The sequence below is a fragment of the Zea mays genome, chromosome 1, assembly GCF_902167145.1.
Source record: "Zea mays cultivar B73 chromosome 1, Zm-B73-REFERENCE-NAM-5.0, whole genome shotgun sequence".
NCBI lineage: Eukaryota > Viridiplantae > Streptophyta > Magnoliopsida > Poales > Poaceae > Zea > Zea mays.
The window spans coordinates 275,054,243-275,126,331 of NC_050096.1; the positions used below are offsets into that span (position 1 = coordinate 275,054,243).

The 72,089-nt window shown below is 44.5% G+C and overlaps 2 protein-coding genes across 8 annotated transcripts; both read right to left on the bottom strand.

The window, feature by feature from the left end:
- Positions 1 to 16,373: 16,373 nt before the first annotated feature.
- On the bottom strand, positions 16,374 to 22,676 carry LOC100192064 (putative phosphoribosylformylglycinamidine synthase chloroplastic/mitochondrial). The gene is made up of 4 exons (XM_008677736.3): positions 22,334 to 22,676; positions 21,419 to 21,538; positions 17,148 to 21,343; positions 16,374 to 16,579 (listed from the first exon to the last, which is right to left on the bottom strand). Exons 2-3 carry the CDS (start codon positions 21,482 to 21,484, stop codon positions 17,153 to 17,155), a joined length of 4,257 nt encoding a protein of 1,418 aa, XP_008675958.1. The 5' UTR covers positions 21,485 to 21,538; positions 22,334 to 22,676; the 3' UTR covers positions 16,374 to 16,579; positions 17,148 to 17,152.
- A 25,981-nt stretch (positions 22,677 to 48,657) lies between these two features.
- On the bottom strand, positions 48,658 to 69,309 carry LOC100275187 (vam6/Vps39-like protein). 7 transcript variants are annotated; one of them, XR_002266543.2, is made up of 13 exons: positions 68,566 to 69,304; positions 65,881 to 66,092; positions 65,301 to 65,432; positions 65,068 to 65,211; positions 64,046 to 64,158; positions 60,038 to 60,458; positions 58,628 to 58,957; positions 57,852 to 58,073; positions 57,441 to 57,683; positions 56,918 to 57,343; positions 54,810 to 54,908; positions 51,647 to 51,902; positions 48,658 to 49,026 (listed from the first exon to the last, which is right to left on the bottom strand). XR_002266543.2 is itself a non-coding variant. In XM_020546900.2 (13 exons), the coding sequence occupies exons 1-12, from the start codon at positions 69,008 to 69,010 to the stop codon at positions 51,702 to 51,704; spliced, it is 2,988 nt and encodes a 995-aa protein (XP_020402489.1). In that variant the 5' UTR covers positions 69,011 to 69,285; the 3' UTR covers positions 48,700 to 49,077; positions 51,686 to 51,701. The 7 variants fall into 7 exon arrangements, 4 of the variants coding, with proteins under 4 accessions (XP_020402489.1, NP_001337975.1, XP_020402488.1 ...); XR_002266545.1 differs by having other exon boundaries at positions 48,670 to 49,077; positions 68,566 to 69,309; XM_020546900.2 differs by having other exon boundaries at positions 48,700 to 49,077; positions 51,686 to 51,902; positions 68,566 to 69,285.
- Positions 69,310 to 72,089: the final 2,780 nt, after the last annotated feature.

Consider the following 72,089-nt stretch of genomic DNA (forward strand, 5'->3'; position numbering starts at 1 on the left):
AATGCATACTCTAAGCTTACCTGACTCCTACTTCTCCACCAGCACAATATTGAAGACCCATTCTGCGTATATGCAAGGTCTAATAAAATTAACTTCTAGCAGCCAGTGGATTTTGTCCTTGATTCGTGGGAGAAGATCTGGACGAAATGTTCTAGCTCTCTGCTTGAAAGGTCTGAAACCAACTTAATGGGCAGCCGATGCTCTACAATCTCTCGGCTTAATCCCGGCATCTCAGTGTAATTCCAAGCAAAGCAATCCGAATATTCCTTCAATAGACTGATCATTTCATTTCTAGGATCGGTCTCCAGGGTCTTGTTTACAAAAGTCGGCCTTGGAGTTTTACCATCTCCTATGTCGATCTCCTCCAAAGGATCGGCCGATGTAAACCCCTGTCCTAGTTTATCGAGATCTCTGAATTCCTCTATCATGTTCCCCACAGAGGAATCAGATGAACTTTGTGTGATGGCGGACTCTCCGGTCTTGGGGGTTGGACCATCCGTAATACTGTCTTTACGCTGTGGTAGATGTTCGGTCTTAAAGACCAAACTGTTTTGTGAAAGACCGGACCATCTGGCCTTAGAAGCCGAACTGTCCATGACCAAGGACTCATGAATTTTGTGTGTTCTCATCATTTATACTTTATTTAGGATTTAGCCGATTCTCCATCGGCTCTAGCATTACAGGAATGAAACCCTTCTTATCTATACTTATGAACTGGTAATCAGAAAAATCTACTCCTGTGAGATAAGTAGCAGTCTCATGAGTCCATAGTACAGGGGCATCGGCCACAGCGATACAGGACGATACATCAGCATGTACTTGTTCTACATCATGGCCTACCCATTGTATTAACATTTGATGTAATGTAGAAGGTATACATTGGTTGACATGAATCCAATCTCTGCCTGGGATTAGACTGTAATTTCCTTCTACATCAGCGACGAAGAATGCAGCAGCAATGGTCTTAGTCCCGATGGCTAATTCAACGGACGTGACTCCCCTCGCTTTGATCGAACTATCAGTTCCAACACCGCTGAGAGTCATGTTGGTCTTGACAAGTTCATCATCTTATTTACCTAATTTTTTGTACAATGAATAAGGCATTAGATTTACAGCCGCCCCTCCATCTACCAACATTTTAGCAATCGGTATCCCATCAATGTGACCGCGCACAAAGAGCGGCTTTAAATGATTTACCGATTCCTTTGGTTTAGTAAAGGCGGCTTCTTTAGGACCAAAATCAAACTGGGCAATAATAGGTTCATTGTCGTCGACAATAGTACAATCGGCGGAAAATGTAATAACATTTACATCCATACTTGGCGTTCTGGAGAAGCTTCGTAGTCGACCAGGTCTTCTCCTAGTAGGTCGTCCTCCTCCATTGATGTCGGTACGTCGTCGGAGGCGTCCTGGTGTGGTGCGGACGGTCCGGACTCAGGGGTCGGACGGTCCGCACCTTCTATAGCTGGTCCAACCTTTTTAGCCGGGCTGTCTGCCATACCTGTAGGGTGCTACACAAGTGTTGTTTTATTTTCTATTTTTATGGACGTTTGCTTTTCCTCAACGGCCTTTGGTCTCTATTTCTTTTGCGGCGGCGGGTACTGTGGATGTGTGTCATTGAATATCTTTTCTGCCTCCTTTTCCTGGTTCTCTTTTGCTCTTAGGCATTGAAATTTTCGCTTTTGGGACCGTGTCAATCCCGCTGGGCACCATCGAGGCATGGAGTATTTTGGATCGGCTGTTTTGATGGTAGCCATATCTTCTTTTTTGGTTGTGTTGGCCGATTAACCAAAAATCATCGGCCCTTCATTATCTTCCTGTATGATGATATCTGCAGTACCTATTTTGATGATATCTTTTTTTGTTGTTCTTTCGATCGCTGCAGGTATATGCCCCCTGCCGGATTAGTCGGCCTTTGAGGCCGAGTACTCCGGCAATCTTGTTGGGCCTGTGTCTAGTGACCGGATTGAGCGGCGCTCAATCGGTCTTGTACCGGAGGTGCCAACCTGTTGAATACAGATGTTTGGGTGCCCCCCAAGCGGGGTACTGTGGCATCCCAAATGGCTATGGTGGCACGCCCTACATTTGATTTGGGACATATGGTGGAGGTATATATGTGTATGGATATGGCATAGGTGGATAAGGGGGTGGAGGTGTCCATGTAGGTATGTTAGGTCTCAATTGGACGGTATGACCTTCCATTTCTTCTGATTGGTGGGGTGGTCCAATCGGTCTTACCTGATATTGCTCACGAATGGGCGAGCGAGGTCGCTTTGCTGGCCGGTCACTGGGGTCGGCCTTCTTTTTCACATATTTAGACAATAATTGATCGAAAGTCGGGCCGGATTTGACTAGCCGACCAGCTGCTTTAAATGTATTTGTTTTCCACGTACCTATCTCTGGTCGTCGTGGTTTGAAGGTACGCGGTCATTGTGGGTTTTGAGTATGATCGGACCGTCTGTTGGAATTCTCCGGACCGTCCGGCGTGGTCCCAGACTGTCTGCGCCTCTGCGTTGGACCGTCCGAGATGTGCAGCACGGGCTCCTGCTCCTGCCCCTTGGTCTGTGCTTGCCCCCCATCGTTGGAGGTCGTGATGGTCACCTTAAGAGTCTCCTCTCCATCGGGAGTCTTCTCGGTCACCACTTTCCTGCAAGAAATTTTATGATTCCCATCGGCCTCTCTTGTGTTGCCGATGATTATCTCTTTGTCTTTGCCCTTATCGGTTGTGTTTGGCCGAACCAGGATCCTCTTGCCCTCAAAGTCGATTATGTTCATCGGAAAGGGCTCTGTGTCCACCTGCATTTCCTGAAATTTCAATCGTCCTTCGTTAATGGTCGATTGAATCTGTCGACGAAATACATTACAATCATTAAGGGCATGAGAAAATGAGTTATGCCACTTGCAGTATGCACGACGTTTCAGCTCGTCGGCGGATGGAACAATGTGATTTATTTTAATGTTGCCATTTTTGAGTAATTCATCAAATGTTTTATCACATTTATTAATATTAAATGTAAACTTAATCTCCTCTTGCTGTTTCTTTTGAACCGGCTGCAAGGAGGAATAAGCCGAAGATTTGGCCTGCTTTGACCAAACTATTTCAGCAGCATATACTTCTATTGATTCGTCATCCGAGCTACTTTGGTCGCACTCTACTATATGGACATTGTGACGTATGGTTTTGGCAGTCTCTTTGCTCCGGCTTTCATAGGCCAAAGCTCTCTGGTGTAATTGTGCTAGCGTGAAAAATTAGATGCCTTCTAGTCTTTCTTTTAAATAATATCTCAGTCTATTAAAGGCTAATCCTGCTAGCTGTTTTTCTGCTAAGTGTATTTGGAAGCATCGGTTTCTTGTATCCTGGAACCTCCGGATGTATTCATTAACCAATTCGTCCTTCCCCTGTCGCAGGGCCACTAGGTCTACCATATCTATTTCATAATCACTGGAAAAGAAGTGATCATGGAATTTTTGCTCTAACTCCCCCCATGAAAAAATAGAATTAGGAGGTAAAGTGGTGTACCACGCGAACGCGGTTCCTGTTAAAGACAATGAAAATAAACGCACGCGAAATGCTTCTGTGTCGGCCAATTCTCCTAATTGTGCTCAGAATTGGCCTATGTGTTCGCGCGTGTTTTTTCCTTGGTCACCCGAAAATTTTGCGAATTCGGGTATCCTGGTTCCCTGGGGGTATGGGTGGTGATCAAATCGGCTGTCATAAGGTTTCCGATATGATTGCCCCCCAGGCACCATGCTTACTCCGAGCTTATCTCGGAACGCCCTGGCTATTTCCTCCCTCACTATATCGATGGCAGCCGGTGCGAGACCACCGGCTCTCTGGTTAAACATAGATGGGGTTGGCTGGATATTAGCATGTTGTCTTTCTCCCCATTGGTTTGAGCTATGTGGTGCATTGCCAGTTACCCTATATGGCTCATAGGATTGATCGTTCTTTTTCGGCCTTTTAGGCGGTGCCGGAAAGCTTTCCTGGGCTCGGGATTTTGTATTAATGGGCTGATGCATCGCATAGTGCGATGAGAAGTGTTGCTGGGACGGGTGAGGATTCAGGTAACAATCCTCCTCAAAAAGGTCATGCACGGACTGTCCGAACATTGGCCCGGACCGTCCATGATTATATGCGGACCTTCTATCGTTGTATGCGGATGGTCCGACTGGGTAGTTTAGATTCTGTGCCATATGTTGTGGCTTGGGTGCATGTCTGGGTAACTCATTAAAAATGGGTCTAGCCATAGCTGGCCCGGACGGTCCGCGCTCATGTGCGGACGGTCCGACCATGTGCAGATCGGCTGATTTACTGCCGATTCGTGGTGCTCAGGGTATGTGTCCATCGGCATCCCATAAAGGGGTTGTGACTGGTCGTGACAACCTATAGCCGATGTACTACGCGTGTTTCCCCCTAATTCAACCTCGTGCGAAGGAAAATTTTCAATAGTAGATTCATCAAACGCACGCACTAATCTCCTATAATCATTTTGCATACCTCCTATAATATTTTGCATTTGTTCTCGCTGTTCATCTACATAATTCTTAAGAGATTGAAACCCATTTGTGTTACTTACATTGGGGATATCTGGTGTGGGTCGGGGCAACGTCCGTCGCCCGTTGTCGGACGACTTTATTGTTCATGTTCACCTTGAAGTTGACCAGAAACTTCGCTTTTGCCTCTTAAATCAGCTGCTCCTTGTGCTCCTCGAACTGGAGCTGTTCGTCAGCCAACAAGGTCTCCCAAGTCGGCTCTATAATGTTGCTTAGGAAAATATCAGAGTTATCCCTTGAACCGGCCATTGAGGGCGATTTGATGAGTCTATATGTGTTATCCCCAGCGGAGTCGCCAAAAAGTGTGTTGGCACCTTTTTCAGGCGCTAAACACTCAACAAGAACCAACAGCGGTGCTCTCTGGTCAGGCGCGGACGGTCCGCGGCCAAGGGCCGGACGGTCCGCGACCTGGCGCAGGGCTAGGGTTCCCTGTCTAACGGCCGGACGATCCGCGCCTATAGGCCGGACGGTCCGCACGTGCGTAGGGGCAGCGGAAGGTCGCCGGCGGCGCCTGGATCTCGCTCCCGGGAAGGACCCGTCGAGGAGTAGAGATCCTAGGTGGTGTCTAGGCTCGGGTAGACCGATCTAGACTCCTCTAATCGACGTAGAGTCGAAAAGAAGCGAAGAATTTAGGGATTGGAAGACTAATCTAGAACTAGACTAGAATTACTCCTAAGAATAAATGGAAATTGTATTTATTGAAAGTTCGATTGATTGATTAAATCGGTCGTATTTGATAGTCGCCTAGAGGGGGGGTGAATAGGGCGAAACTGAAATTTACAAATATAAACACAACTACAAGCCGGGTTAGCGTTAGAAATATAAACGAGTCCGCAAGAGAGGGCGCAAAACAAATCGCAAGCGAATAATGAAGTGTGTGACACGCGGATTTGTTTTACCGAGGTTCGGTTCTTTCAAACCTACTCCCCGTTGAGGAGGCCACAAAGGCCGGGTCTCTTTCAACCCTTCCCTCTCTCAAACGGTCCCTCGGACCGAGTGAGCTTCTCTTCTCAAATCAAAGCCGGGAACAAAACTTCCCCGCAAGGGCCACCACACAATTGGTGCCTCTTGCCTTGATTACAATGGAGTTGTGATCTCAAGAACAAGTGAGAAAGAAAAGAAGCAATCCAAGCGCAAGAGCTCAAATGAACACGGCAAATCACTCTCACTAGTCACTAGGGCTTTGTGTGGAATTGGAGAGGATTTGATCTCTTTAGTGTGTCTAGAATTGAATGCTAGAGCTCTTGTAGTAGTTGAGAAGTGGAAAACTTGGATGCAATGAATGGTGGGGTGGTTAGGGTATTTATAGCCCCAACCACCAAACTTGACCGTTGGCTGAAGGCGTCTGCTCGATGGCGCACCGGACAGTCCGGTGCACACCGGACAGTCCGGTGCCCCTGCCACGTCATCACTGCCGTTGGATTCTGACCGTTGGAGCTTCTGACTTGTGGGCCCGCCTGGGTGTCCGGTGCACACCGGACATGTACTGTTTGATGTCCGGTGCACCGGTATGGGCATGTCTGACGTCTGCGCGCGCTGCGCGCGCATTAAATGCTCCGCAGGGAGCCGTTGGCGCCGAAAAGAGCCGTTGCTCCGCTGGTACACCGGACAGTCCGGTGAATTTTAGCGGAGCGGCTGCCGCGCGAACCCGAGGCTGGCGAGTTCCGGAGACCGCGCTTCCTTGGAGCACCGGACATGTCCGGTGCACACCGGACAGTCCGGTGAATTATAGCGCGCCGGCTTCCGAGAATTCCCGAGGGCGAAGAGTTTGAGTCTGAGTCCCCTGGTGCACCGGACAGGTACTGTTCACTGTCCGGTGGCACACCGGACAGTCCGGTGCGCCAGACCAGGGGTGCCTTCGGTTGCTCCTTTGCTCCTTTATTGAATCCAAAACTTGGTCTTTTTATTGGCTGAGTGTGAACCTTTTACACCTGTATAATCTATACACTTGGGCAAACTAGTTAGTCCAAGGATTTGTGTTGGGCAATTCAATCACCAAAATTATTTAGGACTTAGGTGTAAGCCTAATTCCCTTTCAATCTCCCCCTTTTTGGTGATTGATGCCAACACAAACCAAAGCAAATATAGAAGTGCATAATTGAACTAGTTTGCATAATGTAAGTGTAAAGGTTGCTTGGAATTTAGCCAGTATAACTATTTTACAAGATATGCATGGAATGTTCCTTTCTTATGTAACATTTTGGACCACGTTTGCACCACATGTTTTGTTTTTGCAAATTCCTTTTGTAAATCCATTTCAAAGATCTTTTGCAAATAGTCAAAGGTAAATGAATAAGAGTTTGCAAAGCATTTTCAAGATTTGAAATTTTCTCCCTCTGTTTCAAATGCTTTTCCTTTGACTAAACAAAACTCCCCCTAAAAGAGATCCACCTCTTAGTGTTCAAGAGGGTTTTGATATACCATTTTTGAAATACTACTTTCTCCCCCTTTTGAACACAATAGGATACCAAATGATAAATACTTTTGGAAAGCACTAAGTTTTTGAATTTGGTGGTGGTGGTGCGGTCCTTTTGCTTTGGGCTCATTTCTCCCCCTTTTTGGCATGAATCGCCAAAAACGGAATCATTAGAGCCCTCGAAGTAATTTCTTCTCCTTTGGTCATAAGTAAATGAGTTAAGATTATACCAAAGACGAAATCCGGTCCTTTTGCTTTGGGCTTTTACTGTCTCCCCCAAAGACAAGGTCCTTTTCTTGGAGCTATGGCGAAGGATGAGTTACGGAGTGGAAGCCTTTGTCTTCGCCGAAGACTCCAATTCCCTTTCAATATACCTGTGACTTGGTTTTGAAATAGACTTGAAAACACATTAGTCATAGCATATAGAAAAGATATGATCAAAGGTATTCAAATGAGCTATGTGTGCAAGCTAGCAAAAGAAATTTCTAGAATCAAGAATATTGAGCTCATGCCTAAGTCTGGTAAAAGATTGTTCATCAAGTGGCTTGGTAAAGATATCGGCTAATTGATCTTTAGTATTAATGTAAGAAATCTCGATATCTCCCTTTTGTTGGTGATCCCTAAGAAAATGATACCGAATGGCTATGTGCTTAGTGCGGCTATGCTCGACGGGATTGTCGGCCATTTTGATTGCACTCTCATTATCACATAGCAAAGGGACTTTGGTTAATTTGTAACCATAGTCCCGCAGGGTTTGCCTCATCCAAAGCAATTGCGCGCAACAATGACCTGCGGCAATGTACTCGGCTTCGGCGGTGGAAAGAGCGACCGAATTTTGCTTCTTTGAAGCCCAAGACACCAAGGATCTTCCCAAGAACTGGCAAGTCCCCGATGTGCTCTTCCTATTAATTTTGCACCCCGCCCAATCGGCATCCGAATAACCAATCAAATCAAATGTGGATCCCCGAGGGTACCAAAGCCCAAACTTAGGTGTGTAAGCCAAATATCTCAAGATTCGTTTTACGGCCGTAAGGTGGGATTCCTTAGGGTCGGATTGGAATCTTGCACACATGCAAACGGAAAGCATAATGTCCGGTCGAGATGCACATAAATAAAGCAATGAACCAATCATCGACCGGTATACCTTTTGATCCACGGACTTACCTCCCGTGTCGAGGTCGAGATGCCCATTGGTTCCCATGGGAGTCTTGATGGGCTTGGCATCCTTCATTCCAAACTTGGTTAGAATGTCTTGAGTGTACTTCGTTTGGCAAATGAAGGTGCCCTCTTGGAGTTGCTTGACTTGGAATCCTAGAAAATACTTCAACTCCCCCATCATCGACATCTCGAATTTCTGTGTCATGATCCTACTAAACTCTTCACATGTAGACTCGTTAGTAGACCCAAATATAATATCATCAACATAAATTTGGCATACAAACAAGTCATTTTCAAGAGTTTTAGTAAAGAGTGTAGGATCGGCCTTGCCGACTTTGAAGCCATTAGAAATAAGGAAATCTCTTAGGCATTCATACCATGCTCTTGGGGCTTGCTTGAGCCCATAAAGCGCCTTAGAGAGCCTATAGACATGATTAGGGTACTCACTGTCTTCAAAGCCGGGAGGTTGCTCAACATAGACCTCTTCCTTGATTGGTCCGTTGAGGAAGGCACTTTTCACGTCCATTTGATAAAGCTTAAAGCCATGGTAAGTAGCATAGGCCAATAATATGCGAATTGACTCAAGCCTAGCTACGGGTGCATAGGTTTCACCGAAATCCAAACCTTCGACTTGTGAATACCCTTTGGCCACGAGTCGAGCTTTGTTCCTTGTCACCACACCATGCTCATCTTGCTTGTTGCGGAAGACCCATTTGGTTCCTACAACATTTTGGTTAGGACGTGGAACTAAATGCCATACCTCATTCCTCGTGAAATTGTTGAGCTCCTCTTGCATCGCCACCACCCAATCCGAATCTTGAAGTGCTTCCTCCACCCTGTGTGGCTCAAAAGAGGAAACGAAAGAGTAATGCTCACAGAAATGTGCAACACGAGATCGAGTGGTTACCCCCTTATGAATGTCGCCGAGGATGGTGTCGACGGGGTGATCTCGTTGGATTGCTTGGTGGACTCTTGGGTGTGGCGGCCTTGGTTCTTCCTCATCCTCCTTTTCTTGATCAATTGCATCTCCCCCTGGATCATTGCCATCATCTTGAGGTGGCTCATCTTCTTGATTTTGCCCTTCATCTTGAGCTTCATCCTCATTTTGAGTTGGTGGAGATGCTTGCATGGAGGAGGACGGTTGATCTTGTGCATTTGGAGGCTCTTCGGATTCCCTAGGACACACATCCCCAATGGACATGTTCCTTAGTGCTATGCATGGAGCCTGTTCTTCACCTATCTCATCAAGATCAACTTGCTCTACTTGAGAGCCGTTAGTTTCATCAAACACAACGTCACATGAGACTTCAACTAGTCCAGTGGACTTGTTAAAGACCCTATATGCCCTTGTGTTTGAGTCATAACCAAGTAAAAAGCCTTCTACAGTTTTAGGAGCAAATTTATATTTTCTATCTCTTTTAACAAGAATAAAGCATTTGCTACCAAAAACTCTAAAGTATGAAATGTTGGGCTTTTTACCGGTTAGGAGTTCATATGATGTCTTCTTGAGGATTCGGTGAAGATATAACCGGTTGATGGCGTAGCAGGCGGTGTTGATCGCTTCGGCCCAAAACCGGTCCGGTGTCTTGTACTCATCAAGCATGGTTCTTGCCATGTCCAATAGAGTTCGATTCTTCCTCTCCACTACACCATTTTGTTGTGCCGTGTAGGGAGAGGAGAACTCATGCTTGATGCCCTCCTCCTCAAGGAAGCCTTCAATTTGAGAGTTCTTGAACTCCGTCCCGTTGTCGCTTCTTATTTTCTTGATCCTTAAGGTAAACTCATTTTGAGCCCGTCTCAAGAATCCCTTTAGGGTCTCTTGGGTTTGAGATTTTTCCTGTAAAAAGAATACCCAAGTGAAGCGAGAATAATCATCCACTATTACAAGACAATACTTACTCCCGCCGATGCTTATGTAAGCAATCGGGCCGAATAGATCCATGTGGAGTAGCTCAAGCGGCCTATCGGTCGTCATGATGTTCTTGTGTGGATGATGGACTCCAACTTGCTTCCCCGCCTGGCATGCGCTACAAATCCTGTCTTTCTCAAAATGAACATTTGTTAATCCTAAAATGTGCTCTCCCTTTAGAAGCTTGTGAAGATTCTTCATCCCAACATGGGCTAGTCGGCGGTGCCAGAGCCAACCCATGTTAGTCTTAGCAATTAAGCAAGTGTCGAGTTCAGCTCTATCAAAATCTACCAAGTATAGCTGACCCTCTAACACTCCCTTAAAAGCTATTGAATCATCACTTCTTCTAAAGACAGTGACACCTATATCAGTAAAAAGACAGTTGTAGCCCATTTGACATAATTGAGAAACAGAAAGCAAGTTGTAATCTAAAGAATCAACGAGAAAAACATTGGAAATAGAATGGTCAGGAGATATAGCAATTTTACCAAGTCCTTTGACCAAACCTTGATTTCCATCCCCGAATGTGATAGCTCGTTGGGGATCTTGGTTTTCTCATATGAGGAGAACATCCTTTTCTCTCCTGTCATGTGGTTTGTGCACCCGCTATCGAGTATCCAACTTGAGCCCCCGGATGCATAAACCTACAAAACAAATTTAGTTCTTGACTTTAGGTACCCAAACTGTTTTGGGTCCTTTGGCATTAGATACAAGAACTTTGGGTACCCAAACACAAGTCTTGGAACCCTTGTGTTTGCCCCCAACAAACTTGGCAACTACCTTGCCGGATTTGTTAGTAAGCACATAAGAAGCATCAAAAGTTTTAAATGAAATGGCATGATCATTTGATGCATTAGGAGTTTTCTTTCTAGGCAACTTGGCACGGGTTGGTTGCCTAGAGCTAGATGTCTCACCCTTATACATAAAAGCATGATTAGGGCCAGAGTGAGACTTCCTAGAATGAATTCTCCTAATTTTGCTCTCAGGATAGCCGGCAGGGTACAAAATGTAGCCCTCGTTATCCTGAGGCATGGGAGCCTTGCCCTTAACAAAGTTAGACAAATTTTTAGGAGGGGCATTAAGTTTGACATTGTCTCCCCTTTGGAAACCAATGCCATCCTTAATGCCAGGGCGTCTCCCATTATAAAGCATGCTACGAGCAAATTTAAATTTCTCATTCTCTAGGTTGTGCTCGGCAATTTTAGCATCTAGTTTTGCTATATGATCATTTTGTTGTTTAATTAAAGCCATATGATCATGAATAGCATTAATATCAACATTTCTACATCTAGTACAAATAGATACATGCTCAACAATAGATGTAGAGGGTTTGCAAGATTTTAATTCAACAACCTTAGCTTGTAATATGTCATTTTTAGTTCTAAGGTCGGAAACAGTAGCATTGCAAACATCAAGATCTTTAGCCTTAACAAGCAAATTCTCATTTTCAATTTTAAGGCTAGCTAGGGAAGCATTCAACTCATCAATCCTAGCAAGTAAATCAACATTATCATCTCTAGGATTTGAAGTTGAAACATTGCAAACATGTGAATCAACCTTAGCATTTAAACTAGCATTTTCATTCCTAAGGTTGTCAATCATCTCACGGCAAGTGCTTAGCTCACTAGATAATTTTTCACATTTTTCAATTTCTAGAGCATAAGCATTTTTAACCTTAACATGTTTCTTGTTTTCCTTAATAAGGAGGTCCTCTTGGGAATCCAAAAGGTCATCCTTTTCATGAATAGCACTAACCAATTCATTCAATTTCTCCTTTTGTGCTATGTTAAGGTTGGCAAAAAGGGAACGCAAATTATCTTCCTCATCACTAGCATTGTCATCACTAGAGGATTCATATTTAGTGGAGGATTTAGATTTAACCTTCTTTTTGCCGTCCTTTGCCATGAGGCACTTGTGGCCGACGTTGGGGAAGAGAAGCCCCTTGGTGACGGCGATGTTGGCGGCGTCCTCGTCGTCGGAGGAGTCGCTTGAGCTATCGTCGGAATTCCATTCCCGACAAACATGGGCATCGCCGCCCTTCTTCTTGTAGTACTTCTTCTTCTCCTTTCGCCTCCCCTTCTTGTCGTCGCCTCGGTCACTGTCACTAGATATAGGACATTTAGCAATAAAATGACCGGGCTTACCACATTTGTAGCAAACCTTCTTGGAGCGGGACTTGTAGTCTTTCCCCCTCCTTTGTTTGAGGATTTGGCGGAAGCTCTTGATGACGAGCGCCATCTCCTCATTGTCAAGCTTGGAGGCGTCGATTGGTTGTCGACTTGGAGTAGCCTCCTCCTTCTTCTCCTCCGTTGCCTTGAATGCAACGGGTTGAGCTTCGGATGTGGTGGCATCATCAAGCTCGTTGATCTTCCTTGAGCCTTCGATCATGCACTCAAAACTAACAAAATTCCCGATAACTTCCTCGGGGGTCATTTTAGTATATCTAGGATTACCACGGATTAATTGAACTTGAGTAGGATTAAGGAAAATAAGAGATCTTAGAATAACCTTAACCATTTCGTGGTCATCCCATTTTACGCTCCCGAGGTTGCGCACTTGATTTACCAAGGTCTTGAGCCGGTTGTACATGTGTTGAGGCTCCTCCCCTTTGCGAAGCCGGAACCGACCGAGCTCCCCCTCGATCGTTTCCCGCTTGGTGATCTTGGTGAGCTCGTCTCCCTCGTGCGCGGTTTTGAGCACATCCCAAATCTCCTTGGCGCTCTTCAACCCTTGTACTTTGTTATACTCCTCTCTACTTAGAGAGGCGAGGAGTATTGTTGTTGCTTGAGAGTTGAAGTGCTCGATTTGGGCCACCTCATCCTCATCATAGTCCTCATCCCCTACGGATGGTACCTGCGCGCCAAACTCGACAACATCCCATATGCTTTTGTGGAGCGAGGTTAGATGAAATCGCATTAAATCGCTCCACCTAGCGTAATCTTCACCATCAAAAGTTGGTGGTTTGCCTAATGGGACGGAAAGTAAAGGTGTATGTTTGGAAATGCGAGGGTATCGTAGGGGAATCTTACTATACTTCTTGCGCTCTTGGCGCTTAGAAGTGACCGAGGGCGCATCGGAGTCGGAGGTCGATGTTGATGAAGTGTCGGTCTCGTAGTAGACCACCTTCCTCATCCTCTTGTGCTTGTCGCCTTTCCGATGCGGCTTGTGGGAAGAAGATTTTTCCTTCTTCTCTTTGTGGTGAGAAGAAGATTTCTTCTCCTTCCCTTTGATGGAGGAGCACTTCTTCTTCTCCCTCCTTTTGGTGCGGGACTCTTCCGATGAAGTGCTCCCGTGGCTTGTAGTGGGCTTTTCGCCGGTCTCCATCTCCTTCTTGGCGTGATCTCCCGACATCACTTCGAGCGGTTAGGCTCTAATGAAGCACCGGGCTTTGATACCAATTGATAGTCGCCTAGAGGGGGGGTGAATAGGGCGAAACTGAAATTTACAAATATAAACACAACTACAAGCCGGGTTAGCGTTAGAAATATAAACGAGTCCGCAAGAGAGGGCGCAAAACAAATCGCAAGCGAATAATGAAGTGTGTGACACGCGGATTTGTTTTACCGAGGTTCGGTTCTTTCAAACCTACTCCCCGTTGAGGAGGCCACAAAGGCCGGGTCTCTTTCAACCCTTCCCTCTCTCAAACGGTCCCTCGGACCGAGTGAGCTTCTCTTCTCAAATCAAAGCCGGGAACAAAACTTCCCCGCAAGGGCCACCACACAATTGGTGCCTCTTGCCTTGATTACAATGGAGTTGTGATCTCAAGAACAAGTGAGAAAGAAAAGAAGCAATCCAAGCGCAAGAGCTCAAATGAACACGGCAAATCACTCTCACTAGTCACTAGGGCTTTGTGTGGAATTGGAGAGGATTTGATCTCTTTAGTGTGTCTAGAATTGAATGCTAGAGCTCTTGTAGTAGTTGAGAAGTGGAAAACTTGGATGCAATGAATGGTGGGGTGGTTAGGGTATTTATAGCCCCAACCACCAAACTTGACCGTTGGCTGAAGGCGTCTGCTCGATGGCGCACCGGACAGTCCGGTGCACACCGGACAGTCCGGTGCCCCTGCCACGTCATCACTGCCGTTGGATTCTGACCGTTGGAGCTTCTGACTTGTGGGCCCGCCTGGGTGTCCGGTGCACACCGGACATGTACTGTTTGATGTCCGGTGCACCGGTATGGGCATGTCTGACGTCTGCGCGCGCATTAAATGCTCCGCAGGGAGCCGTTGGCGCCGAAAAGAGCCGTTGCTCCGCTGGTACACCGGACAGTCCGGTGCACACCGGACAGTCCGGTGAATTTTAGCGGAGCGGCTGCCGCGCGAACCCGAGGCTGGCGAGTTCCGGAGACCGCGCTTCCTTGGAGCACTGGACATGTCCGGTGCACACCGGACAGTCCGGTGAATTATAGCGCGCCGGCTTCCGAGAATTCCCGAGGGCGAAGAGTTTGAGTCTGAGTCCCCTGGTGCACCGGACAGGTACTGTTCACTGTCCGGTGGCACACCGGACAGTCCGGTGCGCCAGACCAGGGGTGCCTTCGGTTGCTCCTTTGCTCCTTTATTGAATCCAAAACTTGGTCTTTTTATTGGCTGAGTGTGAACCTTTTACACCTGTATAATCTATACACTTGGGCAAACTAGTTAGTCCAAGGATTTGTGTTGGGCAATTCAATCACCAAAATTATTTAGGACTTAGGTGTAAGCCTAATTCCCTTTCAGTATTCCTCTGCTTTTATAGATGAGAGGCTCAGGTAGAAGCGTCTGGATCTCGCTCCCGGGAGGGACCCGTCAGGAAGTAGAGATCCTAGGTGGTGTCTAGGCTCGGGTAGACCGACCTAGACTCCTGTAATCGATGTAGAGTCGAAAAGAAGCGAAGAATTTAGGGATTGAAAGACTAACCTAGAACTAGACTAGAATTACTCCTAAGAATAAATGTAAATTGTATTGATTGAAAGTTCGATTGATTGATTAAATCGGCCATATTCCTCTGCTTTTATAGATGAGAGGGTTGGACCTCTTACCAACAAAATTCCGAACTAATCCAAAGATTCTCGCCAACAAACATAGCAAGAAACTCAGAACCTTAATCTGTTATGTGCTTGCACAGACCGTCCAACCCACAAGCGTGGACCGTCCGGTCTCTTTTTAGTGCTCAACAATTGCACAGGTTTTTATTTAGACTCTATATAGAAAAAGTATATTGAAAAGATAGTTTCTTGGCACAATATCGTAGACTACAGAAACTATTGATGGTGGTTTCGAATTGAGTTTAACAGTCAAAAGGCCTCTTGGTACAGTTAGGGGTGAAAACGAACGGAAAAAATCCCGTTCCGACCCGTACCGTTTTCTACATTTGACCCGATCGTTTCCGTATTTACGAAAAAATATGGAAACGAGACGGAAACGGGAGAGAGCTTATTCCGTCCGTTTTTGTGGGATCCCGTTTTTCCGGATTGAACCCGTATTTTATTCCGTATTTGATAAATATGGGACGAGTCTAAGGGTGTGTTTGGTTTGACTTTTGGCTTTTGGCTTTTGATTCCTAAAAGACAAAAGTCAACCAAAGGGTTAGATCTAGGAAGCAGCTTTTTCTAAAAGCTGGCTTTCTCACAGTGCAAATCTGAAAGCACCCCTGAACCTGCTTTTAGTGGCTTTTCGAATGGAACTGTGAAAACATATATCGAAGAACTTTTAACGACTTTTAGTGGTTTCCACCAAACAGTTTTTAGCTTTTTAACGGCTTACAGCCTACAGCAGCTTTTTCCACAGCTCACAGCCCACAGCAACTTTTTTCACAGCCACAGCCCAACCAAACAGACCCTAATATGCATCAGTGTATAAACTAAATCCTCGTGTATTTAGGTGACAAATTATAGCACAATTGACCATTGTAACCACCAGCTCTTTTCAAATGACAAGTGATCTAAAGTCTTAAACAATATCGGATGTAGCTAAATGTACACATTTAGCAACCAAACAACAATAGAATGTTGCCTCTCTATATCTATTTGGTTTATGTTATTGTTCTGCCAATCAATCACTAGTAAACATCAATAACATTTCTATTTGTATTAAATTATGTGTTTCCGTTAGTATTTTCGTTTCCGTTCGTTTTCGCAATTCCGTTTATCCCGCTCCCGTTTCCGTTCCCGACTATTCCGGACCCGATCCCGTTTCCAGTGATAAAATACGGATACGAAAACGGGAGAGGGGTTTTTCCGTCCGTTTCCGTCCGTTTTCATCCCTAGGTACAGTGTCTTCCCAATGTACCTTTTGCATTATTAATTAACCCACTCATTTCTTTTCCACTAGTAAATGTTTTAAACTAGTGGAGTCATATCTGAGGCCTTCCGACTTCGGAAACCAGACGGTTCTCCATTTTCAAAATTCCAAATTCGATACATTATTACAAGATAATGTATTGATGGTCAAAACACATTTATTCTGCCAAAAAGGGGTCATCAATTGGGCCATACAACCACCAATCATCCATATACTCGTAGCAGCCGGTGCCTGGATGACTACATCCTTGCAGCAGGAAGCTTCCCTGCAAAATCATAATGTTTGGAAAAAAGAAACTAGTCAGCATAATATGGAAAGATGCACCAGGCAGAACAGTGGCAACGAGCAAGAAAACGCATAGTATAACAGATGCAACAAAACACTTCGAGTCAGAGCATAATGTGCTCAGTAAGTGCAAATAAGATTTAAAATCATACACAAAGCAGCCAAGTGAAGTTATAATAAAAGCTTAAGTGTATCAGGCATCTTGAATTAATTGATGGTTTTGCTAACTTGTAACTGTCTGAAACCAAGCTAACTGGATCACCGAATCTATTTGAAGAGTTCCATCCGATACAGGCTTCTCTAAAGCATCCAAAGGTTAAAAGGTGTGGTTTTAAAAAAGAGTAAGGTTCTTCGACAGAACACTGGCTGGAAAGAATAAGGCTCTATTAAATGGAACTTGACATGTTAATAACATTCTCCGTTCTATAACAACCTCTGTTATACTGAAATGAAACAGTGCACTGTGTCACAGGAAGCTAATGTTCTACTAAAATTGAATTCTGAGTGACACAAACAGAAGTGGAAAGCAGTTCATTAGATTGATTTACCTGCACTATGAACACCATTCTCTAGCATTCTGGAACATTCGCAGCCAAGGGCTGGGGCCACTCTTCTCAACCTGCCATTCCTTGGGATACCATGGATATTGCCACATCATGAAGCAACGCTCTGGATGCGGCATCATAGCCAGGTGCCTCCCGTCAGGTGAGCAAAGGGCTGCTATACCCAGTGGAGAACCATTAGGGTTGAAGGGATAGGTCTCAGTAATATTGTTAGAATCATCACAATACCGCACAGGAGCCAGATTTGACTTCACAACAGTAGCTAGAACATTTTCATCTGGGAAAAAAGCTCTTCCCTCACCATGAGCACTCCAAACACCTAAGGTGGAACCTTCCATCCCTTTGAACATAATAGCAGGAGAATCGCCAATGGACACACTGGTAAACCGGCACTCAAAACGACCAGATTCATTGTGAATAAACCTCGGCTGGGACATATCTCCACCTGTACCAAGAGAACCTCCAACACCTGATCCTGGCACCCAGCCAAGAAGAGCCATAAGCTGACAACCATTGCACACTCCAAGGCTAAACGTGTCTGGCCTATGGTAGAAGTCCTGGAATTGCTGAATGAGGGGTTGGTTAAACCTGATTGATGCAGCCCAGCCTTTCGCTGAATCCAGCACATCTGCATAGCTGAAACCACCAACAAATGCAATCCCACGGAACTCCTTGAGAGAAGACTTCCCAGCCAAGAGGTCTGACATTGTAATATCCCATGGTTCAAATCCAGCAGCGTGGAATGCAGCAGCCATTTCCCTGTCCCCATTGCTCCCTTCCTCACGAATGATGGCAACCTTTGGTTTCAAGGAAGCAGTCAACAGTTTCCCATCTGTGAATTTTGGGGTAAAAGACAGAGACCATGATGGTGATGTCCTGCATTTTAATCCTTCTTTCTCAAGTTTTACACAAGATTTCAGACGTTGTAACTCCTCAAGCTGGAAGCTTGTTTCCTCCCACAGATCCCTGAGATCTGAAGTTTTTTCCTTGAGATGCAGATTGCCATCAATAAAAACTTCTATTTCTGGTGAGTTAGTAACTTCTCCAATAACATTAGCAGAAATGCCTGCTATTTCAAGCTTTTGCTTCACAATGTTGAGATATTTCGAGTGTACTTCAATAATGAGGCCAAGCTCCTCTGCAAAAAGTCCTTCAATAAGGCTCCTATCTTCTAAGTCTATGTCAAGCTTAAAACCACAGTTACCAGCAAATGCCATCTCAAGAACACAAACAATAAGGCCACCATCACTTATGTCATGGCCTGCTGAAATAAGACGTTGACTGAGCAATTCTTGAATGGCCTCAAATACCTTCTTCAAGTACAGAACATCATCAATGTCCGGGCAGTCATTTCCAATTTGATCAAATGCTTGTGCAAGAGCAGAACCACCAAGACGGCGATTTCCTTTAGCGAGATCAATATGTAGAAGAATCCCATCCTCACCAAGCTTCAAATCAGGGGTTACTGTCAATGTTATATCAGGACATGTCACGTATGTACTGATAACCAGATTTCCAGGAGCCTTGATGACTTCACCATCACATTGAGCTGCCATGGAAAGACTGTCCTTTCCCCCATCTATTGCAATACCAAGTTCAATCATACAGTCAGCCAATGCAACAGCTGCATCATACATATCTGCACCTTCACCATCAAGCTTTGCAGCATACATCCAGTTCCCGCTTGCTTTCACATCAGCAAGTGATGTAACCTTAGCCCAAACAAGATTAGTCAAGGCCTCCCCAACAGCAAGTCTGGCCATGGCCTTAGGATTAAGCAACCCCTTTATTGGTTGTTCTCCAATGCTGCAAGCACCACCTGTTAGGTCTGTGTACGTCTGTGCAATCACAGCCACATCAGCAAGCGGGAGTTGGAGAGGACCAACTGTCTGCTGTTGTGCAACAAGACCTGTCACACACCTATCAACCTTAGTGGTCAAGAAACGTTTTGAACACACAGATGGGAGCCTTAATACTCGCTTCAGAGCATCTAATAGTGTTACCCCAGGTGCAATGTCCAAGGGCTCTGTGACTTGAGAAACACGCCTAAACTCGAAGGTCTTCTGAGGCATATCTCCTAAAACCTTTTCAAGCTCAAGTTCTTCAACAGGGGTTGGAGGAGGGAGGTCATTCAGCTTGGAATACTCCACAGCAGCGCTATCAATCAACACAATTTTTCCACTGCCATCAATTTTCCCAATGACAGCCATCGAAACTCTTTCCCTCTCACAAAGCGATTCTAAGAGGCTTCTGCTCTCAAGTTTTACAAGTAGTGCATCCTGTTCCTGGTACTCAGCACCCCATATCTCTAAGACCGACAATGTATGATCACCAACAACAATTGAACGGATATCAATTTCAGCTCCCTTGGGATATATTATTTCCTTCACAACATTACAATTTCCTCCTGCGCCCTGATCATGAATGCTGATGATAGGATTGCTCTCTCCCATTTCTGCACATGCCCTGACTACGCGATACAATTTCTGTGCCATCTCAGCATCTCCACGCTGTACTGCGTTGAAATCAAGTTCTGCATCATTCTGGCCACTAACCATACTCGAGGCAGCACCACCGCCCATACCAATTCTGTATGCTGGACCACCAATCTTCACAACTAGCATGCCAATTTCTGGGTCACCCTTTGATATGTGTGCATGGTCAATTTGCCCTATAGCTCCACTGAACATTATAGGCTTCAACCATTCACGCCGCTCCCCATTTAGCAACCTCATCCCAAATGTTCTGGTATATCCCTGAATTAGAGGCTCACCAAACTTGTTCCCATAGTCAGATGCACCATCACTAGCGTCAACAAGAATTTGCAATGGAGAAGCCAGATTCACTGGGTAAGAAAATGAAGGATCTTCCCAGGGTGCATTTGAATTGTCAATTCGCAGATTACCAACACAGTAACCAGCAGTGGAAGCAACGACAAAAGAACCCTTTCCAGTGGCATGTGTGTCCCTTATACGGCCACCTGCACCTGTCTCGGCTCCAGGGTATGGTGCAACAGCACATGGGAAATTATGGGTTTCTGCTGTGAATAAAATATCTAGCTCACGCATGATAATGGATAATGGTGAAGTGAACCCCGGAATTGTTGGGCGTAGCTGATTTACTGGGAATCCTTTTATTGCACTCGAGTTATCCTTAAAACCAATGACAGAGTTATTGAGGTTGGCTTTTAGGGGACTCTTCACTAACTGGAACAAAGTGGTTGGCATGGTCTCTCCGTCTATTACAAGCTTTCCATTAAAAAACCAATGTCTGCTATGTTCGCTGTTGGATTGTGCAATATCAAAAAGTTCCACAGTAGTTGGATTGCGTTTGATATCATCTCTAAAAAGGTGTGTATAATAGTCAATATCTTGTTTATCAAAAGCAAGTCCCATCTTCACATTTATTTCTTTCAATGCTTCTTCTCCCCTTTCAATGACTGGAACAATGCAGACAGGTTCAGGAACTACATCTGATTGAAATGATGTGAGCTTATTGCGATAAATGCACTCTGTCATTCTATCATGAACCAATGCAGTGAATTCTTTGAGCTGACCTTCATCAAGTGGGTCACTACCAGGCTCTAGGCACAAAAGGTATCTTCTTGATCTCTCCAATCGTGTCACTTCTACTAATGAGAGAGATTTACAGATTGAGACAGCATTGGTCGAGAACGCCGTTGAAAATGTCATCCGGGGACCAACCTCAACAATGACAGTACAAGAATTTCTAGATACTTCATCCTCCAGAAAGCTCCTAGTCTGCAACTTCTCAGGTTCATAAGTTTCTGCTAAGAGCCAATGAAGCATTGTAAGTTTCTCAGGAGTGAGTGAATTGTCCAATTGAATGTTGAAGCACTGCTCTGTCAGTATATCAACAATATTAGCAGAAACCTTCGCCTTCACTTTCCTGAGCAGCTCCATGGTTTCACTTTCTTGAAGAAATGGTATACGGTACAAGTGAATAATTTTAACATCCGATGCAGTATCAGGTTTCTCAACTAATGGGCTGTCAAACCCCTTGGATGCCACGGCCCCAGGAGATGACAACAATCGGATATTATGAGTCATTACTCTTTGCAGACGTGGGCAACAAAGATGCTGTTGATGGAAGGAGTGTTGAGTCATCCGCAATCTTCTTGATCCAAGACTTCTCGCAGGATTTAAACCACATATTTTTACCTGTTGTAGAGAACAAACATAAGAACAAGCTAGTGCCAACCAAAAATAAATTATGTTACTTCATAGATTGTATACCATATTTCCAGGAAAGCCTTCAGTCCGTAACAGATTGCTTGCTGTCATTTGGCCAGGTGATGCCATCCCAACCCAAAGAATTTTTATTTTTTTAGTTCTTGTAAAAAAAGAATGGGAGACCTGCACATCAATTGGAAATCAGGGTTATTTTGAATCAAGCATGAAATTATAGAAGTGATGCAAAGATATAAGTGTACAGATAAATTGAGCATGCCAAAGCAAAGAAGATAAACAATCACGAAAGGAGATCATTTCTTTCAAACAAGTTCCTCAGCCTATTTGTGACCCCAAAGATTACGGTGCCATTACTTCAAATGTCAAGAAGGTAGTGCTACTAATAAACTAATGTAAAACGGTTCCTCAAGTGAAAAATGTAGAGACATGATAAAAAAAAAATTCTGCATGCTCGAAGTTCAAACTTCAAAGACTAGGACACTCTTAACCTGAAGGTATTAACATCAAAGCACGTACACCCTATACACATGCAGGCTGTCAAACATATTTGTTCCCAGATATACTGCATATATTATTGGTATCCTATATTATTAGTAGCATAGCATACAGTAGTGACCTAGTGTTGTCTCACGAGTCACGACAGCGACACATGGTTCAAAATATCTCGGCGTCAACTGTCAGGCCGTCAGAACTCGGAACCAGTGAACACTGACCTGTCCTCGATACTATTATTACTCTAATCTGCTTTGCTTTGATCAGTATCCGAACCTCAAAGAAGATAGTACTAGTAAGCTAGTAGATATTCAGTATTCACCAAGTTGCACCAAAAATTCAGAAACAATGAAACGAACTGGAAGGATCGGAGAAGGACGTATGGGATTTAGATTCGACTGCTATAGACAGAAAATATACCCTCACAAATAGTCGACCCACAAAATATATGGAGATAGGGTTCCTTACCAACGAAAGAAGCAGGAATCAACGCGTCAGTCGAGCCAAACGCGAAAAGGACGATTAGGATTCAGGGAGACAGCGCGGCGAAACGAACTCCTCGGAGTCAGCGGCGCGGACGAAACGCTCCGCTCCGCTCGGGCGGAGGCCGGGAGTGTTCCCCGGCTGCGCTAGGAATACGAGACAAGTTTGCGGGGAAGTAGGAGACGGAGAAGCAGCCGCCGCCCGCCGCCGTTGCGAGCGCGAGAGAAAAGGGAATGAGAAAAAGGGAAGGCAAGATGCCTGCCGCACTCGCGCACCACAACGCAATGTTATTGAGATTATTGGGCCGGTCCTAACCAGCGTGGCCACCGCCTGTCGGGCGGCCCAGCGCAATATTGTTAGGCTAATTAGCTGAAGCGTGGGGAGAGCGGGCCCGGTCATTGCCGCAGCCCGCATTCACTGCTTTGACCTGGGCTACGGTTGCAGACTTGCAGTCCGATTTTTTTAGTTCTTTTCAAAAAAAATCACGTTTAGACTTCAGAACGATTTATTTCATATTTTGGACCCTTTGCTCGACGCCATAGCGCCGAGACAACATAGCTGCGGGCGAGGAGACATTCGGAGGTACTGTACAACGCGTATGTTGCGTCTTTTCTGAGGTAGGTGTTGGTTCCATAAAAACTCTCGTGGTGTTTTTCATGGTGTTGGTTCCATAAAAATTCTCGCGACGCATACGTTGCGTCTTTTCTGAGGTACAGGTGCAGGCGAGGAGACATTCGAACATTGCTCTGGACCGTACTAGCTATAAACCCGCCGAGATAGCTTCACGCGTACATCACCACAAATCCCCGAAAAATGGCACCCTGCTTGCCGCCTCACACCTCCTGTTTCCAGATCCTTGTTGTTATGTACTGCCTCCGTTCACAAATATATGATACTATTGACTTTTTCGAAAACTTTGACTGTTCGTTTTATACAGAATATTTATTCAAAAATGTAAAATTTAAATCAAGCATAAATTACCTTAAGTGATAACATAAATCACAACAAAATAAATGATAACTCATTATTTTTTGAATAAGACAAGTGGTCAAAGTTTTTTTAAAAAAATCAACAATATCTTATATTTATGAATGGAGGGAGTACTAAGTATACACGTCACTGTTCCTGTCAAGTTATGAATAACATTGACTTGGAGGAGGATCTTGCAATTTGAACTTGACATGTTCAACTTTAAGCCACCATAGACTATTGTGTGGTTTGTTTGAAGTACTTATCGTTATCAACTTATCATTAAGTTGTGGTGTTCTTGTGATTAGTAACCCTACAAATCATAACCTACATGATTATTTGAGTCACTTAGTTGTACATTTAGCATATTATTATTATATTGCTCATAACACTTTTCAGGCTTTCTGTTTCGAACCAGAGGAGTGGAGGGTTTGCACTTCTTCTGTTGCTACTTGTTACTTTTGTAATGTTGTGGACTTGTTCACTTGTTGTTTCGAACCGGAGTGGAGGCCCTCATCGGTCGGACGGGCGCGCTTATATACACATGCATCCTCTCGCTTAGTTCGTTATGAACAACTGAACAGGCCAAGAAATTCAAAGGAGCGCAAGCTCAACCATAAACATCTAGGGCTAATTTTGTGACAAGGGAATTAGAGGGGATCCATAGAGACCTCCTTTGGTCAAGGGTTGCACTCAACCTCTCTCAAGTGATCTGAAGATCAAACTTGAGTGACACATATGTCTTCCTTATATCTTGATCCCGGTTATGAGGAATCTCCACAAGTTGGAGTCTCTCATGCCTTACACAAATAATCACAATAAAAAACTAGAGTAAGGGGGGAGTAAGAATACGCACACAAGACCACAATCGCAACAACAACACACACACAAACAAAGAAGCGAGCGCAAGAACACAAAGATAGAGTGACAGCACATAAAACGCGTTCAAATCTCTCTCAAACACTAGAACAACGTGGTCGCGGAGTCTCGGAGTTGTAGTGTGCTTTTAGAATGCTTGGTGTCTAGGTAGAGGCGCCTAAGGGCCTCTTTTATGGCTCTAAGGGGCCTAGGAGTCGTTGCTCCTTCATTTGGAAACTGAAGATTGCCTTCTGTTCGTGGGTGCACCGGACCAGACATCCTTGTCTGCAACAGTCGTTGAATCATTTGATTGGCTACCTTCCTTTCCTGGTGGGCACCGGACTATTCGGTGGTGCACTGGACCATCCGATGACCCCTCCCGACCATTGGCGCGCTCGCGTGGCTAGCGAGTCAACCATTGCGCCACTTGGAGAGTCATGGCCGCCTAGCACACCGAACATGTTCGGTGTACACCAGACTGTCACATGATTTTTAGTCAGCCAGCCCAGTAAAACTCGAGAGCGGCCAGTTGACCAGGCCAACACCGGACATGTCCGGTCCAGTGCACGTCGGACTGTCCGATGCACACCAGATTGTCCGGTGAAGCCCATTCTAGTCCAAGTTTGGCTCTTTTGAGCCAAACTCATTCACTTCTTTTTGGCTCTCTTTGAAATGATCCCTAGCACTTATACAAACACATAGTTAGCAACAAAAATAATTGACTAACTGAGAGAACCATACATTTTTCATCTCTTTTGAAAAAGATTTGCAATATGTGCAAACTAAGTCCAAATGTCACCTTTCTTGCACAAAAGAGTCACTAGCCAAACCAAGGTGCAAAAACCATAGTATAATGTAAGTACAACTTATTTAAATACTTAAACCCCCTATTTTTGTAGTTTTACCCAAAGTTGCACTTTTGGTCTTCCAATCCAACTCATTTGGACTTCCCATCTCCAATTTGCTTGATCTAAACTTGTGTTCATGTTCATATCAAAAAGGTTAGTTTAAAGTGGTGTGTTGAGCATTTAATCACCAAAACAACTAGAAATGGCCCAAGGGCAAATTTATCTTTCACGTCTCATTTACTTTATCATGATTTTTCTTTCTTTCTATTTCTCTATTCTCACTTGTAGTATTGCTCTTAAAATTTTCATATCTTGAAAGAGCAATTTGAAAGGAACATTACTCTCTTCCTTTTATCCAAACTTGGTCTTAATTGACTCTAACACAATTATTAAACCAAGTTTGTCTTATTTTAAGTTGTTTTTGCAGGAACACCTATTCATAGACATGTTCAAACATCGGGTCAGGTCAGGTTTGGGTTGGGTCCAGGTCGGATCTTGGACCATTTAACATGGCCCGTACCCGATCCGTGCCTAGTGTCTGGTCAGGTCAGCCCATGTCTCCTTGTTTGATGTGTCGGGTTTTTTCCAGGTTGGGTCAGGTTTTAGGTCAAAAATCATGGCTCATGCCCAGTCCTGTGAATTATTGCAGGTCAAAAATTATGGCATGTGTCTGCCCCTTTGCATTGGTCGGGTCAGGTCGGACCGATTTTTTTCGGGCGGGTCGGATCGGGTGGCCCATGATAAGGTCTACTTATTTATCCCCTCTAGGTGCTCTCGGCCACAGTGACATGGGCACCACGGGGATGAAGAGGTCAATGGTGGATGACACCACACAACGTGGGCTATCGTTGCGGCCATGACCGCAACATGGCGGATAGCTCATGCTGCCTATTAAAGCCTTGTTTGGATACTCTATTCACCCCAATCCATATGTATTGAGGTGAATTGTGGTGTAAACTAAAGTAATTTACACTATAATATACCCCTAATACATGTGGATTGAGGTGAATAAATATAAAGACGACGATAAACCCATCCCATGATAGCACTAGATAAAGTTGCCAAACCCACAATCATCTGTCTCTCTAATGCTCTATAAACTAACAACTACCACTACCTGGTATACATTAACTTGCTACTGTCATTGTATTTTGTCGTTTGCATTGGCTCCCGCTTAGCACTTGAGTTTCAATTTGCATAAAATAAAACTAGATTTGATGACTAACAAGAGCCTTAGGTTTATAATTCGCTTATGGCTTAAAATAAGCGAGAATCCCACCGAACGTCTAGATTAATTTCGTTTCCTATAGTATTGTTGTTGAACTACTAAATTAGAATCGAATAATCACGAGAATTTTGGCGGTTCCAGCCAATCTTCCAATAATCGCCATCCACCCTCACGCGAGTAATTGCACTGTGGATCCCATCTCCTCGCCCCCGTAGTCCTTACATTGCTCCAGAGGTGGCTGTTGGATTAACGTGGGTCTAATCCAAATTAATATTTAATAATAGTTAATACTAAAGTCTCACTTTAATGCTACGATGTACTAATACTTTAGTACCATACCGAAAGATTCAGGGACAAATTAATCAACTTAAATAGGTGGACAATTAATGCATCTATTGAGAAGTTGAAAAAAGATGAAGGACTGCCACACGCGCGCCGCGCGACCAGGCCATAGTAGATCGAACCTTGGTCTGAATATTCATTTCTAACGGTTGCGCATTTTGTTGTCAACCATTACTGTCCGTTCGTCTTCCTATGCGCGTGTACAAATATAGAGGAGGTGGGGCTGCTTCTGGTTGCATGTAAACAGACTCTCATACGTGTTGCACACTGCCCATTCATGTCCCTTCTCTGCGAGCACAGAGTGAGTGAGAGAGCAGACCTCCGAAATCACCGTCCGCAGAGCTACACTTGCATGGGTGTGTGGGCGATCAGGTTTTTAGGGAGCGTACTCGCGACTGCTCGCTTCGTTCGCTCGACTAGCGCTGATCAAGTTCCTCGTCGCCGGCGCCGTTCGAGGGACTGTGCTGCGTACATCTGCCTGCATCGACCGTGTACGACTACATCGAACACAAACACGAGATGCCTCGTGTGAATGGAGCCACTGATGTCTTTAGCATCGGTCCCTCCGCGGGGTACACTCTGTTCTTTATCTTTATGCATATTTTACTGTTGTTTACTACTTATGTGAGTAGTGATACACACATACACATACATGTCATCACATACATCACTCTGGTTTTCTGAATTAAATTAAAACTGAAAATGCATATTTGTCTAACAATCCAATAACCTGATATTAGGCATTTTTATGTTAATGGTTTTGTTGCTGCGTTAAAACCAAGTGAACCTTTTGATGGGACATTTTACAAAAGATGGCGTAGTAAGATGATAATGTGGTTGATTGCAATGAACCGCTATCACGCCGCACAGGGAAAACCCGAACAGTTCACTCTTGAAAAGGGGAGAATGTTTGACGTTGCCGATAACCTGTTTCAAGGCGCTGTGATTGGCGCCCTTGCCAACAAGTATGTTGATTCTTATCTAACGTGCACATCTGCAAAAGAGTTATGGCATGCATTAGATGAGAAGTTCGGTGTTTTTTTATGTTGGTAGCAAGTTGTACATCATGAAGCAGTTGTTTGACTACAAGATGGTGGAAAATCGTCCTGTAGTTGAACAGGTTCATGAAATACAGGCACTGGCCAAGGAACTCGAACAATTCCCATGTGTCTTGCCTGACAAGTTCGTGGCTGACGGTATTATCGCGAAGCTGCCACCTTCTTGGACGGATTTTGCTACCACTCTAAAACATAAGAGACAAGAGTTTAGTGTGGCTGAGCTTATTGGTTCTCTTGATGTTGAGGAGAGGGCGAGAGCAAAAGACACTCGTGGAAAAGGAGTTAAGACTTCTAGCGCCGATATGGTACCACTGGACAAAAAGTAGAAGATGCAATAACTCCTACAGCTAAAGTGGTTAGAAACCTAAGAATTTGTTGTCTAAGGGGTTGTAAAGTTGTTTAGGGGTAGGGATGTAACCAAATTTGATATAGGCGGATGTTGTTCGTTCCATATTTGTTTTCATATTTTCTCTTCAGATTTAGATCGGATACAAGTATTATCGATTTGTGTCGGATAAGATTTGAATGGATATCGACATCTTAAATATCCATCTTTGAGTATACATATACATATATAGATTGGATACAGATCAAATATCGAATACACAGACTCAGATAGGATCGGATCTCAAACCGAAAACATGTACTTGAAAGGGAAATGTGCCCTTGGGCCATTTCTAAGTATTTTTGTGATTGAGTGCCAACACAAGTGCTTTGTGTTAATCTATGCAAAGTGGTGGACAAAGTGCAAATCATGTCAAAAGGTATGTTTCTAGACTTAGTACATTGTTTTATGGACTAATGTATTGTGTCTAAGTGCTGGAAACAGGAAAAATTGAATTGGAAATGAGATGGCTCTGTTCAGCCAAAGTCAGCTCGGTCTGGGTGCACCGGACAGTGTCCGGTGATGCACCGGACAGTGTCCGGTGTGCCAGGCCGACTCTGGCAAACTTGCTGCTCTCGGGACTTCGACGGCGGTGTACGGCTAAAATTCACCGGACTGTCCGGTGGTGCACCGGACTGTCCGGTGAGCCGTTCACAGGCGAACTTGTCGCTCTCGGGAGATGATTAACGGCGAACGGCTATAATTCACCGGACTGTCCGGTGGTGCACCGAACTGTCCGGTGAGCCAACGGTCGACCGGGCCAACGGTCGGCCGCGCGATCTGCGCGGGACACGTGGCCGAGCCAACGGCTAGAAGGAGGCACCGGACTGTCCGGTGTGCACCGGATAGTGTCCGGTGCGCCAACGGCTCTCAAAATCCAACGGTCGGCTTCGCCAAATAAGGAAGGATATCCGCACCGGACAGTGTCCGGTGGTGCACCGGACTGTCCGGTGCGCCAGTCGACAGAAGGCAAGATTTGCCTTCCAACAATGCTCTCAACGGCTCCTAGCTGCCTTGGGGCTATAAAAGGGACCCCTTGGCGCATGGAGAAGATATCCAAGCATTCTTTGAGCATAGTTGATCACTCACACTTCGTTCTTGCACACGTGTTCGACATTCTTAGTGATTTGAGCTCCGTTCTAGTGTGAAACTCGTGATAGTCTCTTGAGCTCAAGTCTGGGTCTTGTGTGTGCGTATTTGCTGTGATCTTTGTGTCTTGTGTGAGTTGCTCATCCCTCCCTTACTCCGTGCTTCTTTGTGAACCTCAAGTGTAAGGGCGAGAGACTCCAAGTTGTGGAGATTCCTCGCGAACGGGATATAGAAAAGCAAGGCAAAACAACGTGGTATTCAAGTTGGTCTTTGGACCGCTTGAGAGGGGTTGATTGCAACCCTCGTCCGTTGGGACGCCACAACGTGGAGTAGGCAAGCGTTGGTCTTGGCCGAACCACGGGATAAACCACTGTGCCATCTCTGTGATTGATCTCTTGTGGTTATTGTGTTTTGTTGAGACTCCTCTCTAGCCACTTGGCGATTATTGTGCTAACGCTTAACCAAGTTTTTGTGGCTTAAGTTTCAAGTTTTACAGGATCACCTATTCACCCCCCCCCTCTAGGTGCTCTCAATTGGTATCAAAGCCGTTCTCTTCACGAAGGGACTAATCGCTCGAAGAGATGGATCCTAAGGGGAAGGGAATTGTGGTCAACGATAAGGAGAAGGAGTCCTTCGTCAACGAGCCGAAGAATGACAAGCCTACCGACTCGGGCTTGGGCCACAAACGCAAAGAGGGGAAGAAGAAGAAGACAAGGCGCATCAAGGAGATCGTCTACTACGACGACAGCGACGAGTCTACTTCTTCCCAAAAGGACAACGACGACTACGACTACGACAAAAGAAAGACGGTTAATTCGAACTTTTCTTTCGATTATTCTCGTATTCCGCAGAGTTCAAATGCACATTTGCTTTCCATTCCACTTGGTAAACCTCCTCACTTTGATGGAGAGGACTACGGATTTTGGAGCCACAAAATGCGTAGTCACTTGTTCTCTCTCCATCCTAGCATTTGGGAGATAGTAGAAAGTGGAATGAAATTTGATAGCTCGGATAGTCCTATGTTTATTAATGAACAGATTCATAAAAATGCACACGCTACTATTGTGTTGTTAGCCTCTTTGTGCAGGGACGAGTACCATAAGGTGAGCGGCTTGGACAATGCCAAGCAGATCCGGGACACCCTCAAGATCTCTCATGAGGGGAACGACGTCACCTTACTCACCAAAATGGAGTTGGTGGAGGGCGAGCTTGGAAGATTCGCAATGATAAGGGGAGAGGAGTCAACCCAAACATACAACCGGCTCAAGACCCTTATCAATAAAATAAGGAGCTACGGAAGCACGCGATGGACGGATCACGACGTCGTCCGCCTAATGCTAAGGTCCTTTACTGTACTTGATCCACATCTGGTGAACAATATTCGTGAAAATCCTAGGTACACCAAGATGTCGCCCGAAGAAGTTCTTGGAAAGTTCGTAAGCGGGCGAATGATGATCAAGGAGGCGAGATACGTGGACGACGCGTTGAATGGTCCAATCAATGAGCCTCAACCCGTTGCTCTCAAGGCAACGAGAAGCAAGGAGGCGCTACCTAGCAAGGTGGCGCAAGTTGAGGCAGCAGGGCTCAATGATGAAGAGATGGCCCTCATCATCAAGCGCTTCAAGACGGCGCTAAAGGGTCGCAAGGGACAGCCAAGCAAGACCAAGACAAAGGGGAAGCGCTCATGCTTCAAATGTGGTAAGATTGGTCATTTTATTGCTAACTGTCCCGATAATGATAGTGACCAGGAAAAAGGGAACAAAAGGGAGAAGAAGAAGAATTACAAGAAGGCCAAGGGCGAGGCACATATAGGAAAGGAGTGGGATTCAGATTGCTCCTCTTCCGACTCCGACAATGAAGGACTCGCCGCCATCGCCTTCAACAAGTCATCCCTCTTCCCAAACGAACATCACACATGCCTCATGGCGAAGGAGAAGAAGGTATGCACTCGGAATACCACTTATACTTCTTCAAGTGATGAGGAGTCTAGTGATGACGATGAAATAGACTATTCTAGTTTATTTAAAGGTTTAGATAGAAATAAAGTTGATAAAATCAATGAATTGATTGATGCTTTAAATGATAAGAATAAATTATTAGAAAAGCAAGAGGATCTTTTGTACGAAGAACATGATAAGTTTGTAGAGGCTCAAAAATCCCTTGCTTTAGAAATTAAAAGAAATGAAATGCTTTCTAGTGAACTATCTACTTGTCATGAAACCATTTCTACTTTAAAAGGTGTTAATGATAATTTAAATGCTAAACTAGAAGTAGCAAGTAAATCTAACTCTTGTGTAGAACATGTTATGATTTGCAATAGGTGCAAAGATTTTAATGTTGATGCTTGTAGTGAACACCTAGTTTGCATTTCTAAATTAAATGATGAAGTGGCTAGTCTTAATGCCCAACTTAAGACTAGCAAGAATGAATTTGACAAGCTAAAATTTGCAAGGGATGCCTACACGATTGGTAGACACCCCTCAATTAAGGATGGACTTGGCTTCAAGAGGGAAGCCAAGAACTTGACAAGCCATAAGGCTCCCATCTCCGCCAAGGAGAAAGGAAAGGCCCCTATGGCTAGTAGTGCTAAAAAGAACCATGCTTTTATGTACCATGATAGGAGACAGTCTAGAAATGCTTAGAGGAGTTGTAATGCTTATGATGCTTTTGATTCTCATGCCATGTTTGCTTCTAGTTCTTCCTATATGCATGGTAGAAATGTTGTTCATCATATGCCTAGGAGAAATGTTGTAAATGTTCCTAGGAAAATAAATGAACCTTCTACAATTTATTATGCTTGCAATGCTTCTTTTGCTATTTGTAGAAAGGGTAAGAAGGTAATTGCTAAGAAGTTAGGGGCCAAATGTAAGAGAGGCAAAACTTGCATTTGGGTCCCTAAGACTATTGTAACTAACCTTGTAGGACCCAACATGAGTTGGGTACCTAATACCCAAGCCTAAATTTGCCTTGCAGGTTTATGCATCCGGGGGCTCAAGCTGGATTATCGACAGCGGATGCACAAACCACATGACGGGGGAGAAGAGGATGTTCTCTTCCTACGTCAAGAACAAGGATTCCCAAGATTCAATAATATTCGGTGATGGGAACCAAGGCAAGGTAAAAGGGTTAGGAAAGATTGCTATTTCATCCGAGCACTCTATTTCTAATGTGTTTTTAGTTGAGTCGCTTGGATATAATCTGTTATCCGTAGTCAACTTTGTAAAATGGGATATAATTGTTTATTCACAAATGTAGATGTGTCTGTCTTTAGAAGGTGTGATGGTTCACTAGCTTTTAAGGGTGTACTAGACGACAAACTTTATTTAGGTTATTTTGCAAAAGAGGAGGCCGGTCTAGATGCATGCTTAATTGCTAAGACTTGCATGGGCTGGCTGTGGCATCGCCATTTAGCACATGTGGGGATGAAGAACCTTCACAAGCTTCTAAAGGGAGAACATGTGATAGGTCTAACTAACGTGCATTTCGAAAAAGATAGACCTTGTGCAGCTTGTCAAGCAGGGAAACAGGTGGGAAGCTCTCATCACACCAAAAATGTGATGACCACATCAAGACCCTTGGAGATGCTTCATATGGACCTCTTCAGACCCGTCGCCTATCTAAGTATAGGAGGAAGTAAGTATGGTCTTGTTATAGTTGATGATTTTCCCCGCTTCACTTGGATATTCTTTTTGCAGGATAAAACTAAAACCCAAGGGACCCTCAAGCGCTTCCTCAGGAGAGCTCAAAATGAGTTTGAGCTCAAGGTGAAGAAGATAAGGAGTGACAACGGGTCCGAGTTTAAGAACCTTCAAGTGGAGGAGTTCCTTGAAGAGGAGGGGATCAAGCACGAGTTCTCCGCTCCCTACACACCACAACAAAATGGTGTGGTAGAGAGGAAGAACAGGACGCTCATTGATATGGCGAGGACGATGCTTGGAGAGTTTAAGACCCCCGAGCGCTTTTGGTCGGAAGCCGTGAACACGGCTTGCCACGCCATCAACCGGGTGACAGTCGCCTAGAGGGGGGGGTGAATAGGGCGAAACTAAAATTTACAAAATTAATCACAACTACAAGCCGGGTTAGCGTTAGAAATAATAATGAGTCCGAGAGAGAGGACGCAAAACAAATCGCAAGCAAATGAAAAGTGTGACACGCGGATTTGTTTTACCGAGGTTCGGTTCTCGCAAACCTACTCCCCGTTGAGGAGGCCACAAAGGCCGGGTCTCTTTCAACCCTTACCCTCTCTCAAACGATCCCGTGGACCGAGTGAGCTTCTCTTCTCAAACCAAACCGAGAACAAAGCTTCCCCGCAAGGACCACCACACAATTGGTGTCTCTTGCCTTGATTACAAGTGAGCTTTGATCACAAGAACAAATGAGAAACAAAGAAGCAATCCAAGCGCAAGAGCTCAAAAGAACACGACAAATCTCTCTCGCTAATCACTAAAGCCTTGTGTGGAATTGGAGAGGATTTGATCACTTGAGTGTGTCTAGAATTGAATGCCTAGCTCTTGTAAGTGGTTGAGAAGTGGAAAACTTGGATGACTTGAATGTGGGGTGGTTGGGGGTATTTATAGCCCCAACCACCAAACTAGCCGTTTGGTGGAAGCTGTCTGTCGTATGGTGCACCGGACAGTCCGGTGCACACCGGACATGTCCGATGCGACAGCCACGTCACCTGACCGTTAGGGTTCCGACCGTTGGAGCTCTAACTTCTGGGACCGCCTTGATGACCGGTGGCGCACCGGACATGAACTGTAGGGTGTCTGGTGCGCCAGCATGGGCGTGCCTGACCTCTGCGCGTGCTGGCGCGCATTTAATGCGCTGCAGATAGCCGTTGGCGCCTGAAGTAGCCGTTGCCCCGCAGTTACACCGGACATGTCCGGTGAATTATAGTGGAGCAGCCGTTGCAAATTCTCGAGACTGGCGAATTCAGAGCCGCGTCCACTTGGAGCACCGGACACTCTCCGGTGTACCGATGAATTATAGCGCGCCGGCTCTGAGAATTCCCGAAGGTGAAGAGTTTGAAGTCGGTCTTCTCTGGTGCACCGGACACTGTCCGGTGGCACACCGGACAGTCCGGTGCGCCCGACCAGGGTGCCTTCGGTTGTCCCTTTGCTCCTTTGTTTGAACCCTTTTTCTTGGTCTTTTTATTGGCTTATGGTGAACCTTTGTACCTGTAGAACTTATAAACTTGGGCAAACTAGTTAGTCCAATTATTTGTGTTGGGCAATTCAACCACCAAAATTAGTATAGGAAATAGGTGTAAGCCTAATTCCCTTTCAATCTCCCCCTTTTTGGTGATTGATGCCAACACAAACCAAAGCAAATATAGAAGTGCAGAATTGACCTAGTTTGCAAAATGTAAGCGCAAAGGTTACTTAGAATTGAGCCAATAAATATTACTTACTAGATATGCATGGATTGTTTCTTTATTTTTAACATTTTGGACTACGCTTGCACCACAAGTTTTGTTTTTTTGCAAATTCTTTTGTAAATTCTTTTCAAAGTCCTTTTGCAAGATAGTCAAAGGTAAATGAATAAAATTTTGAGAAGCATTTTCAAGATTTGAAATTTTCTCCCTTTGTCTTAAAATGCTTTTCCTTGACTAAAACAAAACTCCCCCTCAATAAATTCTCCTCTTAGTGTTCAAGAGGGTTTTAAGATATCAATTTTGAAAATACTACTTTCTCCCCCTTTAGAACACAAAGAGATACCAATTTGAAATTTACCAATTGAAAATCATTAATTTTAAAATTAGGGTGGTGATGCGGTCCTTTTGCTTTGGGCTCATACTTTCTCCCCCTTTGGCATGAATCGCCAAAAACGGATACTTTGAGTGAGATATAAGCCCTTTTCTAACTACTATCTCTCCTTTGGCAAATAAAACATATGAGTGAAGATTATACCAAAGACGGAGAGTGATGTGGAGCGACGGCGAAGGATGAGTAGTAGAGTGGAGTGGAAGCCTTTGTCTTCGCCGAAGACTCCAATTCCCTTTCAATATACTTATGACTTGGTTTGAAATACACTTGAAAACACATTAGTCATAGCATATATAAAAGAGACATGATCAAAGGTATATTTATGAGCTATGTGTGCAAATTAGCAAAAGAAATTCCTAGAATCAAGAATATTGAGCTCATGCCTAAGTTTGGTAAAAGTTTGTTCATCAAGTGGCTTGGTAAAGATATCGGCTAATTGATCTTTAGTATTAATATATGCAATCTCGATATCCCCCTTTTGTTGGTGATCCCTAAGAAAATAATACTGAATGGCTATGTGTTTAGTGCGGCTATGCTCAACGGGATTATCCGCCATGCGGATTGCACTCTCATTATCACATAGAAGAGGAACTTTGGTTAATTTGTAACCATAGTCCCGCAGGGTTTGCCTCATCCAAAGCAATTGCGCGCAACAATGGCCTGCGGCAATATACTCGGCTTTGGCGGTAGAAAGAGCGACCGAATTTTGCTTCTTTGAAGCCCAAGACACCAAGGACCTTCCCAAGAACTGGCAAGTCCCCGATGTGCTCTTTCTATTAATCTTACACCCTGCCCAATCGGCATCCAAATAACCAATCAAATCAAATGTGGATCCCCGAGGGTACCAAAGCCCAAACTTAGGAGTATAAGCCAAATATCTCAAGATTCGTTTTACGGCCGTAAGGTGAGATTCCTTAGGGTCGGCTTGGAATCTTGCACACATGCAAATGGAAAGCATAATGTCCGGTCGAGATGCACATAGATAAAGCAATGAACCAATCATCGACCGGTATACCTTTTGATCGACGGATTTACCTCCCGTGTCGAGGTCGAGATGCCCATTGGTTCCCATGGGTGTCTTGATAGGCTTGGCATCCTTCATTCCAAACTTGGTTAGAATGTCTTGAGTGTACTTCGTTTGGCTAATGAAGGTGCCCTCTTGGAGTTGCTTGACTTGGAATCCTAGAAAATACTTCAACTCCCCCATCATAGACATCTCGAATTTCTGTGTCATTATCCTACTAAATTCTTCACATGTAGATTCGTTAGTAGACCCAAATATGATATCATCAACATAAATTTGGCATACAAACAAATCATTGTCAAGAGTTTTAGTGAATAAAGTAGGATCGGCCTTGCCGACTTTGAAGTCGTTAGCTATAAGGAAATCTCTTAGGCATTCATACCATGCTCTTGGGGCTTGCCTGAGCCCATAAAGCGCCTTAGAGAGCCTATAGACATGGTTAGGGTACTCACTGTCTTCAAAGTCGGGAGGTTGCTCAACATAGACCTCTTCCTTGATTGGTCCATTGAGGAAGGCACTCTTCACGTCCATTTGGTAAAGCTTGAAGCCATGGTAAGTAGCATAGGCTAATAATATGCGAATTGACTCAAGCCTAGCTACGGGTGCATAGGTTTCACCAAAATCCAAACCTTCGACTTGGGAGTATCCCTTGGCCACAAGTCGAGCTTTGTTCCTTGTCACCACACCATGCTCATCTTGCTTGTTGCAGAAGACCCACTTGGTTCCTACAACATTTTGATTAGGACGTGGAACTAAATGACATACCTCATTCCTAGTGAAGTTGTTGAGCTCCTCTTGCATCGCCATCACTCAATCCGAATCTTGAAGTGCTTCCTCTACCCTGTGTGGCTCAATAGAGGAAACAAAAGAGTAATGCTCACAAAAATGTGCAACACGAGATCGAGTGGTTACCCCCTTATGAATGTCGTCGAGGATGGTGTCGACGGGGTGATCTCGTTGGATTGCTTGGTGGATTCTTGGGTGTGGCGGCCTTGGTTCTTCATCCTCCTTGTCTTGATCATTTGCATCTCCCCCTTGATCATTACCGTCATCTTGAGGTGGCTCATCTCTTTGATCTTGTCCTTCATCAACTTGAGCTTCGTCCTCATTTTGAGTTGGTGGAGATGCTTGCGTGGAGGAGGATGGGTGATCTTGTGCTTTTGGAGGCTCTTCGGATTCCTTAGGACACACATCCCCGATGGACATGTTCCTTAGCGCGATGCATGGAGCCTCTTCATCACCTATCTCATCAAGATCAACTTGCTCTACTTGAGAGCCATTAGTTTCATCAAACACAACGTCACAAGAAACTTCAATAAGTCCTGAGGACTTGTTAAAGACTCTATATGCCCTTGTGTTTGAGTCATATCCTAGTAAAAAACCTTCTACAGTTTTAGGAGCAAATTTAGATTTCCTACCTCTTTTAACAAGAATAAAGCATTTGCTCCCAAAAACTCTAAAATATGAAATATTGGGCTTTTTACCGGTTAGGAGTTCATAGGATGTCTTCTTGAGGATTCGGTGTAGATATAACTGGTCGATGGCGTAGCAGGCGGTGTTGACCGCCTCGGCCCAAAACCGATCCGGTGTCTTGTACTCATCAAGCATGGTTCTTGCCATGTCCAAGAGAGTTCGATTCTTCCTCTCCACTACACCATTTTGTTGTGGGGTGTAGGGAGAAGAGAACTCATGCTTGATTCCCTCTTCCTCAAGAAAGCCTTCAATTTGTGAGTTCTTGAACTCCGTCCCGTTGTCGCTTCTAATTTTCTTGATCCTTAAGCCGAACTCATTTTGAGCCCGTCTCAAGAATCCCTTTAAGGTCTCTTGGGTATGGGATTTTTCCTGCAAAAAGAACACCCAAGTGAAGCGAGAATAATCATCCACAATAACTAGACAGTACTTACTCCCGCCGATGCTTATGTAAGCGATCGGGCCGAATAGGTCCATGTGTAGGAGCTCCAGTGGCCTGTCACTTGTCATGATGTTCTTGTGTGGATGATGAGTGACAACTTGCTTCCCGGCTTGGCATGCGCTACAAATCCTGTCTTTCTCAAAATGAACATTTGTTAGTCCTAAAATGTGCTCTCCCTTTAGAAGCTTATGAAGATTCTTCATTCCAACATGAGCTAGTCGGCGGTGCCAGAGCCAACCCATGTTAGTCTTAGCAATTAAGCAAGTGTCGAGTTCAGCTCTATCAAAATCTACCAAGTATAGTTGACCCTCTAACACTCCCTTAAATGCTATTGAATCATCACTTCTTCTAAAGACAGTGACACCTATATCAGTAAATAGACAGTTGTAGCCCATTTGACATAATTGCGAAACGGAAAGCAAATTGTAATCTAATGAATCTACAAGAAAAACATTGGAAATGGAATGGTCAGGAGATATAGCTATTTTACCCAAACCTTTGACCAAACCTTGGTTTCCATCCTCGAATGTGATAGCTCGTTGGGGATCTTGGTTTTTCTCGTAGGAGGAGAACATCTTCTTCTCCCCCGTCATGTGGTTTGTGCACCCGCTGTCGATGATCCAACTTGAGCCCCCGGATGCATAAACCTACAAAACAAGTTTAGTTCTTGACTTTAGGTACCCAAACGGTTTTGGGTCCTTTGGCATTAGAAACAAGAACTTTGGGTACCCAAACACAAGTCTTGGAGCCCTTGTGTTTGCCCCCAACAAACTTGGCAACTACCTTCCCGGATTTGTTAGTCAAAACATAAGATGCATCAAAAGTTTTAAATGAAATGCCATGATCATTTGATGCACTAGGAGTTTTCTTTCTAGGCAACTTAGCACGGGTTGGTTGCCTAGAGCTAGATGTCTCACCCTTATACATAAAAGCATGGTTAGGGCCAGAGTGAGACTTCCTAGAATGAATTCTCCTAATTTTGCTCTCGGGATAACCGGCAGGGTACAAAATGTAACCCTCGTTATCCTGAGGCATGGGAGCTTTGCCCTTGACAAAGTTAGATAAATTTTGAGGAGGGGCATTAAGTTTGACATTGTCTCCCCTTTGGAAGCCAATGCCATCCTTGATGCCAGGGCGTCTCCCATTATTAAATTTTTCATTTTCTAAGTTATGCTCGGCAATTTTAGCATCTAATTTTGCTATATGATCATTTTGTTGTTTAATTAAAGTCATGTGATCATGAATAGCATCAACATCAATATCTCTACATCTAGTACAAATAGTGACATGCTCAATGGTAGATGTAGACGGTTTGCAAGAATTAAGTTCAACAATCTTAGCACGCAAAATATCATTGTTATCTCTAAGATTGGAAATTGTAACGCAATCATCAAAATCTTTAGCCTTAGCAATTAATTTTTCATTTTCAATCCTAAGGTTAGCAAGAGAAACATTTAATTCATCAATCCTAGCAAGTAAATCAACATTATCATCTCTAGGATTGGAAGTTGAAACATTGCAAACATGAGAATTAACCTTAGCAATTAATTTGACATTTTCATTTCTAAGGTTGTCAATAGTCTCATGGCAAGTGCTTAGCTCACTAGACAATTTTTCACATTTTTCAACTTGTAGAGCATAAGCATTTTTAACCTTAACATGCTTTTTGTTTTCCTTAATAAGGAAGTCATCTTGAGAGTCCAAGAGATCATCCTTCTCATGAATAGCACTAATCAATTCATTTAATTTTTCCTTTTGTTGCATGTTGAGGTCGGCAAAAAGAGTACGCAAATTATTTTCCTCATCACTAGCATTATCATCACTAGAGGACTCATATTTAGTGGAGGATTTGGATTTAACCTTCTTCTTTTTGCCGTCCTTTGCCATGAGGCACTTGTGGCCGACGTTGGGGAAGAGAAGTCCCTTGGTGATGGCGATGTTGGCGGCGTCCTCGTCGGAGGAGGAGTCGGTGGAGCTCTCGTCGGAGTCCCACTCGCGGCACACGTGGGCATCGTCGCCCTTCTTCTTGTAATGTCCCTTCTTCTCCTTTCTTCTCCCCTTCTTGTCATCGCCCCTGTCACTATCACTAGATAATGGACATTTAGCAATAAAATGACCGGGCTTACCATATTTGTAGCATACTTTCTTGGAGTGGGGTTTGTAGTCTTTCCCCCTCCTTTGCTTGAGGATTTGGCGAAAGCTCTTGATGATGAGCGCCATCTCCTCGTTGTCGAGCTTGGAGGCGTCGATGGGTGTTCGACTTGGAGTAGCCTCCTCCTTCTTTTCTTCCGTCGCCTTGAATGCGACGGGTTGTGCCTCGGGCGTGGAGGAGGTGCCTTGCTCGATGATTTTCTTTGAGCCTTTAATCATTAGCTCAAAGCTCACAAATTTTCCTATAACCTCCTCGGGAGACATTAGCTTATATCTAGGATCACCTCGAATTAATTGAACTTGTGTAGGGTTAAGAAATACGAGGGATCTAAGAATAACCTTGACCATCTCATGGTCATCCCATTTTTCGCTCCCGAGGTTGCACACTTGATTCACCAAGGTCTTCAAGTGGTTGTACATAGCTTGTGGATCCTCCCCTTGGTGAAGCATGAAGCGACCGAGCTCCCCCTCGATCGTCTCCCGCTTGGTGATCTTTGTCACCTCGTCTCCCTCGTGCGCGGTCTTGAGTACGTCCCAAATTTCCTTCGCACTTTTTAACCATTGCACCTTATTATACTCCTCTCGACTTAGAGAGGCGAGGAGTATAGTGGTGGCTTGGGAGTTAAAGTGGTGAATTTGGGCCACCTCGTCCGAGTCGTAGTCTTCATCCCCTACGGATGGTACCTGTACACCAAACTCAACAACATTCCATATGCTTGTGTGGAGTGAGGTTAGATGGTGTCTCATTTTGTCACTCCACATATTATAATCTTCACCGTCAAAAACTGGTGGTTTGCCTAATGGAACGGAGAGTAAAGGAGTACGTTTTGAAGTGTGAGGGTAGCGTAGGGGGATCTTACTATACTTCTTGCGCTCTTGGCGCTTAGAAGTAACGGACGGTGCGTCCGGAGGTCGACGTTGATGAAGTGTCGGTCTCGTAGTAGACCACTTTTCTCATCCTTTTGTGCTTGTCGCCTCTCCGATGCGACTTGTGGGAAGAAGATTTCTTCTCCTTCCCCTTCCCTTTGTTGGAGGAGTCCTTCTTTTTCTCCTTCCTCTTGGTACGGGACTCTTCCGATGAAGTGCTCCCGTGGCTCGTAGTGGGCTTGTCGCCGGTCTCCATCTCCCTCTTGGTGTGATCTCCCGACATCACTTCGAGCGGTTAGGCTCTAATGAAGCACCGGGCTCTGATACCAATTGACAGTCGCCTAGAGGGGGGGTGAATAGGGCGAAACTGAAATTTACAAAATTAATCACAACTACAAGCCGGGTTAGCGTTAGAAATAATAATGAGTCCGAGAGAGAGGACGCAAAACAAATCGCAAGCAAATGAAAAGTGTGACACACGGATTTGTTTTACCGAGGTTCGGTTCTCGCAAACCTACTCCCTGTTGAGGAGGCCACAAAGGTCGGGTCTCTTTCAACCCTTACCCTCTCTCAAACGATCCCACGGACCGAGTGAGCTTCTCTTCTCAAACCAAACCGGGAACAAAGCTTCCCCGCAAGGACCACCACACAATTGGTGTCTCTTGCCTTGATTACAAGTGAGCTTTGATCACAAGAACAAATGAGAAAGAAAGAAGCAATCCAAGCGCAAGAGCTCAAAAGAACACGACAAATCTCTCTCGCTAATCACTAAAGCCTTGTGTGGAATTGGAGAGGATTTGATCACTTGAGTGTGTCTAGAATTGAATGCCTAGCTCTTGTAAGTGGTTGAGAAGTGGAAAACTTGGATGACTTGAATGTGGGGTGGTTGGGGGTATTTATAGCCCCAACCACCAAACTAGTCGTTTGGTGGAAGCTGTCTGTCGTATGGTGCACCGGACAGTCCGGTGCACACCGGACAGTCCGGTGCACACCGGACATGTCCGGTGCGACAGCCACGTCACCTGACCGTTAGGGTTCCGACCGTTGGAGCTCTGACTTCTGGGACCGCCTTGATGACCGGTGGCACACCGGACATGAACTGTAGGGTGTCCGGTGCGCCAGCATGGGCGTGCCTGACCTCTGCGCGCGCTGGCGCGCATTTAATGCGCTGTAGGTAGCCGTTGGCGCCTGAAGTAGCCGTTGCCCCGCAGTTACACCGGACAGTCCGGTGTACACCGGACAGTCCGGTGTACACCGGACATGTCCGGTGAATTATAGTGGAGCAGCCGTTGCGAATTCCCGAGACTGGCGAGTTCAGAGCCGCGTCCACTTGGAGCACCGGACACTGTCCGGTGTACACCGGACAGTCCGGTGAATTATAGCGCGCCGGCTCTGAGAATTCACGAAGGTGAAAAGTTTGAAGTCGGTCTTCCCTGGTGCATCGGACACTGTCCGGTGGCACACCGGACAGTCCGGTGCGCCCGACCAAGGTGCCTTCGGTTGTCCCTTTGCTCCTTTGTTTGAACCCTTTTTCTTGGTCTTTTTATTGGCTTATGGTGAACCTTTGTACCTGTAGAACTTATAAACTTGGGCAAACTAGTTAGTCCAATTATTTGTGTTGGGCAATTCAACCACCAAAATTAGTATAGGAAATAGGTGTAAGCCTAATTCCCTTTCACCGGGTCTACCTTCACCGCCTCCTCAAGAAGACTTCGTATGATCTTCTAACCGGTAACAAACCCAATGTGTCTTACTTTCGTGTATTTGGGAGCAAGTGTTATATTCTTGTGAAGAAAGGTAGAACTTCTAAATTTGCTCCCAAAGCTGTAGAAGGGTTTTTATTAGGTTATGACTCAAATACAAAGGCGTATAGGTTCTTCAACAAATCATCGAGTTTGGTTGAAGTCTCTAGCGATGTTGTATTTGATGAGACTAATGGCTCTCCAAGAGAGCAAGTTGTTGATCTTGATGATGTAGATGAAGAAGACGTTCCAACGGCTGTAATGCGCACCATGGCGATTGGCGATGTGCGACCACAGGAACAATTGGAGCAAGATCAACCTTCTTCCTCAACAATGGTGCATCCCCCAACTCAAGACGATGAACAGGTTCATCAAGAGGAGGCGTGTGATCAAGGGGGAGAACAAGATGATCATGTGATGGAGGAAGAAGCACAACCGGCACCTCCAACCCAAGTTCGAGTGACGATTCAAAGGAATCATCCCGTCGACCAAATATTGGGTGATATTAGCAAGGGAGTAACTACTCGCTCTAGATTGGTGATTTTTTGTGAGCATTACTCTTTTGTCTCTTCTATTGAGCCTTTCAGGGTAGAAGAGGCCTTGCTAGATCCGGACTGGGTGTTGGCCATGCAGGAAGAGCTCAATAATTTCAAGAGGAATGAAGTTTGGACACTGGTGCCTCGTCCCAAGCAAAATGTTGTGGGAACCAAGTGGGTGTTCCGCAACAAACAGGACGAGCATGGGGTGGTGACAAGGAACAAGGCTCGACTTGTGGCAAAAGGTTATGCCCAAGTCGCAGGTTTGGACTTTGAGGAGACTTTTGCTCCTGTGGCTAGGCTAGAGTCCATTCGTATTTTGCTAGCATATGCCGCTCACCATTCTTTCAGGTTGTTCCAAATAGATGTGAAGAGTGCTTTCCTCAACGGGCCAATCAAGGAGGAGGTGTACGTGGAGAAACCCCCTGGCTTCGAGGATGAACGGTACCCCGACCACGTGTGTAAGCTCTCTAAGGCGCTCTATGGACTTAAGCAAGCCCCAAGAGCATGGTATGAATGCCTTAGAGACTTTTTAATTGCTAATGCTTTCAAGGTTGGGAAAGCCGATCCAACTCTTTTTACTAAGACTTGCGACGGTGATCTTTTTGTGTGCCAAATTTATGTCGATGACATAATATTTGGTTCTACTAATCAAAAGTCTTGTGAAGAGTTTAGCAGGGTGATGACGCAGAAATTCGAGATGTCGATGATGGGCGAGTTGAACTACTTCCTTGGGTTCCAAGTGAAGCAACTCAAGGACGACACTTTCATCTCCCAAACGAAGTACACGCAAGACTTGCTAAAACGGTTTGGGATGAAGGACGCCAAGCCCACAAAGACTCCGATGGGAACCGACGGACACACCGACCTCAACAAAGGAGGTAAGTCCGTTGATCAAAAGGCATACCGGTCAATGATAGGGTATTTACTTTATTTATGTGCTAGTAGACCGGATATTATGCTTAGCGTATGCATGTGTGCTAGATTTCAATCTGATCCAAGGGAGTGTCACTTAGTGGCCGTGAAGCGAATCCTTAGATATTTAGTCGCTACGCCTTGCTTCGGGATCTGGTATCCAAAGGGGTCTAACTTTGACTTGATTGGATATTCAGACTCCGACTATGCTGGATGTAAGGTCGATAGGAAGAGTACATCGGGGACGTGCCAATTCTTAGGAAGGTCCCTGGTGTCATGGAACTCTAAGAAACAAACTTCCGTTGCCCTATCCACCGCTGAGGCCGAGTATGTTGCCGCAGGACAGTGTTGCACGCAACTACTTTGGATGAGGCAAACCCTCCGGGACTTTGGCTACAATCTGAGCAAAGTCCCACTCCTATGTGATAATGAGAGTGCTATCCGAATAGCGGAAAATCCTGTTGAGCACAGCCGCACAAAGCACATTGACATCCGGCATCACTTTTTGAGAGACCACCAGCAAAAGGGAGATATCGAAGTGTTTTATGTTAGCACCGAGAACCAGCTAGCCGATATCTTTACCAAGCCTTTAGATGAGAAGACCTTTTGCAGGCTGCGTAGTGAGCTAAATGTCCTAGATTCGCGGAACTTGGATTGATTTATAGCATACATGTGTTTATGCCTTTGATCATGTTCCTTATGCATTTTGTTGCTTACTTGTGGTGCTCAAGTTGTACAAACACTCCCCGGACCTCACAAGTCCTTTTGCAAGTGATGCACATATTTAGGGGGAGTTGTGCTACAACTTGACCCTTTGAGACTAACCGTGTGCTTGAGTTTGCTTGATTTAGTCTCAAAGGAAGGTTGAAAGGGAAAAGGTGGACTTGGACCATGAAAGACTTCCACTGCACTCCGATGAGAGGGTAACTTATTCCAAGTTCATCTCATGTACTCTTATTGCCTTTGTATTCTTATTTGAAGATTTTGGTGAGGCAATGGGGTTCTAGGGCCAAAATTGATCCCGTTTTGATGCTTGATGCCAAAGGGGGAGAAAATAAGGCCAAAGCAATAAATAGATCAGCTACCACTTAAGAAATTTTGAAAAAGTAGAATAGAGCTTTTGGTTTGTCAAAACTCTCCTGTTGTCTCTTTTGTCAAAAGTTGGCCTCTTGTGGGAAGAATAGTCGATTATGGGAAAAAGGGGGAGTTTTTTTTTTGAAATCTTGAATCAATTTCTCTTGGAACGACTCTCTTTATGTCTTAACATGTGTGTTTGACTTAGAGATAGAAATTTGAGGTTGATTTGCAAAAACAAAACCAAGTGGTGGCAAAGAGTGATCCATATATGCCAAATTTGAATCAAAACAATTTTGAGTTCTTATTTGTATTGATGTTGCACTTGTTCTAGTTGCTTTATGTTGTGTTGGCATAAATCACCAAAAAGGGGGAGATTGAAAGGGAAATGTGCCCTTGGGCCATTTCTAAGTATTTTGGTGATTGAGTGCCAACACAAGTGCTTTTGTGTTAATCTATGCAAAGTGGTGGACAAAGTGCAAATCATGTCAAAAGGTATGTTTCTAGACTTAGTACATTGTTTTATGGACTAATGTATTGTGTCTAAGTGCTGGAAACAGGAAAAATTGAATTGGAAATGAGATGGCTCTGTTCAGCCAAAGTCAGCTCGGTCTGGGTGCACCGGACTGTCCGGTGGTGCACCGGACAGTGTCCGGTGTGTCAGGCTGACTCTGGCAAACTTGCTGCTCTCGGGACTTCGACGGTGGTGTACGGCTAAAATTCACCGGACTGTCCGGTGGTGCACCGGACTGTCCGGTGAGCCGTTCACAGGCGAACTCGTCGCTCTCGGGAGATGATTAACGGCGAACGGCTATAATTCACCGGACTGTCCGGTGGTGCACCGGACTGTCCGGTGAGCCAACGGTCGACCGGGCCAACGGTCGGCCGCGCGATCTGCGTGGGACACGTGGCCGAGCCAACGGCTAGAAGGAGGCACCGGACTGTCCGGTGTGCACCGGACAGTGTCCGGTGCGCCAACGGCTCTCAAACTCCAACGGTCGGCTTCGCCAAATAAGGAAGGATATCCGCACCGGACAGTGTCCGGTGGTGCACCGGACTGTCCGGTGCGCCAGTCGACAGAAGGCAAGATTTGTCTTCCAACAATGCTCTCAACGGCTCCTAGCTGCCTTGGGGCTATAAAAGGGACCCCTTGGCGCATGGAGAAGATATCCAAGCATTCTTTGAGCATAGTTGATCACTCACACTTCGTTCTTGCACACGTGTTCGACATTCTTAGTGATTTGAGCTCCGTTCTAGTGTGAAACTTGTGATAGTCTCTTGAGCTCAAGTCTGGGTCTTGTGTGTGCGTATTTGCTGTGATCTTTGTGTCTTGTGTGAGTTGCTCATCCCTCCCTTACTCCGTGCTTCTTTGTGAACCTCAAGTGTAAGGGCGAGAGACTCCAAGTTGTGTAGATTCCTCGCGAACGGGATATAGAAAAGCAAGGCAAAACACCGTGGTATTCAAGTTGGTCTTTGGACCGCTTAAGAGGGGTTGATTGCAACCCTCGTCCGTTGGGACGCCACAACGTGGAGTAGGCAAGCGTTGGTCTTGGCCGAACCACGGGATAAACCACTGTGCCATCTCTGTGATTGATCTCTTGTGGTTATTGTGTTTTATTGAGACTCCTCTCTAGCCACTTGGCGATTATTGTGCTAACGCTTAACCAAGTTTTTGTGGCTTAAGTTTCAAGTTTTACAGGATCACCTATTCACCCCCCCCCCCTCTAGGTGCTCTCAGTACTCTTCGGGTATTTAAGTCTATTCGGGTTAGAAGAGGTATAAACCGAACCTAAACCCGATAACCGAATAGTCACGGTTTGTGAACCGAACCTGAAAACCAAAAACTGAAACCTGACCAATTTAGTCTATTCGGGTTCGGATTCGGTTCGGTTCGTGTAGCGGGTTTAAATGCCTAGCCCTACTTCAAGTAATGGCTTGCAATGTAGTAGTAATGCCCTGTGAACTTGTAAGTGGCCTTTCTGAACTACTTGTGTTAGGTGTAATGATATTGTCCTATGGACTTGTTTGTGTTCAAATGTGCTCAGTTTCTGTTGATATGTCTTGTAAGTGAGCGACACATTCTGTCAATGTAGTTCAACTACCAATGTGGTTGAACACGTCACATATTTTGATTCACATTGCACATACTATTTACACCTAAACCAACAAGTTCATTGCACATCAAATACAAAATACTCCATCCATTCTTTTTTATTTGTCGCGTTTGAGTTCAAAAATGAACTAGCGGACGACAAATATTCGAGAACGGTGGTAGTAATTTATTATGTAACTTACATCAGGTAACATACATCAAAGACACCAATGAGAACACTAACACAAAGCTAGCTAGCTAAAACCTTCACTTCCACATTACAGGAACTATGAAACCAAGGAGAACACCTAGACACCCTACGGCCCTGTTTGGCACAGCTTATTTTCAGCTTCTTCACAAATTTAAGCAGAAGTTCTGTCAAACAGACAGTTTCTGCAACAGCTTATCAGTTCAGCTGCTTCTCAAAATGAACTAAAAGCAGCCAACAAACAGAAGCTATTTTTTATCAGCTTATCAGATAAGCTGTTTTTTCAACAAGCAACAGCTATGTCAAATAGGGCCTACAAACAAAGGTGTTGTAGCTGAAGAATCGACCACAATTTGAACTTTCTTGGTGTCCTGCTTGGACTTACAAAGCTGCACCTTGATTTTGCAAATATCAGAGACAACACTCCCAATAATTTGTCTCGGACCTCACTCAATTCTTCCTTCAAATCGGCATATGAGTCACACAACAATGGAATCACACCTCATGCATCCTTGATCTGCAAGCATCGTTCACGAGCTTCTAAGGCTTCATACTCGACTTTAGACCGGATGAAGCCATGTGTGGTAGGATCAACCTAAGTTCAGATCATACAAACGTTATTTAACAAAAACGACACGAGTTACTAAAGCCCAAGAATGGCAAAAAAAATCTAACATTCACATTGTATGGACACTTCACAAAACACCCTAAAATTCAGATCACACTTGCGTCATTCAGTAAAGAGAAAACAACACGAGCTACCAGAGGCCAAGACAATAATGGCAACAAATCTAACCGCCATGTTGTACGGACACTTTACGACCACTGGTCCTTCGTCTCCGACTGCTTGGTCCTTCTAGATCCGCTAACGCTAGACGCCTTCAAAGCTTACCTCACCACCGGTGCTGCCGCCTTCGGTCGTCATCTCCACCACCTTGAATCGCCAAACGTTGACAGACGATGGTCTCAGTCTAACAAAGCTTACGTTCATCGTTTTTGAAGAGGGGACTAGGGTTCATTATTGAGAAAGGGAAAGAGAGAGACGATGGTCTCAGTCTAACAAAGTTGACAGACGCGCATAGATGTTCCTATACGGTACGCATACACGACTGACAGTGACAGTGAACTCATATACCAGTATACGGCAGGTGTCCGAAATGCCATGGATGTGGAGAGAGATTATTATAATGGCAGATCTCCGAATTGACAAATTGTAATGGCGATTAAGAAGAGAGAATTAAAATGGTAGACCTCCGAATATACGAATTATAATAGCGCCATTCAAAACTTAGAGAATTATAATGACATGGATCCAATAATAATAATGTCCAAACCTATTTGGAGCACACATTGCGGCACTATAATCAAGACCATCATCAATCTGTTAACCGAAACTTTACAGTATCATTTACATTCTGTACATGAAAACCAAAAGAAAGGGGTTCCAGTTTTCCAGTACGATGGCCAGAAAACAGAGAGCGAGCACACACGCACGGCTATAAACTCGATCTCTGAAGAGAGTGAAGATTACTCCAGTAAAAACTTCTGAAGCAGTCCACTAAAATCCAGTGTGAAGCCAAAGAGAGGGAATTCCATAAGCTGGCATCAACCAAACCTGGTTTGACAAAGATGAGGATATCAGATTCGATCGATACATCATGCTACACTGCACATTCAGAAAAGCATAATGGAACAGGTGGTTAGCAGGCAGCCACATTCATAGCAATTCTTCCAAGATAATTTTTTTTGGAGCATAGACAAACCGCATCTTAAGGGCAGAACATGATAAATGGAGATGGATGTAGGTCTAGAACAAATGTCCTACTAGTTTAGGAACAGTTATGTAATCACAGTAGCAATTATAGCAACAATGCAGCATTACAATTTGGGTTTCATGGGGGGTTATATAAGTTAGGCACTTAGGCGGTGAGTAGAGCAACAACATTAGGTTACGGGGTTATATAGACTTTTTCCTAAAGCCAGTCTCAGTGGAAGGTTTCATGTCTCAACTCACGGATGCATATGCCAGTCACCATGCTTACTAAGGCGTCGCTGAAGCGACACTAAAGCGTTAAGGCGCGCTTGGATGGCAAGGCGTCCAGCTCGCCTTGCCCACGGACGTAAGGCGCGGCGGCGGAGGTCGCAGGGGCACGGCGGAAGTCGCAGGCGCGCGACGGTCACGCTTGGGGCACGCCGGCCGGTGTACGGAGGACTGCAGGCCGCACTTGCGTGCTGAGCGCCGTGGGGGAGGGAGCGGGAGTAGTGAAAAGGTTAGGACGGATGTGTCTGTGATTAATGGGCTTCTAGATGGGCCACCAAATAAAAGTCCATACCATTCTTTTTTCCTTCTCTTTTCTATTTCTTTTTTTCACAGTTTATGAATCAATGGGCTTCTAGATGGACGTTCAGAACCTAAATTTTGTGTGCAAGTATATTATATTATATATTTCTATAAACACCTCACTTAATTCTTATATTTTCCTATCTTTATATATTTTATATAGGAGTAAGGCGTCACCTCGCCTTACGCCTTTCCGTTTAAAAGGTAAAAAAAGGGTCAATCGCCTTAATAACTATGCCAGTCACAGCATTATGTAGTTACATGGTGTTGCGAATATGCCATTTGAGCAATAAAGCCACTTCCAGCAGTGCAGCACTATAAAGTACATACTAACATAAAAAAATGTCAACGAGAATAGTTTAATTTAGTTCAACATTTGTATGTTATAAATACAACTATATTAACAGGGTCATATGTAAAATAAATTACATAGTGCATGATAATCATGAAAGATATGGTGCACACAAACACTGTTTTCAAGTCATCCGACTAATCGCGATTAGTCGGGCAGGTCGCCTGGTAGTGGCCGATCAGCCGGATGACTCGACTAGAGTATCAGGTCGTCCGACTAGATGGTAAATCGACCAGGATTTGTCCAGGCGGCTAGGGTTTTCTAGTGGGCTACTGGGCTTCTATTTTTTCGGCCCATCTACAGTAGTATAAAGGCAATGCGCCACCGCCCCTTGAAACTTTTCCTCTCCTCTGCCGAGTCCAGAACATAGGCTGCGGCTCTAGAACACCAGCAGCAGCTCAAGAACACCGGCGGCGTCTCCAAAACACTAGCGACGAGATGAGCTCCTCATCTCAAGGTTCCCCCTTCTCCCCCTTTCCTATCTTTCCTATTGTCTAAATTCTGATGAATCTGAATCTGTTGGAGAAGCTGCTGCTGCTTTTTGCTTGGATGATGATATGCTCTAGGTAGTAGGTACTGCATTACTGCTTGTAGCCTTGTATTCCATATTTCAGTTTCAGTTCTGCTATAGTGCTATATGTCTATATTGCCTTTCAGTCTGTTACTCAGTTTCAATTTCATACTTTCAGACTTATATAATGCCTATTGCAGTATTGCTTATATATACATATATCATATTATATATACATATGCCCAGAAATATATAGGACGATTAGGGGACGACCAGAGGTCGACCAGGACCGATTAAGCGTCCTAATTGTCGCCCTAATCGTGATTAGGCGCCTGGTCGGTCCTCTGGAATGACCAGCTGGTCGCCCGACCTGAAAACAACGCACACAAAGATGCAAGACACATGAGATGAGGCAAAACACATGGGGATGAAATTACACTCTCAATGCAGCAGATTTCATTGACTAGGTAACTGTGCCAGTTGAGTTTCACGTCTCTTAATTTTCATACCACCCCAATATTTTTCCTGACGTGGCACTGTAGTAATTAAGTATGAAAACTGTATGAAACTTCAACTTGAGATTGGCCTAATGTTTTGGATCTACTTGCCCGTTATTCTAATATAGAAGAATTACTGCAATAACACAGGTCAGCACATACAAAGTTTCAGGTTATTTTCGTAGCCATTGCATTACTCTGCTCCTTAAAAGCATCTTGTGCAAATGACATGGCAAACAAAACCAATTTTTTTGGGCAAACAACCCCATCGTACATGCTCTAACAGGATGGTGGTATGTGAGGGGGGTGATGATAAACCTTACAGCGGTAAGGGAAAACAGCTACTGTATTCAAGGGCGCAACTATTTCCTTGTGATTTGATGTAGTTTGTGGGTGTGGGAGTTTTTGCGGTTTGGGTATATTGTATGGGTTCTTTACCCTTTTCCCTTAATACAGAAAATATATGACTTGTTCGAGATAAAAAATCTGCAACAGTCAGTTGCTCAGTCATCCATCATACTAGTGCACAATTACCTCGATATTGATTTGTCAGTGTCCCGTTCAAGGGTGTACCTGGATCACGGCCATATTATCTACGTTTCACAGAGTTTGCTCCTCTGACGGCCTTAATTTGCTGTGATTCTTTAAAGCAGACAAAATGCACCAAAGCCTGTCCATTTGGATATATTGCAAAAGCACTATTTGCAACACGCTTATGGCAAAGAGAACACGTACTATCTCCATCAATCTTCACAACAGCTTGACACCGATTATACAGATCCTCCTTGACCTGACAGATCAGTTAAGGATACAATAAGAATATTGATTGCGCTACAGAACAAATGTAGTAGATAAATGAGAACAGTTACCAAATCATTGTTGATACTTGATAGAAGCCTACTATAAATAAGCATGTGGATATAATACTCTTATATGGCGTACTCCGTCCCATAAAAGTGTCGCTATGAAATTTGTGTGAATCTAACTTTCTTAAGTTTGACTTGGTTTATATAAAATATTAGCAACATTTGCATCTCCAAATATAAAAATATATTTAATGGTATATCTAATGATAGTAATTGTGTACCATAAATATTAATATTTTCTTATATATATTTGATAAAAGTTGAAAATGTTTGATTTCTCAGGAAGTGAGAATGACATGTTTTTATGGAATGGAGTATATGATAAGAGAACTGCTGTGTTTGACGAGAGATATTTGAAGGAGAATATAATTGTTGTAATTGGATGGTTGTATTGCATTAAGCCTTAGACATTTTATATAGATACTTGGGAGACAAGGCAACCCACGGATACATATGACAGTCTACGATAAACAATATCTAAACTACCAAATATACTCTAACATGCCCCATAGTTGTAGTGGGAGCATCGCAGATGGTCATACTAGAGAAAAGGAACCAAAGGCTAACATTCCCCCGTAGTCGTAGTGACGTCGCAATGCAAATGTTGCGACTGGAGTAGGAACCAACAAAGAGCCCATGCAAATGATAGCCCTTTGTACTGATGTTGAGATAGCTGAGCTTAAGGGCGCAACTACCATGGTCGACGAAGTCGTGCTGAAGACAACCGAGGTCGACATAGTTGTGGTCAGGTTGTCGTGTTGGTGGAGCTGCAGGCGCATAAAAGGCTCCATGGTAATGATGGATACATGTCGAAGCTGTCGTCACGGAAGGAGGTGACGCTAAGGTCGACACAATCAAGGCCGTCGTAAACAAAAGGCGACGATGCAATCGAGGCAAACAAGGCAGGAACGGAAGTGTCGATGCCAAAGTCGATGCAGTCAAGCCGCCTAGACCGAGGCGTGAGCTGGGTTTGCTAGACCTAGTAACACGTCACAATCGTTGGAGTTGGAGTAGACAAAGTAGGTGGGGACGAGACGACAACGTTGATGATGTGGTTGTGCTGGACGAAGCAGTGCGAGAGCGAACGTGACAAACTCTAAGGCGAGCACTTCAGGCGGATGCTTGGGAGTGAGCAATCCATATGCAGGGCATAGTGGCGGCGGTGGATGGGCAATGGTGGCCTCACGTACAAGGGTCGCGGTGGCCTCGCACTCACATGTAACACTCTAAGTTGACGGTGAAGACCTAATCAGTAGGATGAAGACCTTGTGCGGACAAATGGCGCAAGAAAGATTGCACAACACAATCATCGATGCATGGGGAAGACGATGTAGATGCAACGGTGAAGCGGGCACATAGGCAACGGTGCTGCAGCCCGAAGCTAGCAACCTGTTGCTCGGAGATGCGCGTAGGACTCGAGCAATGGATGTCATGGGAGCCGGGTGGATCACACATAATCAGTTGTACAGACCGAGTACGCGCAAAGTAGAGCGACGATGGAAGAAGTCGGTGGACTCGTCATGATTTGTGGTGGCGATGACGAACCGACGATGTAAACTTGCGAACTAAATGACCAAGACATGATGCAAGAAAGCGTCCCCTTGGCAACGCATGCCCCTGACCAGGCCGCACCATCAAAGATCTAGATGTCGGTGTAGTCAATGCTAGGGCCAGAGCAAGTATGTGTGAGGTTAAAGGGTGATGAGCGACTCAATCCCTATTAATGATCGAGCAAACCAAAAAGGATACAACAACATCATCTCATGTAGTTGCCATGGATGCACGTAGCAAAGGCCCCCTAATCCTCATACCTATTCTTGACCCACAAGATGAAACCAATGAGAGGGAGAAAGACATAGCAAAGGGGTGAGCGGCATTGGCGGCGAAGCAAGGCTCAGACCATTAGAGTAGAGGGCATGTGGCCCGATGCACGACACAAGATGAGGTCATCATGTTGAGGTCGGCTCCTTCCAAACAAAGTGTGCCAGTTCGGTCACGTGACCTAGGCAGAGTGCACCTACGCCGTAGAGGCGGACCACACCCGCGCGGCTGACGTTGCCCATCATTGGCCTAGGTGACACATGTTGCTGCTCTTCGGTTCGCCTGGACGACAACAGAAGGTTGTTATCGTGGGCCTCGAGATGGCCAGGCGCAGCACCAACAGGCGAGGCAAGATGCAACACCTAGGGGCCTAACAGGGTAGCGAATCACGACCGATCGACAAAAAAGGTTGACCCAGGGATGACCAACCGATTGGTGTTGTTTGACAACAACAATGGCAGCCAGATCGATGGGAACCAGAGCCAAAACGGCGGTGTTGCCCTCGACTGAGATCAATCTGTCCAAGGGGGCACAGTTGCGGAAGCCAACAATGGCTAGGGGTCAGGATCAAAACCTAGATTCGTGATACCATCAAGTCTATAGAGTTGATGTAATTGGATGATTGTATTGCATTGAGCCCTTAGGCAATTTATATAGAGTATAGGACTTGGGAGGCAAGACAACCCATGAATACATATGGCACCATACACTATATAAACTACCAAATATACTCTAACAATATTGAGCACGTGACAAGATACAATTATTAATCTTGTAAATCTAACTTAATTGGCATTGTCTCTTTACATGTGCACAAAATGACTAGCATCATCATCATGACATTTTAGCATTGGATTGGAGATGCATACTAGAGTTGCAGGTCATTAGTCATTACATAAAGGGGCAAATCTGCACAGGAAATCCTAAAGCTAGCATCTGTTATAGTAGCAGAGCTAGGAGTATATCTTGGCAACAAGAGTGAAAAAGCTACAACAGAATGTCAAGCTAACCTGCAAGTTTGCCCGCAAAATCAAGTTTTTGATAACCAAATAATTGCGCCGATGTTCACTAGAGTTACGCAATAGTGGCTCAAGAAATGATACAAGATCCTGCAAGTGTTCATATCAAATAATTAGAATCTTGAGGAACCTCGGCGATGATTATTTTGAACAATGTGAAATTAAATTGCTGAAATAATCAACAGTGGAACATAAGCATCAGAAACTGCATAATTGTTTTCTTTTTTCTTAAAAAAGGCACAATTATGCCTATTGCAAGAGACAGAGTAACAGTAAAGTATAATAAATAATAAACAACAGATTTGTGCCACATATACAAAAATTAGAAGAGTAATACTCACTATAAGACGTTTTAGTTTTTCTAGATACATTGCTTTTACTGTGAGACATAACATATACCTGAGTGAATAGCTTTTGTGAATAGCAAAAGCTATGTATCTAGAAAAGCCAAAATATCTTATAGTTTGGAACGGAGGGAGCATATCAATGCATCTTCCTTAGTAAACTTCAACATGGAAAAAATCATATAACAGCTTGTCCATTTCTACAGGCTGCAATACAAGAAATCCTTGTTTCATCCTGTGTAAAATTTGGATAGATGCAAGATCCTATGCTTAACCATCGATTATTGATGCCTTATGTGGGTGGCACATGTTGGGTTTCAACTCTAGCCTAGCTCAACTTACTTGGAACTAAAAAGGCTTTGTTGTTGTTAATGATGTGTAAAATCCTCACTATTTCTCAGTTCACAACAGTGCATCACCGATATATTACATAGGGTCAGTAGCATTAAGCACAGTTCAACCATAAGTTCATAACATCAGGATTTCAACTGTTATTCACTCCATGCCATCCCGTGATGGTATTGAGGGATGACTCCCAAAAACTGTATGGCATGGAGTGAAGCAATTCTAATCTGGGTGGCATCCTGTAAAAGCAGACTTGTTTGATGAAAAATAGTTAACAACAAACTTACTGCCACGTGCAGGATCTAGGTGTATTACTGTTCACGCAAACAGTCCCCAAGCCTTGTCCATGGGGCTAAACGCTCTTTGTTATCTTTATTCTTTAGTTAGCTAGAAATTAGAAGATTGGATAACAAGGATAATATTACTTCAGATTTTTGGGGGTTTGTTACCAGTAGAAATAAGATTAAGATTAATGTGTTAGGGGCATTGCTATATGAGGAGCTGGCAACCATGATGGGGTAAGCAAGAATATTATCAATCTATAGGGTTGGTATCCTTCTCTGCTTTTGTGGTGCACCTGCTGCCTATCAGCAAGGTCATACTCGGGTTAGGGCAATCTAGATCAAGTTCGTGGCAACTGGTATCAGACTGTTCTGTTTCCATTTTCATTGGTTCCCCAACTCAAGGAATCATCGACCTCTCAGCCAATGTTGCTGACATCTCCACGATGCGACCAAAGCGATAAAGGACATGGTGGCACCGCAGCCAGGGGGAGTGGGGCGGAACACGAACATCAGCAGCAGAACCGTCCCTGACTTGAGTACAGCAGAAACTGCTACTCTTCCAGGAGATAAGAGGCACTGTTCCTTCCTCAAGTAAGGCAGTGTTAATCCTCTCATTGACGTTGGCAACACAAACACCGTCAAAAGAAACAAGGTTCCAGAGCCCTTCCCAGTCATCATGGGGCCAACTTGAGTTTCAACTGTGGCCACCAGCAGCTCGAGGATAAGCAGTGCCATAGAATGGATGGAGTTGTGACACAAACAGCACACTAGGCTTCTAGCCTATGGGGTGAGATTGAATAGCAAGGATAATGTTAGTTCAGATTCACTAGGGGTTTGTTACCAGTACATATAAAATTAGGTTTGATCTGTAACATTGTTAGGGCCATGCCAAGTAGCTCTATAAAATGAGCAGATAACTGTTATGTGGTAAGCAACAAGAAGAATATCAATCAATTAGGGTTAGTGCCCTTCTATCCCTGCCTCTGTGGTGCGGCAGCAGCATATCAGTGAGGTCATACTGATTAGGTTAGGGCCATATAAATCAAGATTCGTGATACTTACACATTTACCCTAGAAGTGTACATGATCAAAAGATTCATACATAGTATACCAAGGAAAAAAATACCTGGAGTTTAGTATCTCTTGGTAACAGCCTAAGAGCCTGAGCACCATTTATCCTGTCCCACCGTTGGCTCAACAGTTCCAGTGCTTCATTTAACATTATAGGGCCTCGGTCATTTACATCATCTCCATCACCATCACTTCGGCCACTATCTGTTCCGCTGGGGCTAAAGCGTATGTCATCAGCCCCCTCAATCTCTACAACCTTTTTACCTACGCGACCCCCTTTGGGCTTAGTAGCACTAGCCTTTTGGATTCCAGAGTATTGTGATGCAACTGGAATAATTTTCTGCTCAAATTCCTTTTCAGCTTTTCTTGGGTTCAGATGAATCTGTAGAAGATTAAAATAGATATTTGATTTGGACGGTTGTTGTTCTCTTTCTTCATAAACACGGTCACAATATGCAACTGCTCGCTCTGGCATCTGAAGCTGCAGTGGCACAAAAGATATTTTGGATAACCTAAAAAAATAATGCTTAACCAGAACTCAACAATGTCAATGGATCAAGGCACACAAAAGCAAATACCTTGTGAACATAGAGAGAGAGAGCTCTGAGGTGTTGATTTATTTTCCCATACAATATAGCTCGCTCCTCAAAAAGAGCGTCCTGGGGAAGGCGCTTAAGAAGTGCGTCTGTATTGTAACCTGAATTGCTCTCCAACGTAGATATTAACTTCTTCCGTGTTGGGGAATATGTCTTCTCTGTCCAGTTTCCCTCTTCCTTCAGAATCTTGTACCAGTCTAGAACTTCAGAAAGGTACAGTTGTACCTTCAGATCAGAAGATCCAAATGTCAGAACATTATCCATGCATTAATTGTACTGTGAACTTTGTATGATCAGGTTAAGGAAACAAAATCATCTAACAAGCATGAAATGAATTGATTAAATATGAATTTTCCAGAATACTAACACAATAACAATTGAAACTGTATATACCAGCTCGTTTTGCAGATTAGGGTTGATCCCAGTATCATTCATTGAGAGCATTAGCTCTAAGTAAGTTGACTGCAAATTTGGGGCATGCTGCTTCAGATATGAATTTACCAAATCTGCTGGAACATTTTCAGACAAAAAGAGCTCAATAGTTTCTGATGGGTTGCGCTCAAGGACGTACAAGGAAGACTCTAAAACCAGCATTGGGTCAGATCTACAAAGGGGCTGGAAATGAAAATGAAATCTCGAATCAGACATATAAAAGTATTAATTTGTGGCAGAAAGCAAAATGATTTCAAGACATCAAAGCAAAGATCCAAATGATAAGCTTTAAAAGATATCAAGAGATACACAGTAAAATATCACTATGCAGCCAGTTTTGCTAGTACTAACGATCAATTGTTGGAGGACAACAAAAGCGTGAAACAGAACATGATAGTATATTGAGCAATTATATGTAATCCTACCACATATCAAATAAGCTTTCAAGTATACAAACTGTTTGGCCTACTGATCGAAGAGACATCATGCAGTTGGATATAATTACAAAATATGCACAGAGAAACTAGTAAACATGAGTCACACCTTGAATTTAATATTTTAATAGTGCCTTAAAACTTAACCTGTTAAGTTATCAAAATAAAGCATAATTATTCATGAACCCATCTAGCTTGTAGAAACAGTGGTTATGCAGCAGATAGAACACCATTTAGCAAGGCATGTAAGATATTTGAGGATCATTTGAGCTAAATGCGAGCAAAAGGACATAGAAATAATACCCTGAGATATTCAAGTATCATTTGAGAGTTAAATTTTTTATTAAAATATGTATTCTCCATTTCAGATTTTGATTCTTCAACTAATTGATTGAGTAGTTGGAGAGCATCACGGTGCATTTCATTGCTTTTATAGAGTTCAAGTAAAACCATATATTCTCTCCTTTCCTTCAAAAACTCTTCGCATATCTTCAGGTCACAATAATTGAGTCCTTTCAACAACTCTATTGCCCCTGATGACTGCCCAGTAAGAATAAGAGCTTGAAGCAGACAAGTATCCAGTACAGTTGCCATTTCTCTAGCAATAGAGCTTGTATGTGTCTGAGCTCGTTTCTGAAAATAAAAGAGAAATTGATTGGTAAATAACTGATATATTGTTAAATTGCAACCATCTACACAATTGAAAGACACCATGCACACTAACAAGTAACAAGTTTACAGTGTCTCAGAAATTTTGGATGCAGTATCCTGACCCATGACCAAAATCTACAGCTATATTCCAGAAATGCAATCCATTATGGACCAAGTCCCAAGATAATTGAAAGTTGCCCAGTTTCTAGCTCAGGTTACCATATGTCCTTAATATTTCTAAGTATTCCAGTTTAACTCAGTTTAACTCCTACATAAACGAACCCATATAGCCGCTTACTTTCTTCCATTCTAAATTTACCCTGACCTAACTGTACAAGACACTGAAACACCCCCAACAAACCAATCTAGAGACCAAGGAACGAAACTTCCACACTTCTGTCAAAAAAAGAACCAAACAATTTTCTGTCTAGGGATCCTAAAATGAATTTGGTTGTAGAAAAGGCAAGCTGCAGTTCAAAGGTCAATAAACAAATAGCATTGAAGCAAACACCAATTCTAGTGTCAAGAATCATTCTCGGTCTCATATAAATATATGAAATGGGATATACTTATACTCCAAAAATCAGGTCATGTTAATATCTAGTCAGTTTCAAGTTCGTTCTACTATGTATATGTTTAAAAAAACTCGACCTGTGGGGGGTAAAACAGCCCTCTTGCATTGTATTAACTATTAAGAAGACCTTCATGCAGGTCGAGAAAAAATCCCGGACCCCTGCTCCACCCATACACAACGGCATTATAGCCCATATGAGAACGACCATGACCAGGGCCGGACCTTGGACCTACGTTTTGGTGTGGAATGGATGAGGGGATTTTTTTAGCCGTAGCTTGAAAATTTGATCCCATGGAGAGTCAAACCTAGGACCTGAGTAGTGCTACTCAAGACTCACTCAAGCGGTCAAGCCACCAAACCTACTCAGATAGAGACTCCATCACCTGTGCATATATTATTAGTTTTTGATCCATGCAATTCCACATCTGTCACCAATTTCTACTAGTTAACTTGCAGCAAGACCAAAACAGAACTTGAAAAGTCACTACCTTGCTCAGCTTCTTTGACTTATATGGCTCAGATAATTTTAAGCTGTGGTGAACAGCTCCAGAGACCACCTCCTCTGTTACTTCAGCCGTCGCTCTCTCAATTATGCCACTTCTTTTCTTCTGCAAATACTTCACAAGGGCAGCTAGAGCATTGTGACTCATTTTCTTTACCTCCAATGGAGATTTATCATCTGGTTCTTGAAGCTGTAAAGAGTATGATTCCATCTCATCTGTCACATCGGAGGATTCCCTTGCTAATTCTGGCATGTCCAGCAGCTTGTCATGATCACCTATAATATTTGTTTGAGGCAGAACAATAGATGGGTACAGAGATAACACGTAAGTAATGTCCACATGTGAATCTGAAAACTGTTCCATTGCCTCCTCATAACTCCCGTTATCGAACAAAAAGTGTCCATATCTAATCCACAAAATCAAAAGGAATAAAGGATAAGATATTAAGATGTCACTTAATTAGGTTAATAGAATCAAATGCATAATAACAAAATAATATGATGTTGGCTTCTAGTAGATTTGATGAATTAGTAGCTGAGATTAACGACGAATTCCCTTTGAAACGGACAGCATTTAATTTTTCAACCACTGTTCATAGTTGTTCACTTTGATGTGGTATAGTTTACAGAAATGCAAAGAACTATAGAATATGCATTTCCATGAGTGACCAAAATTGAGAATTTATGTTGACAGAAATATTAAGGTTTCAACCATATTTTTTCCATTTATTGAGTGTTAAGTATTGGCTGATAGAATGTTCATGGAAAATTCAGAATATCATGCTCTGACAGGCTTGGAACAGCTAGACGAAAGACGAAAAGGATATATACGTTGGAACTAGGGTTACGGAAGTAGTACGAGTGGTAGGTTTGGGGTCTAGGACTAGGACCCCAGCGCTTGGGTGCCGTCGTTCTAGGGTTAGGGCTGCTGGTTGGGAGAGGCGTGGCACTGTTCACGCTGATGAACAGCACCTCTGGATGAACAGTGCCGCGAGGATGAACAGTGTACGAACAGTAGATGTGTTGGGGAGGCCGGCCGCATTTTTTCCCCACGTATGGCAAGAGAGAAGGGATTTCCTTCTAATCTCTTGCTTGATCATAGATTGATACATCTCTCATTATATAGAGAGGTCTTACTTGGCCCCTACGTAAGCGACTAATTAACCCTAATGGGCTAAGGCCAATAGGCCCTTGACTCCTTTAACATTACACCCCACTTGGACATGCAGCTCGTCCTCGAGCTGCAACCTAAAGATGACGCTAATGATGACTCCCCTAGACAAAAACCTAACACTTAAAAGTAAGCCTTTTACATCTCAGCTAATTTTGTTATTCCGAACCTGAATTCAATGTTCAAAAAAGCGCGATTAAGCGCCCGCCTAATCACGATTAGACGCTAAGCGGCATGTTAGCGCTGCGCTTAGGCCCTGGGCGGTGGTTTCCGCGGTGGGCGCGTGTAGGCGGCGCGTGATTTGCGCTATGCGCGCTGAGGCGGAAAGGAGGCGTGTGGAAGCGGGGTTCGGCGCGCGGGGAAAAGGTGAGCACGGAAGCTGCTGCGCGGGAATAGAAAAAAGCTGCTGCGCGGGAATAGAAAGTGAATAGGAGGGAAAGAGGTGGGAGCTGCTGTTGCCCGGGAGAGAGTGAAACAGGCTGGGAGCTGCAGCTGCTGTTGCATGGAAGAGGAGGAAAACAGGGCCGCTGTCAGACTGGTCCTCTTCCCCAGCCGTCCAGGGCCGCCACCATCGGTGTCCTCTTCCCCTTCTGGTCAAGTCGTCCAGGCCACCGGGGTCAGCGCCTCTCTGCTCCTTTTCCCTAGCTATCCAGGCGTGCTCTCCCTCTCCCTCTTCCTCTCCCTCTCCCTCTGCTCTTGCTCTACTCCATCTCTTTTGTTCTATACTTTTATTCATTATTCCAGGTAAGTACCCCTAATTCCTAACTAAAACTGTTTTTTCTGTGCAAATATATATATTATATTGTATATTCCTACAAACGCTTAAGCACGATTAATCTACGCCTAAGCTCTCTAGGCGCTAAACAGTGGCCTAACGCCCGCCTAACGCCTAGCGCTTATTGTAACCTTGCCTGAATTAGGCTGTGACTCCTTATTTTTGAAGCCTTAAGATAAGGCGGACACCTCCGCGCATTGGATATGCATGTGTGCAGCCACCTGGATCCCATGGACGCCATCTGGACGAAAGGGGAACACGTGGATGGCCACCTGGAATGGGTCGCAACAATGACTAGCGGAGGTGCCCTCGTGGCGGCCGGTAGAGGAATGTGGTGGCGCTAGGCAGTGCGCCCTCGTCGATGACAAGGAGGGGAGCGCCTTCCCTACCGCCGTTGCCGTAGAATTGGAGTTCGTCGCCCGCGGGACACGCACCATGCTCGCGCTTGGAGACAACGGCCCAAAGCGGTTGCTGATGGCCATCCGACAGGGTGAGGCCGCGTCCCCTTGTGCTGAGGTCGACCGCCACCAAGGCTGTCTCGAGCATCTGTCGGTGCACCTCTTGCAGCCGCCGACACACTAGGAGGTCACGTGCGGCAGCCTGGAGCCGCACCGCCGCAGACACCTTGCAGGCACTCGCCCGCGCAATCACCTTCCTCACGGGACCATCTTTCCCATCGAACGTGGGGAAGGATAATTTGTGGAAGTGGGGGTGGTGGTGTGTCAAGCGCCTCAACGCTCAACGTCGCCGGACCGCGACTACGTAACTCGTAGCCGCGCTCCAGGCCTTCGCCGTGAGTTCTCACCGACGTCTTGAGAGATTTGAGGGAGAGAAGCAACTTTAGGATAATTGATCTTGCTTATTCCTCCAAGTCTGATTACACGGCATATATATAGCCAATGGCCCAGCCTGCAAAAGAAACTCCAATCTCTCCTCTAAAGGAAACTCCAATCTCTCCTCTAATTAAGGCATGCAAAAAGAAACTCCAATCTCTCCTATAATTAAGGCATGCAAAAGGAAACTAGACCCTAACTTTCCAAAACTTAGCCACTGACGGTGGCACCTGCCTTGGCCGCGCGCTCCGCAACCCTCCTGGCGTCACGACGACGCATATAGGTGCGACCGTACATGACATGGTGATGGCGCCTGCAGTAGGGTGATGATGTGCACGAAGAGCATCCTCGGGGAAGCTGGGGATCAGGGATGGGGAGTGTGGGAAGGCGATCTGGTGGATGGGTACAGGTATGGTTGACGATGGTGGCACCAAGGAGGAGATCGGTGATGAAAGGGGTGTCGTGGCAGATGGGAAGGGAACGATGGCGGTGGTGGTGAATGGCCTGTTGAACATGCTGGTGAGGGCGACGAACAGCTGAATCACCAGCTGCTGGAATGCCATGAAGTCTGCCTGTGAAATAGGGTTGGTGGCAGCAGCCCTTGCATCAATAGTTGTGGCGACAGTGGAGGTGGTGGGTGGTGTTGATCCTGGCGGCACGTCGTCGAAACCTGGCATCTCCTATATCAAATTGTTGGAACTAGGGATACAGAGGTAGTACGAGTGGTAGGTTTGGGTCTAGGACCAAGACCCCGGTGCTTGGGCGCCATCGTTCTAGGGTTAGGGCTGCTGGTTGGGAGAGGCGTGGTACTGTTCATGCGGTTGAAGAGTACCCGCGGATGAACAGTGCCACGTGGATGAACAGTTCGCGAACAGTAGATGGGTTGGGGAGGCTGGATGCAGGGATTTTCCCACTGCCGTCAAGAGAGAAGGAATTTCCTTCTAATCTCTTGCTTGACCATAGATTGATACATCTCCTCTCATTATATAGAGATGTCTTACATGGCCCCTAAGCAAGCGACTAATTAACTCTAATGGGCTAAGGCCCAGGCCCTTGACTCCTCTAACAATATACAAACTTGTAGTATGTAATGATAAAATATAGAATAACTGTGGCCTTTCTTTTCTAATGTAGAATCCAAAGATACCTTATGCCACTAGATTCCAAATCAGTATTATTGTAGGCTTTCTTTTCAACAGAAAATTACAAACATACCTTATGTGTATTGAGCTTTCCTTTGCTGCCCGTAAATTTGAATCCTCTGGTGGAAGTAGCTTACACAATGCTAGCGCCTCCTCAAATTCTCCAGAAGCGGTCAATTGCACTATCTGTATAGCAAATATGGAGGAGTGTGTTAAAGAAGTAAAGAACAAATGCTGCAAACAATCACCAAAAATTAAGATGGATAAGTTACATTTACTTGAATTTTCAGATAAAATAGCTTTCATTAGAAATATTAAAGGCCTCAACACTATAATCTACTGGTTCAAATTTGAGATGGCCTATGAACAGAAAAGGGGTACACATGTTGACACTATAATCTATTGGTTAGAATATGACATACATAGACTACAGCCTTAGTTGTCCAGGATCGATTAGGATGTTGTGACTGAGTAGGATTTCTCTTGTAATAGGTGGTTCCTGCCTGTATAAATATACAGCACCGTCGAACCTAGAGGCCAAGACAAGCAATTTAATATCCTGGTGTCGTGTTTCTTTCAACTTTCCTATGGGTTTATAGATGTTGCAGTTGGCTGGCCCATATTTTATATAGAGTTACAAAATTTAATTTAATTTGATTTTACTTACGGTTTCTTTTTGCTGTGGGGGTCTATTGAGAACAGGTTTTGTCAAATTATATCAGGTTCGATTGTACAAGACATCATTAACCATTAATTGATCTAAACAATGGGCTTTAATTCTTATTATATGAGTAGCAGAACAAAATTGACCTACAAATAGAGTTGTGACATGAATTTTCTCAAAAGAAATGAGTGGGAAGGTAAAACCATAACAAAAAAAAACATGTTAAAAAGAACCAAGTGCTATATCTGTTAAAACATATATCAATGTTGAACTGGTCTTAAAATCGTATAGTTGGTTACCAGCCACTAATAGTCTAACAGAGTAATCAGAATTTGTTTTAGCCTGGGATGGACAAAATGATAAAGACAGCATACCAACCAAAATACTAGCACCAACATAATCATCATAATTAATAAACTGGACAAGAATACCTGAGCTCCAATAGGAACAGGCAACAAACCATGAACAGAGTTAGATAGAGCAGCAAGTATACAGTGGTCAGTTTGGACAAGCTTTTGAACATCACGGAGCACAACTGTCTGAACCAATGCATTGGGGGGCCTAAGAGAGCGTATCTGAAACAGTATCAAGTCATGACACTTATTACTATGATACTTTACTTATGCCACTAAACATACCAGATAGGTAGATAGCAATCACTCACCTCGACATGTCGTGGCAGGCGGGCCACGGCATATGGTTTATGTATAACAACAGAAGCTGGTGTGTCTGACCAAATAATTCTGCCGTCTTGAATAAGTTTACCATTTTGATCAACGAATACCCCAATGTTATCCTAAATAAACATACAGTACTATAAAAAACTAACTGAAACTAAATAAGAAAGGAAACAAGAATCCTTCAAGAAGCTAGTTAAGTGTTGGGAATCTCAATGGCTTCAAAAGAGATTCATATAAAAACTATTTCATTCAATATCATAGTTTGCACTGATATATTGGAAAATTTCTTGCTGGTATCAGTGCTATCTTAGTACATGAAAGCTAAGGGTCTTACATCAACTTTGACATAAACATTTCAAAATTTCACAAGATAATGTTCCACTGTCCTTAAATTAGAAAATGGTAATAAGTACATTGTTAGAACATCTGCCAATCTTCTCATAAAGCATAGAATGATGTCACTTGAACCCTTGAACCAAAAAGGATCACCCATCTAACAGATTTATGAAATGGAACAGGAATTGGACACAGCATCACGAACATTGAATTATTGAAGTATTATACCTTGCCAAGGATCAGTTCCCCAGTAAGGAGAGGCACAACTAAAGGAGGAGCGATCCTCCCAGAAGAAAACACTTCTGTTAGTGCCCCGGTCATGCTATTTATTATCATATATTCCCGCCTGATTCCAAGACATATGTTATCACCACACCAGGCCATTGATTTCAGAATATCTGGCACTCCAAATTCCTTCACTTCAACAAATTCTCGCCCACCTGACAAACAGAGACAAAGACATGTCAGAGTGACATCATTGAAATAACCAAATCCCATAGTCTATAACATCTCTTATCTTTGTTTCTTTGTCAGCTTACATTTGCTATACAACCTTACACAATTCCATTAACAGGTACCATATGGAACCAATATTTTAATACCGACACAAAGCGACCTCTATCCTTATATCGATACATCGAATGTTGGTAACCAAATATAAGTATTGTTCTCTGCCTGCACTTGGGACAATGCCTAGATTTTTCTTCTTGAATTTTTTTTTTTTGTGCAGGCCATTTACCTACCATTAGTTTCAAGAAAATTAAGTATAACGCATCAGAAGCTTTCTCAGATTATAAACGTGGATGCAGTCAAACACTGCCTGCCAGCAAAAAAATGAAAGACATGGATTTTCATGAAATATATTATGTTCTCACAATTATATAAGGCACACGTTTTTAATAAAGTGGAACAGGGAAACCATACCTGTCGAAGAACTAGATCAGGCTACACATAGATAATACCAAATTACCAATGCCACTAAATCTAAAAACAGAATTTCAAGAACAGTGTACTAGGGTTTTAATGGGCTCAGCATGTAGACACGTGAAGACTAACACTGACTAGAGATGAAAGGAGTTACTTAATGAAGAGGGTTACTTAGGCACTGTCTGGCATGTCTCCAACTCCGAATTCCAGAGTCGAGTTGAGTTTAGCCAGCCAAACACCCCAATTCCACATTTTTTTGGAGCAGCCCAGCTCTCTAGTTCATTTTGAGCCTGGAGTTTGGAGCACCTCTTTTCCAGCTCCAAAACACTCCAATATAAGTAGACATGGAGTTCTATATTATTTACCCATCAATGCCATCCATTACACAGAAAAAATGTTTTGTTTCATTCCGGGTAACCCTATCATCCGTCCTCGCGCACGCAGACGTCGTCTTCTCATGCAGGCCGAGCGCAGAGCCGCCGGCTTGTTCTCCAGGCGCACGTCGAGCTGCCCCTGCCCCCGCAGTTCCTATCCTCGTTCTTCTCCTGCGCGCCCCCGACGCCGACTTGTCCTGCGCGTCACCGCCTCTGGCTGTCCTGCGCGCCACTGCCAAGGGCTGCCCCTGCCCCCTGCAATGCCCTGTCCTCCGGCTGTCCGCAGGTCTTTGTCAAGAAGCAGCATGGCGAAGATCCCAGAGGACCTGGCTCTGAATGTTGCATGTACCCTGAGATACGAGATCAACATGGGGTTTGGTACCTTAAGGGAGATCGGTCAAGGCCATGACCTGAAGAAATTTCTGATTGTATGTTGATTGACAGGATTTTGTTCTGTATAGACTTCTGTTAATTAAGGCAATTCTTTCTGAACGTATCTAATATGGTTATCTCTATTTTCAGGTAATTGCAGAACTGTAGATCCTTTCTGTTCTTGGGAGCTGCTGCAATTTCCTCACCTTTGATGTGTTAAGAAGCACTATCCAATTATGGCTTTCTTTATGCAGTTTTTATGGTATTGTACACTGTGCCAGTCAAGTCCTGTACGACAAGCATGAGGATAAGGTTGATGCTTTTGGTGAGAAGGCCATGGTCGAGCTAAAGAATTACTACACCATCTTTGGTGAGAAATGCCTATCAAAGATTCCGAAGGGCCCATTAAAAGACAAGAAGCAACATTAGAATAGTAGACTCAGATAAGGTCCTCGGTGATTTATCATCTCTTTTGATCATTTCTTGTCGGTTTTGAAGGATGTATGTGATTCCATGCCTCCATGTGATGGTAAATACCTGGAGTCCTGGACGTGTTTAGTGTATTAGTGTGGTCAGTAGCAATGTGCTCTAAATTGCCTGAGGTTACACTGAATTGTGTTCTGAAGTCCATGTTCAACATTACCCTGCTTGGAAGGGGTGGTTTCCTCGGTCATTTTATTTCATATGCAAGGCGAAATTATTTGTATACAAATTGTTTGACTCAAAAATGGAACAAAGGGCAAGAATGTCAAAGCAGCCACAAAAACCTATTTTCTGGAGTTAGGGACACCCTACTAGCCACACACCTCCTCCTAGTCAGCTCCAATCCAACTCCATGTGGAGCCTGCTTGTGGAGTGAAGCAGAAATCTGTGGAGTTGGAGCCATGCCAAACAGGGCCTTAATAACACCATGGTATGTTTCTGAGAGAAAATTTGACCGATCAATGTGAAGTTCAAAACTCGCGATACAGTTTTGAAACTTAAACAGATTCACTAATTGAATTCCTACGGTGTTGCATCACTAAAACTGCAACTACTCGATTTTATGCCAGTTTTATACCTCTTTAAGAGAAAATCGATCTGGCACCCGCACTCCACAACCTAAGATAATCTCACTTCCAATCCTACAACTCGAATTCTACCAAACCTAAACCGATCGCGTGGTCAACCCCATGGGAGGAAAAAACAAACTAGAATCTCAGTAGTAACAAACAAATAGGCAATGCGAATAAGTTCTCACTGTCGAGGCGGAAGACGGTGAGTCGCTTCTGTCGACCGACGGCAAGGAAGCCCCGCCGCTCGTCCCAAGCAAAGACGTTGGCCCCCTTTGTCTTGCTAGAGACGACAGCGACGGTCTCGAGCCCGGGGAGGCGGTGGAGCGCGATCCACTCGGAGAGCGAGATCAGGAGGTCGCGGCTGGCGCTGACCTCCATGGCTAAGGGCGGGCGCCGCCAGAACCGCGGCTCCTGCCGCTCGAGCGCGTAGGGCCCGTCCCACCGGATCTCGCCGCCGCCGTCGGAGGGGGAAGGAGCGGAGTAGATGCGCAAGGAGCAGTCGGAGCCCCAGAGGAAGCCTTCGGTGTCGGAAACCGCGACGAGGAGCTTCCCAGCGTGGGAGGCGACGGCCTCGATGTGGCCCGGCACGTCAGCCACCAGCTCGACAGCATCGTACGCGCTGTGCACCATGGCCGGAGGAGGCCCAACTAAGGGAGCGGTTCCCCACGGATGTGTTAGACGGCCACGGCCGTCGCCGTCGTCCGGCGAGGGAGGAGGGCCGCTTCGAGTCGGAGGTCGAGGCGAGCGCCGAGGAACCGATGAGCGTATACCCGGTTTGGGAATTCGGAAGGAAGCTAACCTCAACACCAGGCCCCTCCTGTCAGTGCCTCTGCGCCTGCAGAACTGCAGAGAAGACTCGTCCGGGAACCTACAGTAATTTTGTCTTCGATTCTGAATATGTCTTTTATTATATCATCTTACTCCAAATCAAATCATTTCATACTACTTACTCATTTTTTATCTTAGCCTCCGTTTGTTGAAATTGAATTTCATTTTAATAATATTAATAATCGACATAAACTAATTAATTTAATATATTTATATATATGTAACATATTTATATATTATCTTAAATCATATTAGAGAGATAGTTATACATTACATTTATACTATAGAGAAGCAAGTAGAAGAATTTGTTATAAGTTGTGAAAGGGAAATGTGCCCATGGGCCATTTCTAAGTATTTTGGTGATTGAGTGCCAACACAAGTGCTTAAGTGTAAATCTATGTCAATTGATGGACAAAGTGCAAATCAAGTCTAAAGGTATGTTTCTAGACTTAGTACATTGTTTTGAGAACTAATGTATTGTGTCTAAGTGCTGAAAACAGGAGAAATCAAATTGGAAAAGAGATGGCTTTATTCAGCCAAAGTCTGCTCAGTCTGGGTGCACCGGACAGTGTCCGGTGCGCCAGGCTGGCTCTGGCAAACTTGCTGCTCTCGGGACTTCGACGGCGGTGTACGGCTATAAATCATCGGACTGTTCGGTGATGCACCGGACTATCCGGTGAGCCATTCACAGGCGAAATCGTCGTTCTCGGGAGATGATTAACGGCGTACGGCTATAATTCACCGGACTGTCCGGTGGTGCACCGGACTGTCCGGTGAGCCAACGGTCAGCCGGGCCAACAGTCGGCCGAGGATTCCGCGCGTGACGCGTGGCCGAGCCAACGGTCACAAGGGGGCACCGGACTGTCCGGTGTGCACCGGACAGTGTCCGGTGCGCCAACGACTCTGAATCTGCAACGGTCGGCTTCGCCAAATAAGGAAAGAAATCCGCACCGGACAGTGTCCGGTGCGCCAGGCGACTAAAGGCAAGAATTGCCTTCCTGGAATGCTCTCAACGGCTCCTAGCTGCCTTGGGGCTATAAAAGGGACCCCTAGGCGCATGGAGGAGTACACCAAGCATTCTCTAAGCATTCCTAAGCACCAAGACTTCGATTCCGCGCATTTGATTCTTTGCGAGAGCAACTAGAGCTCTATTTGAGTTGTGAACTCGTTGGGTTGTGTTGTGAGCTCGTGTTGCGACTTGTGTGCATGTTGTCGCTCTGATTTTGTGTCTTGTGTGCGTTGCTTATCCCTCCCTTACTCCGTACTTCTTTGTGAACATCAAAGTGTAAGGGCGAGAGACTCCAAGTTGTGGAGATTCCTCGCGAGCGGGATAAAGTAAACAAAGCAAAACATTGTGGTATTCAAGTGGGTCTTTGGACCGCTTGAGAGGGGTTGATTGCAACCCTCGTCCGTTGGGACGCCACAACGTGGAGTAGGCAAGTTTTGTACTTGGCCGAACCATGGGATAAACCACTGTGTCTATTTGTGTTGATCCTCTTGTGGTTGTTGTGTTTTGCAAGAACTCCTCTCTAGCCACTTGGCCTCATTGTGCTAACGCTTAATCAAGTTTTTGTGGTTTTAAGTTTAAGTTTTTACAAGATCACCTATTCACCCCCTTTAGGTGCTCTCAATTGGTATCGGAGCTGTTCTCTTCAAGAAAGGGACTAATCGCCCGAAGAGATGGATCCTAAGGGCAAGGGGATCGTGATCAATGATAAGGAGAGGGAGTCCTTCGTCAACGAGCCGAAGGATGACAAGCCTACCGACTCGGGCTCGGGCCACAAACGAAAAGATGGGAAGAAGAAGAAGACGAGGCGCATCAAGGAGATTATCTACTACGACGACAGCGATGAGTCCTCTTCTTCCCAAAAGGACGACGACAACGACTACGAGAAAAGGAAGACGGTTAATTCAAACTTCTCTTTCGATTATTCTCGTATTCCGCATAGTTCAAATACACATTTGCTTTCCATTCCTCTTGGCAAACCTCCACACTTTGATGGGGAGGACTACGGATTTTGGAGTCACAAAATGCGTAGTCACTTGTTCTCTCTCCATCCAAGCATATGGGAGATTGTAGAGAGTGGAATGAAATTTGATAGCTCGGATAGTCCCATGTTTATAAATGAACAAATCCATAGAAATGCACAAGCTACTACTGCCCTTTTAGCATCTTTGTGCAGGGAAGAGTACAATAAGGTGAGCGGCTTGGACAATGCCAAGCAGATCTGGGACACCCTCAGGATCTCACATGAGGGGAACGACGTCACCATGCTCACCAAGATGAAGTTGGTGGAGGGTGAGCTTGGGAGATTTGCAATGATAAGGGGAGAGGAGCCAACCCAAACATACAACTGGCTCAAGACCCTCATCAACAAAATAAGGAGCTACGGAAGCACGCGATGGACGGACCACGACGTCGTTCGCCTAATGCTAAGGTCTTTTACTATCCTTGATCCACATCTTGTGAACAATATTCGTGAAAATCCTAGGTACACCAAGATGTCACCGAAAAAGTACTTGGGAAGTTTTTAAGCGGGAGAATGATGATCAAGGAGGCGAGATACGCGGACGACGCGTTGAATGGTCCAATCCATGAGCCTCCACCTGTTGCTCTCAAGGCAACGAGTAGCAAGGAGGCGCTACCTAGCAAGGTGGCGCAAGTTGAGGCGGCGGGACTAAATGAGGAAGAGATGGCCCTCATCATCAAGCGCTTCAAGACGGCGCTAAAGGGCCGCAAGGAGCATCCCAGGAAGAACAAGACGAAGGGAAAGCGCTCCTGCTTCAAGTGCGGTAAGATTGGTCATTTTATCGCTAATTGTCCCGATAATAATAGTGATTAGGAACAAGAGAAGAAAGGGGAAAAGAAGAAGTACAAGAA

Coding starts and splice junctions, on each gene's coding strand:
- LOC100192064 (XM_008677736.3), bottom strand. CDS start 21,484: ATGGCATCACCTGGCCAAATGACAGCAAGCAATCTGTTACGGACTGAA. Junction 21,344..21,418: donor AAGGCTTTCCTGGAAATATG/GTATACAATCTA, acceptor TCTCTACAACAG/GTAAAAATATGTGGTTTAAA.
- LOC100275187 (XM_020546900.2), bottom strand. CDS start 69,010: ATGGTGCACAGCGCGTACGATGCTGTCGAGCTGGTGGCTGACGTGCCG. Junction 65,433..65,880: donor GGGAACTGATCCTTGGCAAG/GTATAATACTTC, acceptor ATGTTTATTTAG/GATAACATTGGGGTATTCGT. Junction 58,958..60,037: donor AGTCAAAGAAGCTGAGCAAG/GTAGTGACTTTT, acceptor TTTTATTTTCAG/AAACGAGCTCAGACACATAC.